We start from the raw sequence: 64579 nt of genomic DNA, 5'->3' as shown, positions 1-64579 counted from the left end.
CGACCCCTCTGCGTATAGTAGCAAAGAAAACCGGATCAGCTACGGAGGAAATTGTTTGGGTCAATACTCTACCATCATCACCCAAGAAAATTACTGTTTGCCATAAAAAATGCACAATTAACGCCTTTCCGTTGAGCATATGGAAAGGCAAATCGGTCAGCTGAATCCAACCATATATCGATCAAATGGTATCGAGCTTCCAGTTGTTCCAAAACTGTATTTCAGTATGTTCGATACAAAAGTTGTGAATTATGTTACCGGTACCAATACCCAATCCTATTTGTGGTCGTGCGGGGAAAAATCTAAACGCTGTCAACAGAGAAGATGACCTGAACGAAATTGATGTGTCGGTTTCGTTCAGGTCATTTACAATACACCAAAATTCAACAACATGATCAATGGTGTCCATATTAAGTATCTATGACCACATTAGCCACTTACAGGCATTTCCCGGATCCCCCCGGGGAAGTGACCAGAACCGAACTTGATCCAAAACCCACCATGTATAAAAGTTAGCTCAGAAAAGAGCCAATTTTAAGTAAAATTGAGCTAAAAACCATGATTTTAAATTAGCTGTCCTGGAATGAAAAATAACTTCCCCTCTGATATTTTTACATGAAAACATTCATCAAAGCACGTAAAATTTTATCACGTTATTAGTTTAAAAAACTGGTTGCCCCAATATGCAAATTATCTACCAGTATATCGTTTGTTTTGAACACATAAGCGCTCTGAACATGTTGCATTTGTGAGGTAGCGTGTTGAAATATTCTAGAAAGTTGCTTGTTTTGATAAATGAAAAAAACTCCTTCTGACATAGTATGCCATGAAAAAATCAAATAAAATAGTTATGGTTGAAAAATCTATTTGAAGGGACCTTCCTTAAAAAATACTTCGTATCTCAATGAAAACGACGATTTAAACATTTACTGATTTTAGCAAAGTTTGTGGAAATGATAAGATCTACAACTTTGTGGAACATTTTATTTTTCTAAACCGCATAGAAAAAAGTTAGAAATTTTATTTTTTGTTCTAAGCGATTTAAATTATGTTAGTTTTTTAGTTTTTACCTGAAAAACACCGTCCTGGACCACTGTGCAGTGTATATACTAAGAGGCCGTTTATTGAGCTCCAAGAGCTTTTTGGTATGTGTTACATTTGGAGTTATAAATCTTTTCGACTGGTTGCACTTCGTGACAGCCATCCAGTTGGCCATCACCCTTTGTTCTTCCCAGCGTTTGAGTTCCATTTTTACCGTACAGTTTGATATTCCACAGTATGGTTCTGGGCCAATAAACGGTGAATTGGAACCTAATTTTGCGAGATCGTCTGCCCTTTCATTCCCATCAATGCCACAGTGTACAGGAACCCAATATAAGTTTGCTGAGTTCTGTTTGCACAGCTTTTGCAACAAGAGAATACATTCCCAGACAATATTTGATGTACATTTGTAAGCACAAAGCGCTTTTAGTGCTGCTTGACTGTCAGAAAAAAAAAACAGATACCTATTTGCACATCTATATTTTCTCCTTAGGCAAACACTTACACATTCAAGTATGGCCACGATTTCCGCTTGAAACACTGTTGGACAATGTCCCATCGCTACTGAAATATTTGTCCCACGGCCAAAAGCAAACCCCACACGCATCAATATATTGACGCGAAGGGGAATTATTGACAATAATATTGATGATGTGAATTCAGAAATATTGTCAATCTCGATATATTGACGTCAATATAGCATGTATTGACAATACGATTATTGTCAATAAAAGCAATCGTGTAGGGTTCACTAAAGATTCCTGCACCTGTTTGTGTTCCACTTTTTGAGCCATCTGTGAAAAATATGATTGAGCTTTGACGAACGCTAGGACCACCGACTTCGCAATCCGAACGCAACATTTCACATACGTTGAAGGGAGTGTCATAATTGTCCTCTGGTTTCATCCAGTCTCCATTCATACTCATCACCGGTCCTCTATGGAAGTATTGTAAAATGCTTAGGTGATCAACCAAGTCACCAGGCTTGGATCTCTAAGACTTTTTTTTAGACTTTTTGAGCCTTAGAGCACTTCTTTCCGCTTCTAGTTGCACGTATTCATGCAAGGGCAGTAGATTGAAAATTGCATCTAACGCTTTTGATGGGATGCTGCGCATCGCACCCGTTATAGCAATACATGCTAGACGTAGTAGTTTTGCCAGCTTCCTCTGTACGGTAGCCTCTTTCGTTTTTGGCCACCACACTAACGAAGCATAAGTTACTTTTGGACAGATTACAAGATGTGTAAATCCACTCTGTCATTGTTTGTTTCAAACCCCATTTTCTACCAACAGTTTTGGAGCATAACCACAGGGCACTGGTTGCTTTGTTGATCACAGAATCAATCTGAGTATTCCAATTCAACTTGGCATCCAATAATACCTAGCAGTTTGACCTGTTCACTAAGATGGATCTGTTCTCCTCCAAGCTTGAACTCCTTTAGGTTGAACTTCCTCTTTCTAGTAAAAGGAACGATTACTACTTTTGACGGATTAATGTTTAGGCCCTCCTTAATACACCAAGATTGGGTCAAACTTTCCTCTAACTACGATGACTATATCATCCGCAAAGCCCACAACTTCGAAACCTTTCGCCTCTAGGCTTCTTAGCAGATCATCTACAACTAAAGACCACATTAGTGGTGAGAGGACTCCTCCTTGAGGACAGCCTTTCGTTGCCTTTACTGTTATAGATGAGCTTTCCAGCCCAGAAGTGACTTTTCTTTTTGCAAGCATAGTATGAATCCAGTTGACGATGTGCGTGTCGAAGTTCCTTTTCTTCATGGCGTCAACCATAGCAGAATAGGATGCGTTGTCAAAAGCTCCTTCAATATCCAAGAAAGAACAAAGTGCGATTTCTTTAACTGAAAGTGATTTTTTTTGAAAATTAGATAGGGTAGAGCGCTACTTCGTCGTAATAGCCCATTTCCGTTCTATCAATCAGAAAAGATCAATAATATCAATGATTTCACCGTGCAGTTAGAGCGCATTGTTTTGTATTGTACAGTGTTCACTCGGCTGTCGACAGAAGCAGATCACTCTCAATGTGTGTCATGCGATCGTCTGTTTACTCGGCAACAACCATTGTGTGGTCATCCTCATTGTTCTTCATCAGCAGTTATTTCAGTCGATGCGTCGTCGACTTTGGAAAGCAACCGTTTCGTGTTGAGTGTGTGAGTGCTGACCACGTTTTGCGACCATTGCTACAATAGAAGCGCTCTGACCCTCGTTGGCGAATCTGCCATAGAATGAAACCACTGGAAGCGGCTCCCGTTCTGGTGGAGGAGGCTTATTGGACAGCGGAAGATAAAATGTTTATTGTGTTGTACCTTTTGACTATAGCTTTAAGATGTATTGTATAGTGAACAAGAATCCTTGGCTCAGTAAAGTTAATTCGGTTGAGCCTTATCAAATAAATTAATTAAAAAAAAAGAGCGCATTGCATGAATATTTACGCTCATTGTTCTCAAAACAAAAGATGCGCTCCTAGCGAATCCCCTTTTTCTACGTTTATCCGTAGGACGAAGAAAATCTAAAGGCGTTTCAATGCGTTAGGACGGAATTGAAACTCGTAGAACGAATTTAGAATCAAGAAGCAGTATTAGATTTCAAACAATATCTCAACAATCTGTGACTCTTTATCAAATCTAACGGTACGTATGGAAAGGTGAATAAATTTAGAAGTCATCTTTGACATAAATAGGGGAATTTACGTATTCTCGGCAACCTAAGCAACGATCATTTTTCTATAGCCTTTTTCTCTAAGGAACGCACACATATGCAGTATTGGTTTGTTTACAATCTTTTGCTGCCAAGTGCTCTATCAATTTCAGGCGAAAGAATTGTCAAAAACTGTTTCGAAACGCTTTTACAAAGCTCCAATCTTCTTTAGTGAGAACGACTATTGTGGGCAACATCTTTTTATTCGGCATCCTTTCTATTTGAGCTGCGTGTTAAACAGCTGTGCTTTCATCGGCATCTCGAAATCAGCAGCATTTTGTAGTGCGTGTGTTTCATTTAAAGATAACCCTGTTAGATTGCTTTTTCTCAGTGCTAGAAATATAATCAAATTGAAGCTAAAAGCTTAAAGAATCGTTTGAATGCATTCAGCGAAGTGTTTTCGTAAGCAAATCCAGTGAAATTAGCGTTTCAATTTGGGGTGCCGAAAATAGACTGTCATGCCGAAGCCATCATTTCCCCTATTCCATTTTTTGTTTAAACTCGTTTAGAAAAGAGAGGTAAAGCGCGAGTTGTGCTTAGTAGGACGGAAATTAGATCAAAAACCCTATTGGATGCGTTAACATGTAAATTGAATTGATGAAGTCATTCAACACTTTTTCCATAGTCTTCAGTAAAATTGATGAGAGACTAATGGGCCTAAATGCTTTTGACTGTGTTTTATCACGCCTCCCGTTTTTTGGTATGAATATAACTCTTACCAATTTCCATTTTGATGGAATGTAGTTTAATCTTTAACTCGCCTTATAAATCTTAGTTAGAGACGGAATCAGCATTGCTTCACCGTTTTGAAGTAATGCCGGGAATATGCCATCCACACCCGCATGTTTAAAAGGCTGAAAAGATCTCACAGCATTCTCCACTCTGGCAATTGTGAAAATTTCATCAGCTATATCTGGAATTGTGTTTTCTGTTCTCTGAGTTATTGGCGAGGTCTCTATAGAACACATTTCACCAACAGAATCAGAATTATCTGATTCCACACACAATTGGAAGATTTCACGAGCAAAAGACATCTAGGCGGCGCTGTTGTGCTTGTGATGATCGAATCAAAATTTATGTCAAACTGCGAACTAATTTGTAAACAAGCATAAGAAAAACACTTTTTGGTACTTAAATAGTGGAAATCGTTGTAGGTTTCTTACTGAAAACGGTAAAAACCCGTTTTTCTAAGCGATGGTAAGTAAATTAGTCAAAGGAATGCAGTGTAACTTGAATTTATTGGGTGTTATTTTTAGGAAGGAGGAAAGCCTACTCGGCGTGCTGTTCCCGGTTGCAGGACACAAGATGAGACCAGAATGTTTACTGCTCCCGGAAGGACTTACAAATTTTTAAAGAAGTGGTGCGATTTCATCAATCTCGGAGAGAATCGAGAAGAGAAGATTTGCAAGTTGCACGTCACCGAAAAGGATTTTATCATCAGTAGGTTTTTTCATCTATGAGCATGAATACAAATTGAAGTAATGTTTGCGTTTTAGATACCCGAGAATGGTATGCCGCGATGCCGTGCCATCGGTGAATTTAACTGAAGCCAATCCGTACTTAAAATCTGATGGATTATGCTGTATTTGCCGGAACCGGTCAATGAAAATGCCGACGGCTTTTCCTCCGGCCAAGCAGAAAAAGCAGCACCAACGATGGAAGAAAGCACTGCGACAAGCGACGTGCCAAATGCTTGCTTGAGGGTGTGCCCGCGGAATTTTAAACCAAGCGATGTATTATCCGGTAAATATCCTGAACACTGACCAAGAGCTTAGTAATTAACTAGGTATTTTGCAAATTACATGTCCGGCATCGAAAACGCTGCTATCCTCGCGGATTGGTCGGACGGAATCAGCTACATAGTCCAGTATGTCCACTAGAAGAATGCTGGTTTTGATTCTGGGGGAGGTAGCTCATCGATTCTTCCGGTTCGCCTCCTAGCATCGTGCTATAAGGTACCAGGCGATAACCAGGGTAGTTGATCGATAGCTCGATGACGTCATTTCGTTGGCGTCTGCTATGGGAAATTCTCATAGCAGGCGTTGACGATGGGACGTTGTCGAGTTGTTGAATAGCAACTATCGTGGTAACTCACCGATTACCTGTCGATCTGCCAAATTTGGAAAGACGTCTGCATTGAATTGTCTCATATAATAATATTCCGCCCACTATATCACAAGAAATTGCGAGTAGCTGAGTGGAATGGAGATAAGTTAAGCATTGGGTACAGGACCAAGTCTCCCCTGGGTGGTGCCAGAAGATGAGCGCAATAGAATCATCAAGTTGCCATAAGGCACGGAATGAGACTATTGCATGGCTGGGTAGTCAAAGTCTTCCATTCGTTAGTCATTTCAGGTGGATTAGAACAGGTTTAGGTTTAGGGTGGGCGTTGGCCAGATTTGGATTTTTCAGATATAATCCTAAATAGGACCTAGATTATTTAATACACTAGTAACCTCAACTTCTGTCACAATGTTTCATTGTGACTAATCAACACTCAATGGGTAAAATATCAAATTTGCGGTAAATTTGAAAAAAGGGAACTTGGAGTGTAGAGCGCACTGTCCACTGGACGATTCTGAAGCCTGACCAAGTGAGTGGGTTACGGGTTTATTTGATTGTACGTCATTTCCAAGTTATGTATAGATACATTCATACCATTGGCATTTTGTATTTGAGATAAGACAGAGACAGGATGCGCCCGCTTAGGGGGAGCGTAACCCATGTTATGGCTTCCATTTATTAAATAGTTCAGATAGGCTGGAAATGATAGGTTCATGGTGAGAAAATGTACCATATGGTGCCCGTTCAATGATCAAAATTAGATTCAAATCGTCAGGCCCTGCCCTGGAATAAGGGAATTGACGATGATTTGTCAAGTTTCATTTTGCATTTGCATATAATTGTAAGTTTAGGTTTGCTTTTGTAATTGTAAGATAGATAGTTTGCCTCAATTGAAACATTGAGTTAAACATGACGAATCATACCTCTAAAATAGTAGTAGTTACAGTGCCGCATTATCTAACTTTTGTTTTGTTTGTTTACATATAACTAATACTAATACCTCCTTGTTTTCTCTCTAATTTGTCTACTATGTCCCACCATCACGATGAGAGATGAGCTACCGTACATGGTACACGCTCATGTACACTCCCAAAATAGTATGCCGCAAGTAAGTATATCACAGAGGCAACTAAAGATCCAGAAACAAAAACCGAAAACGCTGAACGGCAGATTGGTTTACAGTGGTCGACCAGGGTGTGTGCTGATAAATTACAAAATTACAATTACATCATTATTTCATACATCACATCATTTACTGCACTACACCACCGGAGCCAGCAAAGTTCAACAATCCATCGTTGCTTATGCCTTTGTTGTCGTTTGGAACCAGTTTTGCGAGGTAGGTGACGATTGTGCGTATTTCTCGCGTAAATTTTGAAAAGGGCCTAGCCTGAACAATACGTAAAGAGCAAATTGAAACATTGTACGTCGCGTGAAAGTGGAACTTAATGAAGGCCTAAGTACTTTTTCGTAGTTTTTAGTTTTCGGATTTGAAAGATCGTCGGTTACAGTGGCCTGCTTACTGAGCAGAAAAACGCGGTCCCAGGTCCTTACATATCAAAGAGATTTATGGTAAAATCGCTTGTGTATCGTGTATTTTGCGAAACTCGTTGTTGTCGTTGGTTCCGGGTTTGAATGGACACACAAATTTGAGCAACGGTATTATGTGATATGAGGGGCTCGGTGGCCTTAGAGCAACCGTTTTTGCTTACTGAGCAGAACATCATGAGTCTATTCTCAGGCCCATCCACAATCAAGATTCGTCAATCGTTTTATTTGTTAATATGACTACATGGTAATAACAGCAACTCGGTGATTAAAAAGGTGCTCGTCTGCCTAGTGGCAAACGTTTTTGCTTACTGAGCAGAAGACCGTGGGTTTAGTCCCAAGCTCCTTCGCGTTATATGATCGTTAGGACATCAATTCAGCTTATCGTTTACCAAAACGAACCCTGCTGCAAACCCAACCCTCTTATCCAACATCCCAGTGATTCCTCGTGGAAGTGCAGAGGTGTTCTCGGCTTCCATCAAAGCGAGTGTCATGTCAACACAATCCTTCCCATTCCTTTCTTGACCTGTGTTCGGGCGCGGCCGGCGCTGGTATTGCCTAATTTAAGATCACCAGTTTTTACACATTGAGGATGATTGCTAGTCCCAAGCATCGTCTATTGGTTCTCTGTGTAATTACAGCTGATCTGGCAATAACAGAGTAGCAACCGTGGGCGGTCAATCAAGCTCAAGCTCAAGCTCAAGCTCAAGAAGAATGCTGGTTTTGATTCTTCCCGGCCATCAGCTGAAATTCGAAACAAACATCACATAACCCCACTTCGACTAGCAAACATTTTTTGAAGGCATTATAAGAAGGAAAATCCTGAGTTAATCGCCTCAACAATGTATTTCACTTGTGACAATATTGAATTCTTATCTGTGGATGCCATTATTTTATTATTGAAAGGATTTTAATTTACCGCGGACCGTGGAAACTAATGCGAGAATCGAAGAAACATCCTCTGTTCACTAGTTCTTTTTTCCACACACAGAGTTCGCATGAGCTGTCATAGTTTTGCTGCAGGACGCCAATACCGAACATGGAAAACGTAAATTTGAAGTTTCAGAGGGAGATTTGGTAAAACCTCCATCATAACATTTAAGATTACCAAGTTCAATCGTATGGTCTTTCGAAAGAGTTTTCTATAATCTCGCGACTATAGGAATACTGTTTATATTTTCACACATTTGAATCCAATCTAAGATTTCCGTATTTCATTATTATATTCAGATAGGGTTTTCTTATATTGAGTCAAATCAGAAGTGATTTTCACCTTATTGAACATCTTACGTGAAACTTTCCGAAGGCGCTCCAATTTCAAATTCCACCACGGCACATCCCTGTTAGAAGACGACCGTTTGAAAGGACAGCTACTGTTGTAGGAATTTATTATTCTTTCGTTTACATTTTCAGAAAATGATTCCAATTGTTGGATAGAATCAATCTTTACGTCGTTTGTAAATATATCTGAATCTAAGCACTGTGCATATTGATCCCAGTTTGTTTTCCTAGGATCTCTAAATGCAGAAGGTGGTAAATCACCTCCACCCCATTCAAACATAATGTGTTTATGATCAGCAAGTGAGATTTCATCTGACACATGCCAATTTCGAATCTTCTCAGAAATTGCAGTGTTGCAAAATGTCAAGTCTAAAACTTCCTGTCTAATGGCATTTGAAAAAGTAGGTTCATTTCCTTTGTTGCATATATCTATATTATAAGATAAGAGACATTCCAAAAGGCACTCACATCGACTGTTGATGTCCGTACTACCCCACACGGTATGATGCGCATTTGCATAACAGCCAATGATGAACGACTTGTTGTATTCTCTGCAATATTGGACTAATGAGGCGATCTCAGGAAGAGGTACCTCAGGTCAAGTCATTGGTTGGTGGTATTATCAACTACAAGATTCCAAAATTTTACCGGACCGAAAATCGAACCCAGCCACCTCCAGTATGGTCTTGCTTTGTAGCTGCGCCTTTACCGACTGAGCTACACTCAGGCAAATAAACGTAAGAATTTCATAAGTTTCGACTAATGAACGACACACATGCATTTCATAAGCGTGACTTATGAATGATTTTCGTCTAACATTAGGTAGTTTTTATAGGCGTTAACTATTTCACTTTGCCAAGCGTTGAAAGACGAGTGGTCAATACACGGGGCCTGTAACCTCAACGTTAATGGTTCGATTCCAGTCTGCTCCATTTTATATTTTTTGTCAACATTATTTTTCATTAAGCTGGGTTTAGACTAGGTAAGTCAAATGATCAACTCAGTTGAATTCAATTGGCTTGAAAAGTTGACCTGGTTCAACTTTTTTCAATTCAAGTAGTTGATCAAGTCATTTTTTTTTCCTTTATTAGAGAGATTTTTAGCCTAAGGCTAGTTCATCTCTTTTAAACATTACAAAAAGGAATTGGGACCTCAAAAGGAGGATCCCAATCTTGGCAAGTGGGCATTTAGCTTAATTATATAAAATATTGTAAAAACACTACCAAAAGGGCCAACTAATTCAAAAGCACAAACAGAAAACACTCAAATGTTGTAAAAAAGATTCGCCTCCTGGCGATGAGGGCGTCTGCTGCCGGGGACTCGTCGCCAAGCAGACTTCGTATGCTGGTTCCCTCCAGATCGAAGGCAACCCGAAGGTCCTCGAGCTCCACACAGTTGATGAGGATTCGTTCTACGGAGGCTGGCACTCCGCAGGTTTCGCAGGTTCTCCGGAACGGTGTTCCTCCGAAATTATGGGAGGCCCTGCTGTGCCCGGTGCGCAGCCTGGACACCACTTGCTGCTCCTTGAGGCTCGGTCGATCCTTCCAGGGATCGGTGGTCGCCTTGATTTTTCGTAGTTGGTGAGTTCGATTGTTCCTCCACTCGTTGTCCCACACTCTCCGAACCGTCCGCTTGATCCATTTCTTGATGTCCTGGAATGGAACATTGTCAGTGAACCTGGGTCCGATGGGGCCTGAGCCGGCGAGGTGGTCGGCGATCACGTTCCCCTGGATGCCACAGTGCCCGGGTACCCACATGTATACGGTGTTGGGCGGCGCATGCGTTACCGTCCCTTGTATCCACGGATGCTTTGGTGCTTCATCGGTTAGGGCCATTATTGCGCTTTGTGAGTCGGTAACGATGAGGATCGGCCGATTGGCCGGAAGGGTGGCTGCGTGAAAGACGGCCGCTGCCTCAGCGGAAAACACCGAGCACTGGGCCGGAAGTGAATTGCTGACGCCCAAACTATCTCCTGAAACCCCCATTCCCACTCCGCTGCTGGAGAGCGAGCCATCGGTGTACCTGATTTCGTGATCTTGATAGTGCGCCCCGAGAGTTCCGACGACTGTCCAGCGCAAAGCCAGTGAGTTGTCTCCTGCCCTGAAGCGGTCCTTGATTCGGCTGTCGATTCTGATCTGATGTGATTGCCAACTTTTGTCTCCGTGCCAGTGGACCCTGGCCACTGGAGGGAGATCTACGTCGGCGACCGTGCGGAGAAGTCGGTTCGCCTCGTCGAGGAGAAAGATCCTGCTGTTTCCCGACGTTTTAGCGAGGAAGACAGCGGCTTTGGTAGCGGTAGCTGCGGTGTAGACGAGCCGAAAAGACAGAATACCGGCTTCAACGCACGCGGCGTCGGCCGGGGTGGAGGGTAGGAGACCGGAGACTGTTCTTATGTATCCGTTGTAGACCGATTCCAAGATTTGGACGGCTTTCTCGGCGGCAAGGCACGTTAGTTCTACGCCGTAGAATAGGCAACTGTCGATGATGGCTCGGGCTACTCGGAAGCGGATTTCACGGTTGTTGGATCGGTGGGGGCGAGAGATGGTCTTCATCAGGTTGGATCGACTACGACAGTCCTTCTTCACCTGTTGGAAGTGCGGCTCGAGGGATAGGTTCCGATCGAGGAGCACTCCCAGGACCCTTATTGTGTTTTTGGTCGGTATCGCTTGCTGTTTGATCATGATGGGCTGTCCGTTGTTCCGATGCCGGGTGGTGCATATATGGCAGCGCACGCTCTTGCCGGCGGAAAGCTGGAACCCAACGGAGTCAGCCCATCTGACCACCGAGGAGACTGCCGCTTGCGCCCTTAATTTCGTCCTCTGCAGGGTGGGGACCACCGTTACAATGAGGACGTCATCCGCGTAGACGAAAATATATATGTTCTTGGGTAGCTTGTCGAAGACCCCGTTCATGGCCACCAGGAAGAGGGTGACCGCGATCACCGAACCCTGTGGTACTCCGGTTTCTTCGCTGAACCTTCTGGATTGGACGTTTCCGACCGACACCCGAAAAGATCGGTCGGTCAGAAAGTTTCGGACGAAGTGTAGGATGCGTCCTTTTAGTTCCCATTCGGCTAACTTCTTCATTACTGCTGGTGTCCACGTTCTGTTGAAAGCTTTGGAGATGTCCAGCGAGACGATCTCCGTATGATGGCCTTGGTCCTGTGCCTCCTTCAGGACTTCTCCAAGAGTGGCGAAGTAGGTGGAGGTACCGTACCCTTGCCTGAAGGCGTGCTGTCGATGGTCAAGCAGTCCCTTAGACTCCAGGTATTGCTTGAGCCTTCTGTTGACCATCCGCTCCAAGACTTTGGCCATGCAGCAGGTCAGCGCGATGGGGCGGAATCCTGTGACGTCCTTGGTCCCTATATTTGTTTTGGGGATCGGGATCACGAGACTTTCCCTCCATTTGTCCGGGTATTCCATAGCCCGGGTAGTTGGTCCATAGCTGGTTGTAGAGTTCGAGCAATTGTGTTTTCCCTTCGAGCGGTAGATGCTTCAGCAGTGGGTATCCGATTTCATCCGGTCCGGCCGAGTTTCCGTTGCTCCGGCTGTTGATCAAGTCAGTTGAATTCAACTGACTTGATCAATTGACTTGCCCTGTCTAAACCCAGCTTAAGGCAAATCAATGAAATTCATACCGATTTCTTGTGGCTAAAATTCATAAGTTGTTCTTGTGGATTTCTCACGTTCTTTTGCCTCAGTGTAAGGAAGGCGCCAGAAGCGATAATAGAAACATGTTTTTTAGATTGATTCGCTACTGTGTTAAGTTAATGTTCAGAATTCAGGACTCAAGGACAGCGAATCCAAACACATAATGCAACCAATGATACAGACAAAACGGTTGCTACGACTTGTATGACAAACTCGCTCTGTAACATAGCTCGATCCGAGTGGTAGAAAGATAATAATGAGGATGAGGACATGGCTTGATCTGAATCGAGAAAAGACATAACAAAAAAATTTCCATTTACACACGTGTATCATCTTCGGCTTTACTTCGTGAAGCAGCTTGCCAACAATTTGCTCGTTTCCTTCTACCGCCCCGAGTGAGTTGTGTCGCAAGGGCTGCTTGTCATGAAAAAGTAGAAAGAAGATTATATCATTATTGCTTTCCACTTCTGACATAGCGTTATCATTCGGTTCGTTGATCGCTTGTCATTTTGTCATTTGGAGATATTTTTGATTCCTTGCTCAAGGACCTTTCTAATTTCACCCACATGAAATAAATGGCTAAAGCAATTCCTGAAGACGCTGTTATCTTAAAATTAATGGTTTAGGCGCATTCATTTTATTTCTCATAAATGTGGCTTTTGCACTGTGAACTGTATTGGAAAGATTCCGGAGAACTGATTGACTTAACTGTAGTACCTAATTCAAATAGAAAATCAATGAAGATGATAATCGATCATTGCAGCTACGCCCTTATGATTCTGAACATAAAATATTATCAGCGACCAATATTTTATAATTCTTGGAGTATATTCTTTGTTAGTTGTTTTGTTAGCGCACTGACAAAATCGAAAATATTGCGTAGCAGCAGAGATCCTTTTCGTATTACACAATTTCATGAAATTTTACACCCTCCTACGGTACCCACGTGCTGCACCTCGCTCTGTGTGAAGAGAAGATTTCAAATGTTCTCTCTTTCGAAACGCCGGAGTGTGATACCAACAGTGATACAGATTTCATAATTCGGAGCACAGAGAATCAATGCGATGTAGGAGAAAAGAGCTTGCTTGTATGCTTTCTTTGGACTGAGAATCGGATTCAAAAACTCCCTCCGTGGGACCGGCATGTGCGCTTCATGGGGTGTTTACATCTGTGCGGATTTGCTAGCGGTAGTGTACTAGGCAACTAGCACGAATTTCAGTTGCTCCTGAAATCTCATGCTGGTAGACAGTAATGCCCTGTTTACATTATGCTGGTGAGCTTTTTTGCTAGCAGTTGGCTCATTAGCGCTAGTGAAATAGCATAAGTGTAAACACCCCATCATGCAAGGGAGAGCCGTCCGGTTGATAAAAGTCTTGCGTCTTCTGCCTCTGAAAACTGAACATTAGGGGGTTCGGATTCATTCCATCCGTTGCTCCTGGTGAGAAGAGAAGTTTTATAGCTCCGGGTTTTTCTGGCGCATGGTTAGTTGGTGCGAAGTTCTGGTGTGAAATTGTGACATTTCTCGAAGTGCATTCAAGGGAAAATTCATACAGATTTCAAGTGTAAAAAATCGTAAGAAAAAGGTGCTAATTGAACTGTAATTGGGTGTTGCAAGATGTGGCTGAAGACGTTGAGTGCTGCTGCACTGCGGGTTGAAGCCCAGAGACATAATTCGCTGCAGAAATGTAAGTTCGTTTTCCTGGGTCATTCAGCAGACACCGGCGGCGGGCGATGGATCGATAATATGCATAACTTTTTTTTCTCTCTGCAGTATGCCGAACATTCGCGACCCAGCTGAGCGAGCCCAATGGCCCATCTGTCAAAACCTCCATCCCTGGACCAAAGTCGAAGGAACTGCTAAAGCAGTTGAGCGCTCTGCAGGTAATGTACACTTCTACAATGCAAATTTGCAGCATTTGCAGTGTCGTTCATATCCGTTCTGTGTTTGCGAGCATAGATGAGTTTTGATTGTCTGTTACGCTGTATCAATTTACATCAATTGATCTAAATTGGGGGCAATGTTTCGTTTTGTGACACCCAGCAGCAAGGCAGATATCGGGGCTGTGTATATCATTTGAAATGGGTTTATTTTTGGTTGTCATTCTCTGAAACGAATTGGAAATTTTCTGTTATTTTTAACTTTCTGAATCCGTAAACATCTGTCCGTGCCCTCTGTCTCTGACCGGGGGTTTGTTGTTCATCAGCACCCACGCATATTTATCACACACGCAGCGTATAGTAGACAAAACACGGGCTGCGTCATTAGGGTGGTCGGAAAATTTGAATGTCCTCATTAAATGTCTCAATATTTTGAGATTCACGATCTTAAAGGGGCTAACAGATAGTTGATTTTTATTTCGGATTGACTACGTTCCTGCCCGTTTTAAATTCAAGTGTTCATTTGAGAACATCCTCAGTTTTGATTAAATGCTTTTTATGCCATATATTGTAACCCAGTTCCCTTACTAAATATATGGTGCAGAACAAAACTCAAATTAATTGAGATGGCAGTTGACAATTGATTGTATATTGTACCTATAACACAACTTCGAAAACAAAAAAAATAAATAAATAGGACTGTTCTGCAGCATACCGCAGAGTAAGATTTTTTAAACAAAAGCTCAGGAAATGTCGTAGAATAGTACAAAAATTTCGCAAAAGCTCAGCAAACTTCTAAGAATTTCATGAATCTTCGTTTTAGTTTGGGAATTTTTTTTCTCAATAAAGTTAACTTTAACTTAATATCAGGAAACTTCCCAGGTGAACAGGAGTATTCGTAGAAATGGATGAAGATTTTTCCGGAAGATCGAAAAAGTCCATAGATGCTCTGAGATCTAGGTCGAATTATGAGAGCTTACATATTCTAGAACCAAAGGGAATTTTGTAGATGTTCAGGGAACGTTGTCCATGTTATACGATATCCTCTAAGATATTCTCCGTAAACGGCAGGTTGTTCGGGAGGTATTCAAAATACCTCCAGTTAGACGAATACTTCAGTAAAGCGCTCTGGATTTTAATACGTTGATCAAGTAAGGTCTGTATCCACAATAATCCGGACACATCAAAACTTAATTAAAACACAAATTTCGCATTACATTTCAATCGTAGTTGTGTATTTCAGATTCATGGGATATGATTTAAAAATTCACGAAGTCTAAACATAGTTATTCGGTATTTGCGGTATTGCATGAGCCCAATATCTCTCGATTGGAGGTAACTCTGGACAATTTGGCGGATTTGCGGTTTTTGGTACAATATTCACTTGATTTGCTTCGTACCACCAACAATCAATACGAAACTAACGATTTTAAATTGGCTCACTACTTGGCTAGCCTATTGGTCCCAAGCAAACGATCAACGTACCCCATTCTAGTCAAAATTCTACTACTAGGTTTAGCGGATTTTCCTATGTTTCGAGGGGTGAATCGATTAGCTTGGGACCGAAGATAGTACCAGAGCTGAGCCAAAAAGTTGAGCTCGTTTCTTCGGGACCTACTAATCTTAGAGTTATCTCTATGGTACCACTCCATCCTAACATAATGGCATGACGCCAAATCGGCCCAGAACAAGGGGGTTTCTTTGTGGCTTTTGATGAAGAGTAGTAATCGCTTCTCCAGGGACTCTTTCTGGTAAATCTCCTTGAGCCTGAAGTTACGAAAGATTTACTCTTTCGGCCACACGTGCAAATTGCTTGTCAAATAAGGTATTTTTGGGAAATTTCGATGTCTTCTTCGTCCTTCTCCCCCAAGTAACATTTTAAGTTTTATGAAATACTACAAAGCTACTATAAAACAACATTCATAAAACCCTGGTCAAGACTGATTTGCCATTGATGCATCCACTAAAACCTCATTGATGCTAGAATCTGTCTAGTTGGCCCACCCTGGAGAAGGTTCTGAAGGGTATATTTTCGAAGCTCTTCAAGATTGATTTACTGCAAAATGGTTGTGCGATAAACACATTGAGATCCATTTTAAAACCCGTATTTAAGCTACAATAAAAGCTACTTGGCAACAATTAAAACCATTATCCGAGCCATTTACCCTAGCTGCTTGCTAAGTTCACTAGAAAAACAACAATCAAGATAAAAAGGATTCATAAATACCATCCGATCTTATCAAAATAATTAAAATAAAAACTGATCGTATAAAAATCCTGCCGAATTTCCAAAATTATAAAATAGTTCTCGTGAAGTGGCCTAGTTTTATGTGCCATATAAAATTTGATGTAAAATGTACGTGAAAACATCGAAAAACTTGAGTCCGCCCACGGAAAACATCGATTTTACTAATTATTTTACATTAAGGAAAAAATATATTCTTCAGGTCGATCATTAAGCTTAGCCGAGATTTTTGTTTCTCATAATTTTTGCATTCTAAATATTTTCTCATTGCTAAATTAACTAAAATAAAGTTATAACCAAGGAAATATAGATTGAAAATCGAAGATTGTAAAAAAACAAACAAAATAATTGTAATATGGCGGAGGTATAACAGTTGATTTTCATGGGCCATTTTTGAAAAAGTTATTTTGCTTTCAAGAAATCCTTAACAAATTCATAAGGTTTTGAAATGGCTTTTATGAAGAAAACTTGTAGACTGAATTGTATTTATCTAAAGCCATTTTGCTTGATCCTAACCCGTTCAGATTTATGGCAGCATTTATGGCGGTAATGTTGCCTACAAAATGTTAAACGTCAAAGTTTGTTTATCTTTCGTTAGTTGCGATGTGCGATTCAGCGTTCTTCCAGGGAGTCTCTCTCGATAGCTTGGAAGCAGTTGCTCAGAAAGTGTTCACAACATTTTGCACAGCTGTAACCTCGATCATTCCCGAAAAGATCCCCTTCTTCCGGATGTACGATGCAGATGCAGAAATGTACGGTTGAATGATTTTTTTTCCAAGTGATGAGCATTTCGCCGAATAAAATCGCAGCTATGGATCGGAAGCCAACTAGTGTCCGCTAACTGACAGTTTCAGTGGTTTGCTGTCGGTACTGACAAAAGTTAGTCCGATCTTCATCTATTTGCAAGGTCTGGAGAAGGCTGGTCTGTTTTCAGACTGTTTTGACAATGTTTTATGAATTTGAGGACCACGCTCACTTCACTCTTCTCCACCAGATGCTCAGTCGTTGATGGTACCCGTTCTGCCAGTCGTGCTGGTTCTTCTAAAGAACTAAATTTTACTGAAATCGACTTCCCTTCGGTCGTTAGCATCGCTTGAATTTTTCCTCCAACTTCGTTTATCTTTCGAGATATCCTTGTCATAAATTTGGTTTATATTCACTGTGAGGATCCATCCTTAAAATTCAATTTGTAAACAGAGGAGATTTTATGATACACTTTTAAAAGCCTAAAAAGCAACAATATATGCCTTTTGCTCTCATTTAAACCTAATGGTTTTATGATTGCTTTTATAATGATAGAACAGGTTTATAGAGTATTTTATCAAGACATTAATAAAAAATTGCTAAAGCAGTTTATGATTGATTTATAGAACAGTTTTATGGTGGGATTGAGAACTACTTTAAATTTAATTTTAAAACAAGACAGTTTTTGACTTCTCGCCAGACTGTAAAATGTTTTTAAAACAGCGAAAAGGTGACCTACTAAGCAGGAACGTTTTACACTGTGAAATGCTGTATTTAAACTAACTATTATTCATTGCCATTATAAAACATCCATAAATCGGAGTGGACGCCAAATGATTGCTGAATTGCTACTTGGGCCAAGACCAGGCATGGAAAATCATTTACATTCATTTCATGCAATCATTTACATTCATTTGCCTCTAACTTTTTTCCTCAACAGCACTCCGCAAAATGATGTATAGAGTTTTAGTAGGTTTTGTTATTAGCTACAACTTTTGCCCAAAACTCAAATCTGTATCTCTTATGCATCACGAATTAGAGCGGGCAAAACTTGTTACTGTTTTTCAGTGAATGTAAAATACATTCACTGAAAAACAGTAGAGGCTTCTGTTCGCTTTGGTTCGTCATACATAAGAGATACGGATTTGAGTTGTTAACAAAAGTTGTAGTTTATAACAAAACCTACAAAAGCTTAATACATCATTTTGCGAAATTCTGTCGATGAAAAAAGTTAGGGGCAAATGAATGTAAATGAATGCACGAAATGAATGCAAATGATTGTCCATGCCTGGCCAAGACATAAGTTTAGTCGTCGCATGAAAACATCGTCAAATATTCGCAGTACATACATCAAGCCCGTTATTTTGCTGTCAAATTATGTTTGTCGTTGCGATTTGGAACTACTTTATACGACTCCAGCCCCAAACGCTGTTTTGATTTTTGGACAAAACCAACTGACATCCCTATTTTACGAGCCACCGTTCGAACAGAGAGATTCGGGTTTTCCCTCAATATCCTCTTCACCTTTCGGTCCATGACAGGATCAGCACGTCGAATGTTTTTATCACTTCTCGGTTTCCTCTCGACCGTCAAACGGTCCGAAAATAATTTGAGCATACCGTGAACAGTGGATTTAGGTAAATCCAAATTTTTTGCAAGTTCCCATATTGGCGAGTCAGGATTTGCATTACGTTCGTACAAAATCCACTCGCGCACGTGTTTTTCATTCGTCGCCAACTTGAACACTAAACATGGAATGTGAACACCAATCATAGTCTTTTTCATCAATGATTCCCAGCTATACCAAAGAAGAATACATGACTATACCAAGAATATGCTCCCGACCAACCATTCGTGAAACTTCTTCAAAGTTCTTTATACAAAATCAAAGATTAATGTCGGTAATTCTTTACTTTCATGTTTCTTTGATTTCGATGAATATATTTAAAAAACCTTGATTGATCGATACTTACATTTAAGATAATTTCTTTATCGGTCACATGATAGTAATATATAAAGATGCCATACTAAATTTTTTCTAATTTCGATGTGTCACAAGGAGTATAGTTGTCTTTATAAATATTCATCTAAAAATATTTGAATACTGATACCATCGTAACGTTGAACTTTGGCAAAGAACAATAAAGATTGCCATCAATGTACATTTATAATCTCCTTGTTATCGATTTGCATCGGTGGGTAAAGAGAGTTTGATACACACTAGATGACAGATGGCAATGTTTATATTAGTTATCGACAAATTTGGGTCTTCATCGAGAGAAGCATGATCTGCCGGAAAATTAATAGGAAGACTGATCGATGGCCACGATGATACAAACGTTTGCCATTATAGTTCTTTAGGTTTACGTCGATACGCTCTCGGCCATTTCTGAAGAATCAGCGATAGCCAGCGTGGTAGAATTCTCGGCATTTTGAACCGAATGAGGGAACTTGATACTTTGGTTATGGATATGACAAATAAATTTTGAATTCATGCTTGAAAGGATGTACATAAATTTCAAAACACCATATACTAGAGTGTGATTGCCAGTCGTTAAGAAGCTTATCAACAGCAGCTGTAAACACGAGGATTAGCTACCAAAAAAGAACTAAGTACACCCTAGATGGCACGGGATCGAAACCTAGCAATTATGCAGATAACAAAAAAAATCCCAAAAATATCAGTACCGTGTATTGTTATTTTGATCTGACAAGAGAAATCGATATTTTGATCTGGCAACACGAATCGATATTTTTACATAGGTAACGATTAGTAGCAACATTTTGATAAAGATGTTTATAGATGATTCACGATCAGGCTTTTAGTATCTTTCCATTTATTCATTAAATGGTGACGATCGCTATCGATTTTTCATATGAATGTCATGGCCCTTTTCTCCGTGATGGCAGGATGCCAAATCCGGCCAAAAAAGCACGGAACAATCGTGTTGCTTCTGGAAAGGCAGCAGATGTTTTTTCAAGCCACAGGTACATATGGTTAACTACCCCATTTCCGGCCTATTAAGCACAACCCGCACTTAGTCTTTCTTAATGTAGCGCTGTTTAGCACCAAACGGAATGTTATTATTACTGATGACTTCCAAATTAATTTACCTTTCCGTACGTACCGTAAGATTTGATAAAGCGAAACCAATCGTTGAGATATTGTCAAAAGTCTAACACTGCTTCTTGACACCAAACTCGGCCTACGGATTCTAAACTCGGCCTAACGCATTGAAACGCCATTGAAACGCCATTGAAACGCCAATGAATTCACTTCGGCCTATCGGATGAAGATAAGAATAATGGGTGAAAACCTTCATATCACGCGTTCTAATTGACTTTGTTCGGTTGCTTGTTACCTAAAGTATCGTACCAAACGCATAATTTACCTGTTAACGCCGAAATCATGGATTTATTTGAAGTTTTCTGCTCGATAGGCCCAAAATGGGCGATTAGGCCGAAATAGTTCTCTACCCTATAGCCTGCCAAACCAGATATTTCTTAGCGAACTTCGACAGTTTCATGTGCTTGAAAATGTCTGCCAAAAGACTTTTGTATTTTTACAGCACAGTAAACACTTTATCTTCCGCTATTCAATAAGCCTCCTCGATCAGAACGGGATCCGCTTCCAGTAATTTCATTGTATGGCAGTATCGCCAACGGGGGGCAGAGCGCTTTCATTGCAGCAATGGAGTCAAAACGTGGTCTTCACTCACACACTCATCACGAAACAGTTGCTTTCCAAAGTCGACGACGCATCGATCGAAAGAACTGCTGATGAAGAACAATGAGGAGGACACACATCGAGAGTGGCCTGCTTCTGTCGACAGCCGAGTGAACCCTGAGGGATCTGTTTTGGACGTCTTGTTTTGTCACAATTTGTCACAGTACCTTCTTATGAGTGGACAGTCTGACTCGTTTTTTAGCTCGTTGTAGGCGAGACTCTCAGCTTGTTTGCGATATCTCGGATGAAGAGGTTGAGGTTCCGCTTAAAACCGCTGGCCACTCTTTTTGATTTCCAGGGCTGTTACAACAGACGCGGATTTTGCAAATTTCGCGGATTTGAACTTTCAGTCGCGAAAATCGCGGAAACATTAAATTATGTCGCGAAAATCGCTAAGGGACTGATGTGCTATCACAAAAAATGCGAGATTCATTTTAACCTTTGCATTATTATCCTCACGGAGAACAAATTATAGCAGACGCAATTATTTTTCCGGTCAAAATAACTATATTGTTCAATTGTTTTAGATATAACCCGAAACTATAGTTGATTTGACTATATAAAGAGGGCAACAACTATAGTCCATAGTTGGCTCCTTGGTTGGCTCAACTATATTTTTCAGTAGATGAACAAACGTCAAACTTCAAAATACAACTATGCTTTAGTTGATTCAAGAAAACTTTTGTTAGGAAAGCAAAATTTTACAATGTTTATTAAACGAACTGCTATTCATTATCGACATATTAAGGAAGTTTGTTTAGCTTCTTTATCGATCTCAAAAACACAACTGCAAAATCATAAAAAAGGTGAACAAGAACATTCAACTAAGATTTGAACCGTGTTCATCTGCGTGAGAGCCAACTATCTTATCGCCTGCTCTACGCAGCATAAGTTAAAAGTATGTGGATTTATGATGATCACTTGAAACCAAATTATAAAACTAAATAACATTTGACGGTTGTTATAATTGATCAAAGTTATAGTTGAATTGAGTATAAGATGAACAGTTGAATCTATTAGGTAGATATGATTGAATTGACGGTCAAATTAATGTTGGAATAACTATAAGTTTCTTTCAAACAACAATATTTTTCCATGTGAAAGTAACTATCAGGATTGTTATCTTAACTTAACGAATTCGTTCTTCGTGCTGTCATAAATTCTGTTGTTCATTTGGCTCTAGTTTTATAAAATTTTTGCCGATTCAAACCAAACACTCTGCACATTGAGAAGTTATCAGAGTCTCGTAAGTCACACTCGTTGGTCACGTCGGATTAACGGTTCTGGATTTTCACGGAAATGCATTGGGGACCCCCCTGTTCAATAGTTATGAGAGACATTTTCATTATTTTTCCTGCACTGAGAAAATTTTCGATGGCAAAATTTTTCTACGATACTTAGCTCATGAGTTATGAATTTTCAAAGTTCGGGATGTCCGGGAAAATCCGAAAACTTCAACTAAACTTTTCCAAGAAAATTAAGAAACCCGAATTTTTGATTTTTCTTTTCGTTCATATAACCATAAACTGTACCTGAGGGCAAAGTTTCACAACATTCTGGGACCCTGTGTATGACTAGGCAAGTCAAATGATCAACTTAGTTGAATTCAATTGGCTTGAAAATTTGAGCCTGGTTCAACTTTTTTCGATTCAAGTGAGTTGATCAAGTCAGTTGAATGGCATGGTTTACAAGTTCAATTCGCGTTCAAGTCAGTTGAATTCAACTGACTTGATCAATTGACTTGCCCTGTCTAAACCAAGCTGCCCTATTTTTTCGGTGGTAAAAATCCACTGAAGGTACTGCGATTGAACCTTATCAAATAAACGTATTACAAAATAAAGTACCTAATAGAATAATGTTGATAATCGACAGAGAGAATGCTTTCTTTTTCCAACATAAACTAAAATTTTTCGATCCACCCTACCGCGTCATTTTTCCACCGAATCATTTTACACACAACTACGGAAGAGACCCTGAACTTGAAACGTTTGAATGCAACGAATGCAACGAATGCAACTGAAATAGAATGATTATTATTTTATGTTGTGCTTCATTCTCGGTATTGGGTTGCGATCTAAACATTGTTTCTTCTTTCTCTATTCCATCGCTAGAACGGAGGGTCCGTGCAGCTGTTTGCCGACTATGAGCGGTCCAGCGGAAACTACCTGCAGGACGTCGATGGGAACGTACTGTTGGACATTTACACGCAAATATCGTCCGTCCCTTTGGGATACAACCATCCGGAGCTGCTCAAAGTGTTTAAAAATGATCACAATCTGAAAAGTAAGTAGGCGACCTTTTTTTTTCTTTATCTCTTGCATTTTTTTGGTTGTCAAATCCGAAAATAGAACCACTCTCAATCCAATCATCTGCAGCTGGGCTGGGAGTTCAAGTTCATCAGCCGGATTCATTGCCGAAAATGCTTCACAGAGCGCTGCAAGTCTTGCATCTTGTTGTTGTTGCTAGACACCTGAACCTACCGTAACGAAATAAAGCCCATAAATAATTATTGTTTACGATTGCAACGAGTCATGCACAGATAACGGAGAGGCGTGTGTATGAACGGTGTCTTACGCTAATTCAATTCACCTTGTATGTTATCATTGGTGACGTGCATTCTAGAGTCGTTACTTTTACGATGGGTGCTCAAGTGAAACGAAAAGAGTAAGTGGTTTAAAAGTCCTCCAAAAACACTTTTTTTTTACCAAAACACATATTTTCTTTTATTTTAGCTCTTCATTATGTTCTACAAAATTGTTTGTCAAACTAAAATACACAACTTTCTAGAACATACTATATCTGCATCATTTGTATGCGATGAGTTATTGATAATTTTCCTCATACTTTGGACTTGTGTATCTTTCATTGAAGCAGATAGGTGCAGACGAGTTCAAGAGCTTTCAAATAGTGGTAAACTCGTCCGTCCACGATTGTCTGCTGGGGACTTGTGCTCAAAGCAAATACCCGTTGATATGCTGTATGGAAATCTTGTTAGCATGGTTATATTGTAATGTATACTACGTATTAAATTCATTTCCATAGTAACTGGTTCCATAAACAAACTTCCCATTTCTCAGAGCATATAAATTGCAAAAACTGTACTTTATTTTTTCAAACGTTTCCTAGACGGCAAATTGAAGCAACAAAAATCTGTCAAATTCAATAAAAATCCTGAGTCGTTAGGGTGGGTGAGCCAGTAGTGGAGGTACTAAGCCATTTTATTAATTAAGCAATAAATATACGATGTACACACAATTGTTATACGTCAATCTATAGCTTTCAATCTCTATTTTGATACACTAGTAAAAATCCACACATAACTAATAGAAAATTTCTATAAAATATTAAGCATAATATTCATTTGGCCACACATAATTAGATATCCTGGAACAAAACACATACAGATTATGTGTCATATAAACAGTATGTGTGATCACATATAGAGATGATATGTGCAAGTGAGATTTATGTGTCTGTCATATAGAAACTATATCATAAATCAAATTGCAAAAATCTATGTGTAGAACACATAGAAACAATCATTGACTTTTTCTCAGTGTAGAAAAATATTACACTGTAATAAAATTGCATACAATTTTAGAAAACTCATCCTCCATTAATAGGAACACTGCCCTACAAACAATTTGTGTTGATTAAAGGCTGAATAAACAATTATACAGCGGAAAAAGCATATTTTTGCCTGAATAGGCTCTTATTCTGCTTCCAATGTTTGTTGGGTGTTCCAGTAGTTGTGGTAGTTGCTAACTTTGGTTCCTATAATAGTGGAATGCGTTGGTTTCTTATGGGTTCCACTATTATAGGAACACTACCGCAACTATAGGTGCAAAGGAGATTATTTTGAAAATTAATGATTTTCCGTAATTTTTGGGCTAATTTTAAGTTTGAAATATGCAAATATGCTTTATTTTAGGACAGCTACCGATAAAAAGTAATCTTATCCGGGTCCTCCTCACTATTCTGGCACAACCTCCATACCGTAACTATAGGTACACCACTATTACTGGAACACCTACCCTAAGTGTTTTTCCACAGGGCTCATAACTGTATTTTTCAAAAAGCGTGAAGCAATTGTGAATGCATACGAAAGAAAGTAAGATACCTACGTACTGATCCAATATAACCGCTTCGTCAGTCTTGGTGATCGGATACCGAGAGCATATTTAGCAGGTTCAATATCCTTCGTCTTGAACTCTTGTCTAAGCTTCAGTTTGACTTCCTTCGTCCAGCGCTTGCAGTTGTTGAAGATGAATACGTAATCAGCATATACTGCTACGAACAGCACCTTGTTACCACCATTGATCCTGTGGTATACACAAGGCTCGTATGTGGTATACTCAAGACCAAATTTCCGGAGGGCAGCATCCAGTTTTGTTTTCCATACTCGTCAAGGCTTTGTTAAGACGACAAACCTTGTTCCTTCCGTCCATGAAGCAAGGAGGTTAGCCCATGTAGATTTCCTCCGAGAGATCTCCCTGAAGTAAAGCTGTAAGAGTGTCCATTTGATCGACCTGCAGGTTCCATCGAGCTGGCAGTGCGAGAAGATATCGCAGAAAGCTATAGCGAACGACCAGGGAGTAGGTGTCCTCGTAATCTACTCCCTTTCGCTGTGAGTATCCTTTTATGGCCAGCCTGGCTTTGTACCGGTCGACGTTGCAATTCACATGCAGCTTGGTCCTGTACACCCATTTGCGCTTAATAGCCTTTCGTCGTTTCAACAAGCGTCAACGTTCCGTTGGATATGAGATCCTCATATTCCTCCACCATGGCCTGTTTCCAGTGGTCGTGAAAGAGCCTCGGAATGCGTCACCGCATCATCCAGGAACGTCTGTGGAAAGTGGGCACCAGTATCGGAACCTTCATCTGGACTATTCGAAAGCTTGCCTTCAGGTAAGCGGCCCCTGCCGCAGAGCATCAAATGCTGTCACTAGCAGGTCTTTGATTTGAGCATTACTGGGGGGATCGTGGTTTCAGGATCGGTTGTTGGTGGTACCGATTGTGCTTGTTTGCCTTCTAAAAATTTCAAAGACGGCAATCCTTTGTTCAAAAGTTGAAAATCTTTGTACTTGCCTGAGAGAAAGAGCTCCCGACCGCTGCGCCTCAAGCGGGTTTGAAGATTGGTGCAGTGGGAGCGTAGAGTTCGCCTCGGTGTCTTCAACGTCTTTCTTGGCAGCACAATTTATTGCTATGTGACCTATTTTTCACCCCGTCGCACAGTGGGACGAAATCAAAAAAGTGGGACATGGCTATTTGAGATGAAACTATTTAGTGTAGCTTATTGATGTCTTCTAGAATATTTCTTTATTTTTTAAGTACTTTATTTAAAAAGTGAAATTTTTTGGTTAAGTAGGGTATACACTTAGATAAATAAAAATAACTTTTTTATGTCTTGTTAAATTTGATGGACACCTACGGAAACATTGAAGATAGAGTCTTTTTAAGAAACTTTGTTTAAGGTTTAAACTTTCTATCTCTCAAGTGGACGACGTTATAGGGTGAAAATTGACTACAAACGTTGGTACCCCCTTAAAAAACGTTTTTTCACCATAACTTTTTTCTTTGAATTTTCTCGTTTTTTAAATATTCTACAAAGTTGTAAGTGCTTAGAAAATCCATATTTTTGCACAATTAATGTCTTGCTAATTGCTATCTCTTTGTTGAAAGGATTTACCTCAATGTTTTACTACGTTTTGCTGTTTTCATGAAGACTTTTCCAAGAATGTACATAGGTACATGAAGACAAAAAACGTATTGCTTACTGTTAATTATGACAAAAGAAATAATTATGGTGAACATTTGCATAAAACATTTAATAAAGTACTTAAAAAATAAAGAAACATTCTATAAGACATCAAAAAGCTACACTAAATAGTTTCATCGCAAATAGCCATGTCTCACTTTTTTTGATTTCGTCCCACTGTGTGTCGACATCGTGGTCCTTTCCCATCACCATAGGACGAAACTCTTGTGGAAGCCATGCTAACAATAGCATAAAGGGTGATACGGTCAAAATTTGGTCAAGGGAAAACGCGTGTAAATCGGTGAAATCGTTTATTTAAAAAATCAAATTAAATTTCTTTTTCAAGTTCAATTAGTATAAAATTCAGGAAAAATATTCAGTTAGGCTTCCGCTTTTCCAAATCAGAATTGCCGGGCCTTACGCTTGACCCCTGCCATCAGATTTTGTACAGCCACCTTGTCCACCTTCTTCGCCGCAGAAAGCCAGTTTGCCTTGAACTGCTGCTCGCCCTTAGCAGTTTTTTTGGTCTTCTTTAGGTTCCGCTTGACAATAGCCCAGTATTTCTCAATTGGGCGGAGCTCTGGCGTGTTAGGAGGGTTCTTGTCCTTGGGAACCACCTGCACGTTGTTGGTGGCGTACCACTCCATGGCCTTTTTACCGTAATGGCAAGATGCCAAATCCGGCCAAAACAGTACGGAACAACCGTGTTTCTTCAGGAAAGGCAGCAGACGTTTATTCAAACACTCTTTCACGTAAATTTCTTGGTTGACAGTCCCGGAAGCTATGAAAATGTTGCTTTTCAAGCCACAGGTACAGATGGCTTGCCAAACCAGATATTTTTTTGCCCTTCCTTTTGCCGTATAAAACTCCTGTCCCGGAAGCTGCTTGTAGTCGGCTTTGACGTAGGTTTCGTCGTCCATTACCACGCAGTCAAACTTCGTCAGCATCGTCGTGTACAGCCTCCGGGATCGCGCTTTGGCCGTCGTATTTTGTTTATCATCGCGATTTGGAGTCACTACCTTCTTGTAAGTCGATAGTCCGGCTCGTTTTTTGGCTCGATGCACGGTTGTAGACGATACACCCAGCTTATTTGCGGCATCTCGGAGAGAGAGGTTAGGGTTTCGCTTGAAACTACCGGCAACTCTCTTTGTCGTCTCAGCGGCTTCCGGTTTTCGATTTCCCCCCGATCCAGACTTCCTGGCTGTCGACAAACGTTCCCCAAACACTTTAATTACATTTGTAACGGTTGATTTGGCAACTTTTAGCGATTTTGCCAACTTTGCGTGCGAGTAGCTTGCAACTTGGACGGCATTTTGACAACTGAAGAGTGAATTCCAAAATCAAAATAGGAGCAACATTCTACACACACACACCTTCAAAACGAGGGGTGTTCAGCTTTTTTAAATGCAAAATTGAAAGAAATACGTCAAGTTGATATTGACCAAATTTTGACCGTATCACCCTTTACACACTAATCGAGTCAGTACGGTGTTACTGAGTTTTTGAATTGCGGAAATGTTCGGTAAAAGTTTAAAAATCTGTGGAAAATTCATTAATGAGAAAATTTGTACTGAACTTGTACATACTTTGTTCTGTTAACCCCATTTAATGATAGAAAATAAAATTGGTCGATTTCATTGATTCCTTACGGATAACGGTAATTTGAATTTACCGACTTTTTCAGCAATTCAAAAACCCAGTAAAAAAATACTGACTCCTGTAAAAAAATCATAGTGTGGTATACCGATCCACTTGTCGTCAAGAGGAAACCTGATTCCGATTAGCTGATGAGCGGTAGAAACCATCCGTTTGACTTACACTCAAAATAATCGACACGTTGAAACTACGTGAAAAATCACGTAAGGTCTCTCTTTTTCTACTCTCCTCAGTTTTACGTGACTCACTTAGAATGTATGTGATACCCCTTGAATGTCAAAGGGAATTCCGATTAAGCACACATACTTAATCAATGCAATTTACGTGATTTTCACACACTGTTTCTATGTGCGTTTCACGTAAACCTTATGTGATTTCAACATCTGAAAAAAAAAGAGTTCTACACTCAGAGTGGGGCAAAGTACGACGCCATCGTGATGTGCTTATGTCCGTTATTTTTGTAAAATAATCGCAAGATGTATGTATAAATGTTAATTATTTTTAATGATTATCAAACATACATTGGCTGTTGAACACATCAATTGAAAGACGGCAAACGATCGGGCAGTGAAAAGAAAATCGTCCTATCCCATTGTTCGTATCTCTAGGATTGTTTGGGATACATATCAGATATCATTAAATTTATCATATTTTGTGTTTTTTTTTGAATATGTGCATCAATAAATAAAGGAACATTATCAGATTTCTATACAAAATTGATTTTATCTTATAATAAAATCTGTTGTAAACAACTATAAACAAATGTGATACTGGAATTTATCAGTGAATGCCATTGACAAATTCATGTAACTTCTACGTTATAATCCAATGACGTTTGGGCTCAATAAAATGAGTATCCCTACAAGACAATCACGTAGTTCTTACGTGAAAAGTATGATGGAAAAAATCTACGTATGTTTTCACGTAGCATTCCTTTGGTTTGTTTTTTTTTCCGTCGATCTTGTTTTCCGTGCTGAGCACCAATGCTACCGACGTGCCACGAAGCCAGCTCCCACACCTGGACCCTACCTATCGACCCATCAACTCATGAACCGGGGACCAACGGCTTTACTTCCCATCCGAAGGAAGGCGTGATCAGAGATGTTATGCCTCAGAACATCCCGGCGGCGCCGACTGGGATTGAACCCAGGCCTGCTGGGGTGAGAGGTATTCACGCTTACTACTACACCACCGGCGCCGTTTTTCGCTTAGCATTGACATTATTTTGAGAGTAGGTCTCCATTGAGACACAGCTTGCCAGATTGGTCGTAATGGTTGCTTTAACTTGCTAGTCTCTAATAGTTTCAGTTGAAAAGTATTGTAATCGGGCTGAAATAAATCCAAATAAAAAGTTTATAAATAAAAAAATAAATTAAAAAAGTAGTAGTCAAATGCGTATGACACAATAGAGTTTTGATATTGATGGACACGGGATGGTTTCCGCACAACATGCATTTGGTGCTGATGAACCGAGATCGCTCCAGGCAGCTTCAGAAGTTTACCAACTTCTTTAGCAAAATACAATTGCGTGTGCTCGAAGCGGTACTGGAAGAAGCATTAGATGTTAACTAGATACCACCAAATAATTATCATTGTAACACACACTGTCCAAACGCATTGAATCTGCTTGGGGAAAATCCGACGGTAGTTTGCAAATTTTTTGCGAAGTTTAGCCTTTTTCGGAAACTAGAAAAATCTCACAGTGTTGCACATCCACGATCACGGTTAGGACAAAACATGGCAATGTACTTCATATTCAATAAATGTTATTCGAAATTTAAGGATAAATAGTTCACCAGTTCATTGCGAATGCAGACAACGTAAACAAACAAACTCGTAGCATAGAAACAACTGTAAACCATCGTCTGGAAATGCTTTCGGCAACGTGGGGCTTTAGGTAGCGATAAACGTAACTAGAACTATTCCACAGCCGCAGACAGTAGCAAGCCAAACGCGTTCTCTTTTGCCTGTGAATTTGAGGACAAACCTCAAGTCCCCTCACCCATTAATGTATGAGTGTGCGTTTGATACTGTCGCATTAATGGCCCTTCGCTCAATTGACTACTTGCCGCAAGATTTAACCAATACAACGTTGCTAGTATAGCCGTGTAAAATCGATTTGTTTATTATTTTCAACCACGAAATCAGCTGCCAAAATGTTCAACTTGACAGCGGTTTGTTTTTTATTTTCAACCAGTACAACGCTTGTATTAGTGAAACTGCTCACTAATACTAACGGTGGTAGAGAACTCTGTTCCAACTTCTATTAAATTTTCCGTACTCTAGCGGAACTATCAACCTACCCTCTTCAGAACTTTTTCTAAATTATCGCAGTAAAGCTTCATGTTGATATTAGTATATCATTTCCGACCAACTCTGAAAATCTGAAAATGCCACTAATCGGGGGAAAATGCAGGTAAAATGCACTACAATAAAAGAGCAAGACGCACCATAACGATGAGGCAAAATGCACTCCAAAAATGAGGCAAAATGCACTACAATAATGGGGTAATATGACTCTCATTACCGTCTTATAAATGATGATAACCACTTGAGGTAGAAGAACGTCTTCATTTTTGACAGCTTACAGTTCCGATCGTAGTTGCTCAAAGGTCCATGACTGCTAAATAGGCAAATCGAAGTTGGCACTCGTGGAGAATAGAAGAACTATGAGAGTGATGATGGTTTTAAAATTTTACATGGTGAGGTATACGAGTCATTATTGGGTATTTTGCGTTTACCGTGTAAAGGATAATTATGCCCCGAACGTATACACTAAGATTATTTTACCGAAATCAGTGAAATTTTACCGAAATTTCAGCAGCTGAACGTTCGGTAAACAGTTCGGTGATTTTTCACAGATTAACTTGTAGGGCAACTAGGTATTTTGTTGTAAAATTGTATTTTCGGCTTAAACGAAGGAAGTGCATCTTGCCCCAGCTCACAGTGGGCAAAAATTGACAAAACCGCGACTAAATTGAATATCTCGGTTGACAAACGGTTTCAGTCAACATTTACATATTATTAAAGGAAAAACTCTGCATAATCGATTGGTGGTGGTTTCATTGGCCGGAGGCATTTGCCTTTCGAGATAGAGGGCCGGGATCAACCCGAGGTCCTGGTAAAATAGGGAATGCTACTATCTATCGACATAGGTTATATCTTACTTTAGGCATATTGACGCATAGGAAATTGATAGCACCAGGGCTGGAAAGCACCTCAGAGTATTAGCAAAGCAACTTTGTGCATGTACCTCACAGCACTCGACAAAAAGTGTGTGATTCTGGCACACTCTTTTCCAACTAATCTGTGAGAAAGCGATCCGCACAAAGAGCGGTACACTCCGTGCGGCGCAGGGAGCGAATATAATCCAAACAAGCGCTAATGTCTTCTTTGAATTCTTCTTCTTCATTCCTTTATTTAACGTCGGTCTCTGTTCCGCAATCTAGTGCCAATCACCGACGGACATCGATTGCCAACCATTGACGGCAATCGAATGTGCAGGAAGGCAGCTTCCACACCTGCGTAGGATATCGCACCCATTCAAACACTCATGGGCCGGGACCAACGGCTTTACTTCTAAGACGTGACCAGAGATTTTTATGCCTCAGAAAAATCCCACCGACCTCGGCTGGGATTGAACTTAGACCCATTGGGGTATGAGAAAGCAGTCACGCTTATCACTACACCACCGACGCCGGCTGTCTTCTTTGAATTCTTTGTAGGCTTTACTTACCACGGCTGCATGCACTAGGAGATGAAGAAGGGCATAACAAAGAAGAATTTTGTCTTTTTGCTGTGTTTCTCATTTGCAACCCTACACTGAGTGGCGCTCTTTGCGTCGGAGCCGTCGGAGCGATGGCTACACATTGAGCTTTATTTCTGGGAGTGTGTCTGTCTTCTCTTCTCCGTTGCTTTAAGCTGGGTTTAGACAGGGCACGTCAATTGATCATGTCAGTTGAATTCAACTAACTTGAACGCGAAATGAACGTGTTAACCATGCCATTCAACTGACTTGATCAACTCACTTGAATTGAAAAAAGTTGAACCAGGCTCAACTTTTCAAGCCATTTAAATTCAACTTAATTGATCATTTGACTTGCCTAGTCTAAACCGAGCTTAACACTTGCGCAGGGTGAAAGACAAGCAAACTTTGTGTTTGCTTGATTTTCACTTTGTTTATTTCAGAAAATCAGTACATTGAGCGCAATGAGTGATCAGATGACAGCCCTGAATAGCATTAAGTATATATAGTATAACGACAACACATACGCCCTCAGGGAACCTCTACTGGTCCAATGGAGGATTCGAAACGACCGATAAAGTGACCACATTATTTGAAAAAATCCAGTACTTTGCGATTTTTCCTATGGAATTGATTTAATATGATATTTTGGGATAAAGCAGCCATACCATGGCTACTTCTGGAAATTTTCAGATTAACTGATGAAGTGGCCCGGCACTAAATGAAACTAGCACCATCCGATTCCCTATAATTTTTCACGTAGGATATGCTGATTTTCAGTCGAAAAATTCAGCGGCGTTTGAATACCAATATGAATACCAACTCAAATGATACAGCTTTAGGGTGAAATGGGGTAAAATGGGTCACATCACAGGCTCGGCACAGGATGAAACCTGCACCAATCGATTTATTGGAAAATTTCTGATAAAGAAAATTTCTGTTCTCGTTTGAAATCCAGCGGCGTCTCAACTGTGGGAATTCGGGCTCGTTTTTTTCCCACCGTGCCCTGGTGGGTAACGACCCGTAGATTGAGAAACGCTGTTCTATAGGTCATTCACCATCCAAGCTTCTACCCTAGATTCACAATCCCTCCTGATATTACTAAATATTACTAACTCCGCTCTCTATAGGACTGTTTTATCCGAGGTTTCATCATCAAATGCAATCTGCTCATTTCATTTCAGGTCTCATTAACCGTCCAGCTCTGGGAGTCTTCCCGGGCGAGGATTGGCCAAACAAGCTGCAAAATGTACTGATGTCCGTTGCCCCAAAGGGTTTGGATCATCTGACCACGATGATGTGCGGATCTTGTTCCAATGAAAATGCGTTCAAGAATATCTTCATTTGGTTCGTTCGGATGCTCATAGATGTATAATTTTTTGAATAACACGACTTTTCCCTATGCTATTAGGTATCAGAGAAAACATCGTGGACTGGACACTCCGTTTACCGAAGAGGAAATTTACTCGTGTATGGTCAACCAGGCTCCAGGAGCGCCAACATTGAGCATTATGAGCTTCCATGGCGCCTTCCACGGTCGTACGCTGGGAGTGTTATCGACCACCCACTCCAAGTACATCCACAAAATTGATATCCCGTCGTTCGATTGGCCCATTGCTCCGTTCCCCAAATACAAGTACCCATTGGAGGAAAACGTCCGCGAGAATGCCCAGGAGGATGCCCGCTGCCTGGCGGAAGTTGAGAGTCTGTTTGAAAAGTACGCCAAGAAGGGTATACCGGTAGCGGGAGTGATTATTGAACCGATCCAAAGTGAAGGTGGTGACAACGAAGCCTCGCCGGAGTTCTTCCAAGGGTTGCAGAAGGCAACCAGGAAGAACGGTGCTGCACTGCTGATTGATGAAGTGCAAACGGGTGGTGGTCCTACGGGCAAGATCTGGTGTCATGAACACTTCAATCTGGATGGACCTCCGGATGTTGTGACCTTCAGTAAGAAGATGCAACTGGGAGGATACTTCCATAATCTGGCATTGACACCGGTTCTGCCATACCGTGTGTTCAACACATGGATGGGAGATCCAGGAAAGGTCCTGCTGTTGGAGTCTATCCTGAAGGTAATCAGATCGGAATCGCTGTTGCAGAATGTTGAAAAGACAGGCGCCAAACTGAAGAAGGGATTGCTGCAGGCTCAGAACGATTACCCTCACTTGCTCAACTCTGTCAGAGGCCGGGGAACATTCCTGGCGGTCAATTGCGCTAGTTCAAAGCTGAGGGATAACGCCGTGGCTGCATTGAAGCAAAAAGGTGAGTGAAATTCGATCGATCTTATGATTCAAAATTCAAACGATCATTTTCAGGCATCCTCTCGGGTGGTTGCGGTGACCTGAGCATCCGTTTCCGACCGGCACTGATATTCCAGGAGAAACACGTTGACATTTTCCTGGACAAATTCAACCAGGTCTTGAAGGAGCTTAAGTAAGATTGGTTCGATCTGCCAACACAGCCAACGGATAGTCTAAGGGAAAACCTTAATACGACAGTGAATTGCATTTACGGTACCGTTTGATTGTATTTGCACAAAATGACTAGCGCTACATGCTATGTATGCACATTGATTTACAAGTTTAAAAACACACACACAGATATATTATATGTTATATTGATATACTGAGGTAAATAGGTTTAAAACTTAAAACAATTATACGAGTAATACTCCAAACATTGCCATTGCATAGAAAGTGAGAACATTTGTCTTCCGGAGAATTGTGATTTCCAAAAAACTTGATGTCTAATAAATGTGTGGAAATATAGATGAATGTTGTCGCAAAGTTGGGTTGTTTTCCTTATTTAAAGGGTGGTGAAGAAAACATCAGGAGTTCCCCTGTAAATGATGGCTTGGTACCCATTGACTGTTTTTGGCAAGCAAAATTTGAACGTTAATTTCACTGTAAATTCTCATAAAACCACTTCGCTGAATGTATTCAAACGATGCCTTTGTCTTTCAGTTTCATTATGATTACATTTTTACGACTGAGCAATCCTGTTCCAGATTTTCCTTTAAATGAAATGTATTTGTTGATTTGTAGTTGCCGATAAAAGAACAGCTGGTTAACACGCAGTACAAATGGATAGGTTGCCGACAATAGTCACACTCACCTGAGAAGTTTGGAGCGTTGTATAAGCGCTTTCAAACTGTTTTGGACAATTATGTTGATTGCAATGGATAGTGTAGCATGCAGCAGATAAATGTAAACAAACAAACACGTCATATGTGTGCGTTACGGTGAGAAATTGCTAATCGAAGTGTGGATACTGCTTAGATTGACGAGAATACGTAAATCTCCCTACTATTGACCTCAAACATAAATCAGAGGTTTTTCATCTACATGTGGACTACAGTACCGGACATATGTATACAATATTGTGATTTTTTTTTCTGCAAAAATGTTTAAAGAGCCGTAGTTTTACGAATGTTCAAGAAATATTCTGAAATCTTGAACACAATATTCATTGTGTTTTCTCCTCTTCTCTGGTTGAATATTCCTTTGACTTCCCCTTTGAATTTCTTCACAGAATTCAATTGCAATGATCTCTTAATTCACATTGAATTATTCTCACATTTGCGTAGTAATTATATTTTAATAATATTTTGAATTTTCTTCGCACCTTGAATTCTACTTAGAATTAAATTGAAGCTCTTCTCATTTGAACTCTTCTCAGAACTCCCTTGGAAATCTTCTGAGCATTTACCAGGAATCAAAATACATGGGAAAAAATCCGTTCCGAAATTCGTCAACCTCAAGTCACGAATTTCGGAACAAGTAAATTTTTCGTTTACGAATATACACCAGGAAAAAAATCATGGAATCGTGAACATTATTCCACAAGATAAACGTAACGCATGTGTTACGGTGCACCAGGCACCAGCAATGGTGATAGAAGTCATAGAAACGATGATTTTCAGTTCTGGTAAACTTGATTTAAGTTCATGAGTTGTGCTTGATATCGTGAACCTGTTCTCGAAAACGGGAACATGGTTCATGAGCTTCAAAATGTAAACATTAATATTATTGTCAATGTTTTGACCATGAAATAATCGGAATTGCACTGCCAGTAGTTTACCTAAATCTACCGTTAGGGTTGATGCATATATTATGTCACGCTATCGTTACACCTAGGGATCACCACAGCAGACGGAATCGCAAATCGACCACGTTCTGATTGATGGACGGCACTTCTCCGACATTATCGACGTCAGGACCTATCGTGGCGCTAACATCGACTCTGACCACTACCTGGTGATGGTCAAACTGCGCCCAAAACTTTCCGTCATCAACAATGTACGGTACCGACGCCCGCCACGGTACAACCTAGAGCGACTGAAGCAACCGGATGTCGCCTTAGCATACGCGCAGAATCTCGAGGCAGCGTTGCCAGAGGAGGGCGAACTTGATGTGCCCCTCTAGAGGACTGCTGGAGTACAGTAAAAGCAGTCATCACCGACGCAGTCGAGAACACCATCGGGTACGTGGAAAGAAGTCGACGGAATGAATGGTTCGACGAGGAGTGCAGAGCGATTTTGGAGGAGAAGAACGCAGCGCGGGCGATAATGCAGCAGCATGGAACCCGACAGAACGTGGAACGGTATAAACAGAAGCGGAAACAGCAGACCCGCATCTTTCGGGAGAAAAAACGCCGCCTGGAAGAAGCGGAGTGCGAGGAAATGGAACTGCTGTGCCGTTCCCAAGAAACACGGAAGTTCAACCAGAAGCTCAACGCATCCCGCAACGGCTTCGTGCCGCGAGCCGAAATGTGCAAGGATAAGGACGGGAGTCTCTTGTCGGACGGACGTGAGGTGATTGAAAGGTGGAAGCAGCACTTCGATGCGCACCTGAATGGCGAGGAGAACGTAGGCACGGGAGACCAGCGCAATGGAGGAAACGACTACGTCAGTGCAACAGAGGACAGAACTGACCCAACTCCCGTGCTGAGGGAAGTTAAGGACTCCATTCAGCAGCTCAAAAACAACAAAGCAGCTGATAAGGATGGTATCGCAGCCGAACTCATCAAGATGGGCCCAGAAAAGTTGGCCACCTGCCTGCACCGGATGATAGTCAGGATCTGGGAAACAGAACAGCTACCGGAGGAGTGGAAGGAGGGGGTAATCTGCCCCATTCACAAGAAAGGCGACCATTTGGAATGTGAGAACTTCAGAGCGATTACCATTTTGAATGCCGCCTACAAAGTGCTATCCCAGATCATCTTCCGTCGTCTATCACCTAAAATGACCGAGTTCGTGGGAAGTTATCAAGCCGGCTTCATTGACGGCCGATCGACAACGGACCAGATCTTCACCGTACGGCAAATCCTCCAGAAATGCCGTGAATACCAGGTCCCAACGCATCATTTGTTCGTCGACTTTAAGGCGGCATACGACAGTATCGATCGCACAGAGCTATGGAAAATCATGGACGAGCACGGCTTTCCTGGGAAGCTGATCAGACTGATCAAAGCAACGATGGACGGTGTGCAAAACTGCGTAAGGGTTTCGGGTGAACTATCCAGTTCATTCGAATCTCGCCGGGGACTGCGACAAGGTGACGGACTCTCATGCCTACTCTTCAACATTGCTCTAGAAGGTGTAATGCGACGAGCCGGGCTCAACAGCCGGGGTACGATTTTCACGAAATCCGGTCAATTTGTGTGCTTTGCGGACGACATGGACATTATCGCAAGACATTTGGAACGGTGGCAGAACTATACACCCGCCTGAAACACGAAGCAGCAAAGGTCGAACTGGTGGTGAGTGCGTCAAAAACAAAGTACATGCTAGTAGGCGGAACCGAACATGACAGGATTCGTCTAGGAAGTAATGTCACGATAGACGGGGATGCTTTCGAGGTAGTGGAGGAATTCGTTTACCTTGGATCCTTAATGACGGCTGACAACAATGTGAGTCGTGAAATACGAAGGCGCATCATCAGTGGAAGTCGTGCCTACTACGGGCTCCAGAAGAAACTACGGTTTAAAAAGATTCACCCCCGGACCAAATGTACCATGTACAGAACGCTAATAAGACCGGTGGTCCTCAATGGACACGAGACATGGACTATGCTCGAGGAGGACCTGCAAGCACTCGGAGTTTTCGAGCGACGTGTGCTAAGGACCATCTTCGGCGGTGTGCAGGAGAACGGTGAGTGGCGGCGAAGAATGAACCACGAGCTCGCTGCACTCTACGGCGAACCCAGCATCCAGAAGGTGGCCAAAGCCGGAAGGATGCGGTGGGCAGGGCATGTTGCAAGAATGCCGGACAACAACCCTGCAAAGTTGGTGTTCGCTACTGATCCGGTTGGCACAAGAAGGCGTGGAGCGCAGAGAGCACGATGGGCGGAACAGGTAGAGCGTGATCTAGCGAGCATTGGACATGACTGAGGACATGGAGAGCGCAAACCGAGTATTGTGGCGTACTATTGTTAATTATGTCTTATCTTAAATGTGATGTTGTACAAATAAATGTATGTATGTATGTCACGCTCTAAGGAGGGAGGGGGGGTCTAAGATTTTGTGACAAGCAATGCATTAGGTATAGGAAAAACGTCACGGGGAGGAGGTTATTTTTTGCTCGATTTAGCGTGACATAATTAATGCATTAGCACCACCGAAAAATCTGCAGCTAAAATACGGCGATGAAAGATCAGAACCTGCCAAGGTAGCCATCGATACAGAAGAAAAAGCGGATACACCTTAGTGTGCACTGTAGGACAAAGTCAGTCCCGGGGAAAAAAATCCAGACAACTCTTCAAAGCAGCTAGCGCCCAAATCATCAGCACTGGAGCCGGCTGCACTGTTTACTCCGAAGCTAGACGAAATTGGAGCTGTACCAGTGCCCGTAAACAAGACGATCATTCGCCGTATAAAATATATTGATTGGTGAATTCAGCACTCGTTGGTTTACCAATTCTACTGCCACCGCTCGCTGCTGCCACCGCCGGAATAGTTCATATATCTAGCTGACATGACCTTGCCCTGGGACACCTTGCCCAGCGTTGTCAGATATACCGGTTTATCGGTATTTATACCGATTTCCGAACTAGATACCGATATAGATAAGGTTCCTCAGAATACCGATTTTTGAGATTATATACCGATTTATACCGATTTTTTTTTTAAATTGTTATTGATTGCGCCGCTCGAATTTTGGAGAACATTTTTGTGAGAGACTTGTATCTTCAAAAAAGTCCAGACTTTTGTGTAAGTTTCGATAAATTAAAGACTTCTGTTAAAATTCGAAAACCCGGAAATTTCATAAAAGTCCAGCGAACTCCAGTGAACTTACGGAAACATCATACACAGTGACATTCATAAATATTTTGGAAACTTCACAAGTCCAAAGAACTTCCGGGAAATTTAATGGTTTTCAGGAACTTTAGTGAAGCTCAGAGAATTTCCGAAAACTTCAGCAATGTCTTGAGGAGCTCATGCAAATTTAGGAAACGTAAAGGAAGTTACATGAACATTAGAACATTGTGAGAACATTTTATGGGAGTTCTATGCTTTTTAATGGCAGTGTCGATAACTTTTTTAAATTGAAAAAAAAAGTCGAGGGTCAGAGCTCTTAAGTGATTTCGTAATCTTCAATAAAGTCCAGAGACCTTCAAAGCTGAGTAGAGATATTTCGGTAAACTAATTATAATCAGGGAAGTTCCGAGGATGACCAGAGAACTCCAAAACAGCCGCTAGTTTCAGGAAAATTACATTTCAGGCATTTCAGGAATGTTCCGAAAATTTCGGGGAAATTGCAGAGTCTTCAGGGATGTTTTATGAAAATTTTCTGGATCATTAGAACATCCCCCAGGAATCTCTTTCTTCCGGAATTATGTCCTTGTTTCTTTCGACTGTTCAGTAAGCGCTCTGGCTTCCGACTTTCTTCAGATGTTTCTTCCAATCTACCTTAGGAAGTTTCTGCCAGCGTCTCGTCTTCTCCAGGTAGTTCAATTAATTCTCCGAGAAATTTCTTTCGTCTTCTTCTGGAAGTTTGACTATAAGCCAAAGTTTTTTTTTTTTTTTTTCGACTTATATTGGTAGGTTTTTCCGAGCTTCTTCTGGCTTTCCCTGAAAATTTACTTCCAGCTTCCGAAACTTTTCTGGCTTCCTTACGATGTGACATCCGTTTTTTCCGATAGTTTATTTATGTCTTGGAAGATTCCCGGATGTTTTGCCAGCTTTTCAAGGAGGAGGAGTAGAACTTCATCCAGGAGAGCTTCTTTCGTCTTTCTCTGGATGTTTTTTCAGCTCCATTCAGAAGCTTATTCAAATATTCCCGGAGTTTTCTTCCGGAATTTTTCGATCATAGTCCAAAAGCAAAAATGTGGCTTTCTCTGTCTTAAAATACTGCAACGACTACGATGTAATCTGCCCGACATTTCAGCCATGGGTTGTGGCTTTTTTCAAGGGAAAATATTGTTTGTCGTTATTGTCATTGTCAATAGTTTAGTCGTTGTTGTGTCTGAATTTCTATATGCTGGTTTCATTTAATGATATTTAATTGAAAAAAAAAACGCTACTTGGTCACAATTTTCATCACGACTTGAGGACAACGGTAATTTTAAAAATTAAATTAAAAAGTTAAAGAGTGTTTTAAGACTGAGAAAGCCGTCAAATGAAACAATTCCCCTCAAATTCCAGTCGTCACCATCGTTAAAATTTTCGCTTTCAAAAACGGCAAAAATATAAAATTAAATAAATAGTAAATACTACCTTTAGTATACCTTTGATACCGATAAGCTTTAAAACAATCTGGCGACGCTGTCCTTGCCTACCAAACAACTGATCATAAACCGGGACGGGACTTGACAATCCAGCTTCTGACTCTTCTTAATGTTTTTGATGAAAGCCCATCGAAAATTAGTGCATGGTGTTTGACGGAGTTGACCAATGATGCCAGGATTGCAGAATGATTTTTCTATTTTAGTTTTAAATTGATCCGGAGTTTCTACCGCAGTTAAGCACCTTGTACATCATTTTTGATTAACACAATAAAAACAACCATAAACAAACAAGAATATCCATCACTTAAAGCACGCCGTGGACCCTATTTTCCAACTTTACTTTCGCAAATATAAACAATAAACAATGCCATTGACGTCAACCTTGATTCCGGCATCACTGCCAGTCAGCTTTATGTGATCCCTCTGTCCTTTTTATTCCACGATTGCTACTGTCAAATTGACCAATCAGCAACTGGCTCGCATTTGACAGCAAATTGGCTCGAAATCGCTTCCCGATTGTCAAGTGTCGTCCCAGGTAATAAACAACGATTGAAAATGACAGCAGCAGCTCTGCTCGTGATCCAAGTTCACGACAGCAAGAACGAAATCTCACGTCACTTTTCAAAAGATCCTAAGTAACAATTGCTCTTCTATCACAGACAAACAGACATAACACTAACAAGTTGTTCATCGAATATGCTTGAACGGTCAATTTAAAAGTATCTTAGTCGGTAGTACCATAGAGGTAACTCTAAGACTAGAAGCTCCCGAAATAACGTGCTCAACTTTTTGGCTCAGCTCTGGTACTCTCTTCGGTCCCAAGCTAATCGATTCACCCCTCAAAACATAGGAAAATCCACTAACCCCTCATTTTATCTGTCAAACTTTCATAGCGAATCAAAACAAACATTGTGTAGTAGTAGAATTTCGACTAGAATGGGATACGTTAATCGTTTGCTTGGGACCAATAGGCTAGTCAAGTAGTGAGTCAATTTAAAATCGTTAGTTTCGTATTGATTGTTGGTAGTACTGCCACCTGTGGCGCGCATAGTCAATTCTCTTGCGTTTGACGTTTACACACTACCGCCATCTGTTCAGCGTACTACCCACCACATTGTACTCAACAGATGGCGGTAATGTTTTAGCGACGATGTTTTACAATGAGAAATATTCAATGTGTTATGTCTGTTTGTCTGTGCTTCTATCATTGTATGTGATACAAAAACATCCATCCAAATTTACTTTCATTTATTTAAGATAATCATAGGTAAAAAATTGTCCAATGTACAGTTTGAAATGATGGGTACATGATTGTAACTTTGGTCATTCGGACTGCTTAACATGATTGGTGCATTTTCTAAAGGCGGGGCCAATCTAAAGCTAGGTACTCTACCCTTAAATCTATGAAAGAGAATCTAGTATCATGTAGACTGGCAACCCTGCTGAGATACAGAAGCGGTTTCACATTGTCTCACGATTGTTTTCAATATTATCATTGCAAAAGTGTAGATAAAATCGCGAGTGATCAAAGCATATACATTGAAAGTGTTAAAGATCACGAAAAGTGTATTAAGGAGGTAGGAATTTGCAGGTTTCGAAACAAAAAAAGTGTTTTTAATTTCCAAGTTAAATTAGTGCATACAATAGAGTATTTGACAATAGGGCGATAACTGTTATACGCGGCCAATGTCTCTCGTATCTCATGTTGCATGCAACATTCCTTGTGTGTAGTGGTAAATAAAATCCTGGCTACACAATAAAAAGTACTGAGTGATCTACATGGTAGCAATTACTTGATTGTATTATACTACGCTGCGAAACAACAAAGCATGCGTAGGTATGTGTATCGTAGTCTTCAATGTCTACAAATTTCAGCTAATTATCGGCAATGAGTCAATAATTCTTTCGAACAACACCACTCAAAACAGAATGTAAACACAATCCATTTTCTCACATAACTTGTTTTTATGCTTTCAGCAAAAACATGATTGAACCTAACATCAATACGATGCAGATGGAGGTTGATAGAGAAGAGGCAATTATGGAAAGCAGTTCGATAGAGGATATTCCTTCTTGCTCTTCGTCTATTTTGGATACTCCGGTTGGAGACGGCGACGGTTTTGAAGACGACGACGACGACTTCGAAGATGGGATAAATATCACCATACTGTCAACAACAACTAATACTTTCCCCGAAAATCCACCTGCAGTTGCTACTGAGACTGATTCTACTGAGCAATCAAGTTCATTGGGAAACGTCTCGGGAAACGGTAAGAATACGAAGTTAAGTGGTGCTGCTAGGAAACGCTATAAGCGAATGATAAACGACGGAATGAATGTAGAAGAAGCTTATCGTCTCGCTCGAATTCCTATGCAGACACCGAATCCTGATCTTCAAAAAAGATCGCGTAGTGCTGAACTTAGTTGTTCAAGTAGTAGTGGAGGTAATCCTCGTCCAAGCAAAATCCATTGTAAGCTTTCGGAACCGAAGCCTGGTTCGAACCGCCCTGATCTGGGAAAGGCCTCGGTTCAAAATCGATTGATTGTCAATCATAAGGATCGCTCTGAACGTGTTGAAAATACACGGAAAGATACTAAACCTCTTTATCGTGATGTGGTGAATAGTGTTAAGCTAGGAATCATTCCGGAAAACTACCCTAACGTTGAATTATCCACACAACAGTTGGTAGCCGTACGCAAGGCTATCCTTACAAAAGTTGTGCAGCAACGTAAGGAGAAGGTCAAGCCTAAATTTGGACAATGTGTTTTTAGGACGGGGTATCTAGTTCTCGTCTGTAAAAATCAGGAAACTGCTGATTGGCTGAAAAGCGTTATTTCTTCCATTACCATCTTGGGAGAAATTTTTTTTTTTTTTTTTGATACTTTATTATAGAGATTTTTAGCCATAGGCTAGTTCATCTCTTCCTTGGGAGAAATAAAACTTACTGCTGTGGATGAGAAAAATATTCCTCGCCCTGAAATTATTATTGGTTTTTTTCCTGTGAGTGCTGAAGACCCTACTGATGATATTCTAGAACTCCTTGAGAGTCAAAATTAAGGGTTAAATACTGATGAATGGAGAATCTTGGAAAGAAACACCATCAATCAGCTACATGTTGAATTAGTTTTTAATGTGGATGGAGTCTCACTGAACACTATCAAGAAGTGTGAATTCCTTCTTGATTACAAGTTTGGAACAGCTCCTTTCCGACGCAAGAATATGCAGAAAAATAAGTCACAAATCCAGGCTACTAAAAACCGGGGTGAACAAATTACCGATAAAATACTAGATGGAAATACTGACGATAAACAGGATAAATCAGAAGAACAGGATGGCGATGGTCTGAATGGGGGCAAGGAGGATGAGCAGCTGAAGATCCCTCTAGAACAGCATAAGAGTACTGGAAGTATGAAGAGTAGTTCAGATTCCAAAGTACTGTGCTTACCGGGACCTAGTGGAATTAGTAAAATTCCCGAAGGAACCAGTAACACCGTACAAGGACCACAGAACTCGTTTCAACAACCTCCAGGATCTAAAGGTTCTGTGGGGTCCAAACAAAATGCTCATAATTCTCCTAGAACCCCTCATACAGTACCACACTCCAAAACTGGCCTAAACAAGGGTCACAAAACAAACAATTTACATACAAATAAGTACATTTCAAATTATATGAAAAATTTGGGTGATCGCAAAACCAACACAGGGGGGCTGAAAGCACCTCAGAAAAGCGTTACTCTACCGAACACACAATGAACAATAATAACGCAAATAAAATTATTATCAACAACAACAACTGCCTAGACAATAATACGAATAACAGGAATGGCTATAGAAACAATAGTCAAAACAACAACAACAGCAATATCAAATTTATTCAAATAAACTTACATCATGCAAAGGGAGCTACAGCTGTACTTTGTAAAAAGTTCATTCAAAGCCAACTGGATGTTGCTTTGATTCAGGAGCCATGGACGAATAACTGTAGAGTATTGGGAATACCTACACAGTCAGGTAAGTTGATATACGACAAAAATCAACTAGCACCTAGAGCAGCCATTCTCGTCAATGGCAAAACTAATTTCTTACCAATAACTGAATATATCAAAAGAGATATTGTTGCAATTTCAATGGAGGTTCCAACTTCACGTGGAGTGAAGGAAATGTATGTGGCTTCCGCTTACTTTCCTGGAGATGACGAGGAGATTCCTCCAACTGATGTTAAAGACTTTATCTTTTATTGTAAAAGGAACAACAAACCGTTTATTATCGGTTGTGATGCGAATGCTCACCATACAGTATGGAGTAGTACTGATGTCAATAATCGGGGTGAGTTCCTTTTAGAATATATTATTAATAACAATATTGATATTTGCAACAAAGGTTGTGAACCAACCTTTATTAATTCAATTAGAAAAGAAGTTCTTGATCTGACTCTATGTGGTGCCAGCTTATCAGAAAACATTAAAAATTGGCATGTATCGGATGAAATATCCTTGTCTGACCACAGACAAATATTGTTCGAATTTCAGGCAAACGAATTGAAAAAAGAGATTTTTCGGAATCCCAGGAAAACTAACTGGGATTTAGGGGGCGACCCCGGCGTAGTGGTTAGCATCCATACCTCTCACGCCAAAGTCACGAGTTCAAATCTCACCCCCGGACAAGTCACGAATGACCCAAGAGCGTTAAAGTGACTATAATTGAAAAAAAAAAAAAAAACTGGGATTTATATTGCACAAATTTAACACAAGAAGGTCGAATTCCTGTAGGTAGCTTTACTACAATTCAGGAACTAGAAAATGCTTCGGTGCAAGTTTCAAACTTAATTCAACAGGCTTTTTATGCTAGTTGTCCAGTTACAGAGCGTTCAAATGACAGAGACGTATCTTGGTGGAACAAACGCTTACAAAAACTAAGAAAGAAAGCACGAAAACTGTTCAATAAAGCAAAAAATACAATGCAATGGGATCAATATAGAAATGCCCTAACCGAATATAATAAAGAAATAAGAAGATCAAAAAGAATGGACTGGAGGCGTACATGTGAAAACATTGAAAACACTCCTGTAGTTGCAAGACTGCAAAAAGTCCTTTCCAAAGATCATTCAAATGGTTTAGGAACTCTCAAAAAGGAAAACAATTGCTTTACTTCCGATGGAACTGAAACACTGGAAGTAATGATGCAAACACATTTCCCATGTTCAGTACTTATAAGCAAAAACAATTTACCAACCTTACAGGACAATACTGATCAAATCAAACACAAGATAAATGTTCAGGATGAATCTAACATAAATAGGTCCAATGCTAGTTTATTAACATCTACATATGATGGAAAAAACATAGCTGATGAAATGTTTACTAGTTCTAAGGTAGAATGGGCCATAAATATTTCCTGCCTTTCTTCAAAAAAGTAATGGGATACTTACTTCATCTCTTACTAATATGTTTAAAGCAAGTCTTATGCTTGGGTATATACCGTCATCATGGCGAAAAGTACGTGTTGTATTTATTCCGAAAGCTAACAAGAAAGATAAAACTTCACCTAAATCGTTTAGACCAATAAGCTTATCATCCGTAATGCTAAAAATCATGGAAAAGCTTATAGATCAACAAATAAAATCAAAAATTTTGAAAAGTAATCCTTTGAGCAGCCATCAATTTGCTTATCAATCAGGAAAATCAACTATAACAGAGTTACACACACTTGTTTCAAAAATAGAAAAATCGTTTGAAGCAAAAGAAATTTTGCTTGCAACATTTCTCGATATTGAGGGAGCGTTTGACAACGCATCACACACTTCTATGGCAAAGACAATGTCAAAGCGTGGCTTTGACATATGTACGTATCATAAGCTGGATTAGTGAAATGCTTTCAAAACGTGAAATTTCGGCTGAGCTCGGTAGCTCAAATATTTCAGTAAGAGCTGTTAAAGGTTGCCCACAAGGGGGTGTTTTGTCTCCACTTCTGTGGTCATTAGTAGTAGACGATTTACTAACAAATCTAGAATCACAGGGTTTTGAACTAATTGGGTTTGCAGATGATATTGTAATAATTGTTCGGGGAAAATATGACGATGTTATTACAAACAGGATGCAACAAGCCATAAATTACACCATTGCTTGGTGCAAGTCAGAAGGATTGAGCATAAATCCTCAAAAAACACATATTATCCCTTTCACAAAAAGAAGAAACATAAAAATAACTGGTCTTCACATGGAAAGGACATCAATGAAACTTTCACTTGAAGTCAAATATCTAGGAGTTACAATTGATTATAAACTTAACTGGAACCAACACTTAAACCAAATCATAGGTAAAGCAACAAATGCACTATGGATAAGTAAAAGAACCTTTGGAAATAAATGGGGACTGAGACCAGCAATGATCCATTGGATATACACGGCTATAATACGACCCAGAATTACATAAGCCTCATTAGTATGGTGGTCAAAAACTAAGGAAAAGTGTGCAATAAACAAACTAGAAAAGTTGCAAAGACTGGCTACGGTATCTACAACAGGTGAGATGCGCAGCACACCTACGAAAGCCTTAGATGCGATACTAAATCTTCTTCCACTACACCAATTTGTGCAATTAGATGCTGAAAAGAGCGCACTAAGACTTAAGCGAACTAAAACCTTGTTTGAAGGGAACATTAAGGGACACTTACATATATTAAAACTAATTCGAATCAATCCATTAGTTACAGTCAGTAATGATTGGATGGAGACAAAATTCAATTTTAGTCGACTGTTCAATGTGGTACAACCAGACCGCTCTCTTTGGAGTGCGGGAGGACCACAAATCCGCCCAGGATCAGTTGTATTCTTTACTGATGGATCAAAACAAAATGATAAAGTGGGAGCTGGTGTGACAGGTCCTGGTGCATCTTTTCTGATAGCCAAGCAGCTTTGAATGCTTTAAAATCATTTACATGTACTTCCAAGTTAGTATGGGAATGCATTCAGTTACTTCAACAGTTGTCTAATAACAATACAGTAAATCTCTACTGGGTGCCAGGACACTGTGGAGTAGAAGGTAATGAAAAGGCTGATGAACTAGCCAGGCAAGGATCATCTAAACAATTTCTAGGACCTGAACCATTCTGTGGGGTCTCTCCAAGCTCCATCAAGATGGAATTAAGGAACTGGAAAAAGATGATGATAGATTGTAATTGGAATAATACTGTCACAGCCCGACAATCAAGAAAGTTTGTGATGCCAAATGCATCAAACACCCAAAAACTCCTTAGCCTCTCAAAGAAAGACCTATGTACTTACATAGGACTAATTACAGGGCACTGTCCAGCCAAATATCATCTAAGACTAATTTAAAAAGTTGATGATGATATTTGTCGGTTTTGTAACGAGGAAACAGAAACCTCCAAACATTTATTGTGCAACTGTGCAGCACTTCTTAACAGAAGGGAAAAGTTCTTTGATAAGGGACTACTACAGCACTTTGAAATATGGTGTTCATCTCCTAGTAAGGTAGTGCGTTTCATACGACACATAATTCCTTGCTGGGAATATACCTAAAGTTAGGCGTTGATGGTTACTTCTAATAGTTGTTTTTCACCCTAATAAGGTTAACAAAAAACCGGGGAATATACTACAATAGATCAAATAAATGGTCGCAGTGGTAATGTACCCAACAGAAAAAGAAAAAAATCATGTAGACAAAACGTACAATGTAAAACTCATTGATTATGTAATTGAGAAAAATCGTCCAATGTTACAAGTCCGATGTATAACTTGACTAGTCAAAACGTCCTATGTTGTGTTTTTTTCTATATTGTAGCGTTATTATTCACTGACTACATTAAAAATAGTATTGAAAAATGTATTGTTTCTAAACAGTTAAAATAATAATCTATCGAACTTCAACTATGATTTTCTCAAAATGGTGGATATGTTACATTGGTCTATTTGAAAAGTGACGTGAGAAATCACCTAAGAGGAAGAGGAGACAACTGGCTGCTTACTCTTTTATCTCTATCTCTATCTCTATCTATATCTATCTCGATCTCTATCTTACGCACTTCAAATCGGCCAATCACGAGCTGGTTCGCGTTTGACAGAAAAGTGGTTCGTTTTTGCACCCGTATTGTCTTCTCTTCCTTTTAGGAAATCACGCTTATGGGTTCATGGTTCACGAAATAATGATTTCATTTTTAATTTTACACAGCGTTATGATTTTTTTGGTTGCACTGAATAGCTGTGAACTATGTTCATGGATTTGTGATTACATTCTTGAAAATCCGAATCAAGTGATCACGTTTACAGGAATAAAGTCATGAATTCAGATGAACTACACACTTATAAATACCTAATTTTACACGTGACGGAATCCGTCTTTGACATAAAGGATGAGACGTAAACAAACATATCATGTAAAAATAAGTGCTCCGAGACTGAAAAGTTCGTTACTCCACGAAAAGTACATTTGATTGAGCAGAATTTCGCGTCTTTATGACTCAATTTTATGTTATAATTGACGCTCGTACAGGGTGCGTGACGAATTTTTGCAGTAAATTTCAAATAGTAATTTCTCATGCTTGTGCATCATGATTTAGATATATTTGGCAGCACTGGATAGCTTATACTGTTAGGTGTAAGATTTAAACAAACAATGTTGAGTAAACGTAAAGATGTCGAAACAAGAGAGCAATCTGTCAGCCGTTGTCGCTTTGTTGCGCACCGGAGTAAGCATGAAAGAAATAATTCGGTCGGTAAATGTGTCTGAAAGAACAGTGTATAATATTAAAAAAGGCTTGGGAAAGTGATAAGACGGAGCACCTGCTCATACTGCTAATAAAGCACAGAAATGGCTTACGGAAAATATTTGGCCCCCAAGCAGTCCCGATATCAATCCATTGGATTATTTTGTATAGGGCGTCGTCCAGCGGGATACCAATAGAACCCCTCACACCACACTTAAGTCGCTAAAAGCTAAAATCAAGGCAGTGATGACATCTATGGATCGAAACATTTTAAAACGTGCATACTGCAGTTTCCGGAAGCGTCTAACTACAGTCGTCGAAAGGGAAGGCAATTTTTTTGAATAAATTTACTTACAACTTCCATATGTTGCGAAAGAAAATAAATCGCACAAAATTCATTGCTAGAATAACTAACTGGTGTATTTTTTCTCAAATATGCCATTTACTGCAAAAATTCGTCACGCACCCTGTATATGTCAGTCTCAGAGCACCTAAATTTACATGAGTTTTTCTAAGTGGGTAGCAGTTCACGGAATCATGATTTTTTCTTCAAAAATAAAGGAACGATTTTTTTTTGCGGGTAGTTCTCAAGATCCAAAATATCAATCTTCGTTCCAGAATCTTGAAAATTTAATCAAGCTAGGATTATTCTTTTTTAAGGTTCAGAATTGTTAAAAAAAATATAATAACAAAACATGTCCTGGTTCAATCATTTTATTTATTGTTATGAAGTTTATGAAAAATGTAATCTTATGAAATGTAATATGTATTATGTAATGTTCGCTCAAAACAACCCGGGTGGATTGTTAAAAGCACCAAAAGCACACTGACATTCAAAGATAAATCAAGGATTTTATGTTGGGTATTGTTTTTAACGTAAATGAGTTTGGTAAAGTGGATGCTCGACCCGATTCGTACCTTCTACAAAATTTTCCTTTCACTGGCCCCATAGCTGGTCGAACTCCAGACGAATCTAGAATCGCACTACCATTCATACTGGTGACAACTCTCTGATGAGACAACGAACTCTGGCAGGCCACTCCTACTAAACATAGACCTGTGCGCCGATCAAAATATTTTCGGCGGCGGCGTGATATGTTGTTTTCTGCCGGCGGCGGCGGCGTGGCGGCGTCACGCCGTTTGCTTTCGGCGGCGGCGGCGTGGCGGCGTTGGTCGGCGTGAGTTTATTTTTAATGATTTAGAAAAAAATACTTTACAAACCAACCGCACATGGACACAACATTCTACCCACATTTGAGTTCAGATTACTCAAAATCGCTGAAACGTAGGTCACTCATAGTATGAGGTAATTTTCCGACACTTTCTCGGGAAAACTTCTCGACTATGGGGAAAATTTAAGAAAATTATACACAGGTTAGAAGTGCACTAGTAGACAGACAAAAACCACAATCAGTTTGCCTCGTATTCGAGAAGTTTTCTTCGGAATAGCTTCGAAAAATTGACTCATTCTATGAGTGACCTATGTTTTCGCGAATTTGATTAACCTGAACTCAAATATGAGTAACTCTTACTCAATTTTAGCATTTTCATTGGCCGTGCATGCGGAATTTGTTTAGAAAAGTATGTCAAGTGCTTGTTAAAATTACAGGGGGTGGAGTCATATGGCAAAGTGTTACAACCCTTTTATTAAGTATAAGAAAAGTACGTATGCAGGGGTGGATAGTATATAAAAGCAATCTGTTGCATTACGTAACAGCCACTGCTTACTGCAAAACTCTATTTTTGCAAATGCTGCTATTTTCATGAATGAAGATTGTTTATCAACATTTTAGGGTGGATACGTCTTGCAGATACGGTCAGTCCAGCTATGTTGAAAACTCATTCACTAGGCGTGCTGGTGGTGGGCACACACAATACCTTGATGCGAACCAAGGGTACCAACCAAGGATACTTACTTACACCATCGAAGGTGCAAAGGGCCAACGCGAAAGACTTCCATCCTGGGCGGCTGCTCGCTTTTGTCTTGACCTGGGCCCAGGTCAGATTCCTATCGACTTGCTTTATTTCCTTGTTGAGGCTCCACCGCCATGAGCCCCTGGGTCTGCCTCTGCTGCGATGTCCTGGTGGATTCCAATCCAGCGCTTGCTTTCAGATTTCGTGTCCGCCCCGTTGGAGTGTGTGGCCGACCCACCTCCACTTTCGCTCTCGAATTTCTGTTGCTATCGGCTTCAGATGACATCGAGGATGGAGCTCGCTACCGTGAAGTTGGAAGGGTTGCCCGTGTTGACATCCAACGATTTAGTCTTGTTGACGTTGATGGTGAGACCTGCCGCAGAGGAGCGTTCGCTTAGGTCATTGAGCTTACTCTGCATATCAAAGCACTATTGTGATCATCAGCCAAATCAAAGTCGTTGAGATGCTCCATGATGATAGGCTGCCAAAGCAGCCCACGGTTCGGTACACGGTCAATTGCACCCACCATGATCTCGTCGATTACGATGAGGAACAGTAGCGGTGATAGTATACATCCTTCTCAAGTAACATTTAACGTTTTATGAAATACTACAAGGCTACCATAAAACAACATTCATTAAACCCTGGTCAAGACAGATTTGCCTTTATTTCATCCACCAAAACCTCGTTAAGTCTATAATCTAGTTGGCCAACCTCGAAAAAGGTTTTGAAGGGCATATTTTCGAGACACTTCAAGATTGATTGGCTGCAAAAAGGTTATACGGCGGAAGCATTGAAAACCATTTTAAATCCTTATTAAAACTACATTAAAAGCCATTTGGCATCAATATTTGTGTCATTTGCGTTTGACGCTTGCTAATTTTCAGACTGAATTGTATTTATCTAAGGTCATTTTGCTTGATCCTATTCCGTTTAATTTTATGACGGCATTAATGGTGCCTGGAAAATTTAAACGTCAAAATTTGTTTATATTTCGATAATTCTGTTGCGCGACCATTGCACCGAGCTTCTACCATAGAGGTAACTCTAAGACTAGAAGGTCCCGAAATAACGTGCTCAACTTTTTGGCTCAGCTCTGGTACTCTCTTCGGTCCCAAGCTAATCGATTCACCCCTCGAAACATAGATTAACCCCTCATTCTATCTGTCAAACTTTCATACCGAATCAAAACAAACATTGCGTAGAACTAGAATTTCGACTAGAATGGGGTACGTTAATAGTTTGCTTGGGACCAATAGGCTAGTCAAGTAGTGAGCCAATTTAAAATCGTTAGATTCGTATTGATTGTTGCTTCTACTCCTGCGTTGGATCAACAAGTTTCGTGGCATCCTCGATAAGGGCGATTATCATCCATTGGAAGCAGTTAATCAGAATGTGTGTCTGCATAATTTGGAACAGGTGGAAGCGAGAAAGTTAATGTGCACTTGCTTGGATTTTTTGGAACAGTTGACCCTTTCGCCGAATGAAACCGCTGCTATTGTTCGGAAGGCAGTCAGTTTCCAGCTGACTGACAGCTGCTGAAGTTACCTGTCGGCAGTCCCAGTTTGGCACTGATGCATCTTATTCGAATCATCATCGAAACGCGATTTCTGGAGAACGTTGGTCTGTGTTTATTCAGATCGCGAGACAAACGCCATTGACAGTATTATGGGTATTTCCATCAATTTTAAGCGTCTAATTTGACGGTTTCCAGTGCTTCGTAAACCACATTCATTCACTCTTTTCAGTCGGCTGTTCTGTCATTGTTGATCGGTTCAGGCCATTTTGCAGAACTGTGCACATGAAAGCCTGATACAAAAGAGGTAACTCTAAGACCAGAAGGTCCCGAAGAAACGAGCTCAACTTTTTGGCTCATATCTGGTACTATCTTCGGTTTTTAAGCTAATCGATGCACCCCTCAAAACATGAGAAAACCCACGAACCCCTCATTTTATCTGTCAAACTTACATAGCGAATCAAAACAAACATAGTGTAGTACTAGACTTTCTACTAGAATGGGGTGTTTTAATCGATTTGCTTGGGACCAATAGGCTAGTCAAGTAGTGAGTCAATTTAAAATAGTTAGTTTCGTATTGAGTGTTGCTGATACTGCGCTTCGATGAGGTTGACGATTTTATCCGGGACTCCCTTGCGTCTCAGGGCGCCCCACAGATTCTCGTGATTTTTCGGTCGAAAGCTTTTTCGTAGTCAATGAATACCAAATAAAGGGACTATTGGAATTCATTGACCTGCTCCAGGATGATGTGGAGCGTGACAATATGGTCCACAAAAGATCTTCCGGCACGGAATCCTGCCTGCTGCCGGCGGAGAGTCGCGTCGATCTTCTCCTGTATCCGATTCAGGATAACTTTGCACAGAACTTTGAGAACAGTAACATGATGCCTCGCTAATTGTCGCACACAGTCAGATCCCCCTTCTTTGGGACCTTCACTAAGACGCCCTGCATCCAGTCGGCCGGAAAAGTCGTGGTGTTCCAGATATTACAGAATAGTTGATGCAACATTTGAGCGGATAGCTTGGAGACAGCTTTGAGCATCTCTGCTGCTATTTTGGATTTATGGGAATGAGAGGAAATAACTCATCAACAAATACCTAGCCTTTGTTAAATACTTAAAAGTCAAAATTCGGTGCTGGCTATGTTACTCAATTTAGAGTAGATCTGGTTTCACGAACGAGCCACGAACGAGCGTGCACAAAAGTTCTAATTTCAACGCGTTCAAGATGCATTATACCAATAAAAATTTCATCGGCGTGACATAAATTTATTCGGCGGCGTGAACCATTTTACCATAGAGGTAACTCTAAGACCACTGGGTCCCGAAGAAAATCATTATTATTTTTGGCTCACTCAGTACCAGAACAACGGTCCCAAGCAGTCCCAAGCTATTTCACTCACCCCTGCATGTTCTGCATGAATCCACACACCCCTGATGTTATCTGTCAAACTTTCATAGCGAATCAAAACAAACATAGTGTAGTAATAGAATTTCAACTAGAATAGGGTACGTTAATCGTTTGCTTGGGACCAATAGGCTACTAAAGTGGTGAGCCAATTTAAAATCGTTAGTTTCGTATTGATTGTTGATTTTACTGCGGCGGCGCGCCGGCTCAATTTCATCGGCGGCGGCGGCGTATGGAAATAGTCGGCGGCGGCGGCGTGGCGCGGCGGCGCACAGGTCTAACTAAACATAGAATTATGTGAATTTTGTTACAAACAATTGAGTCGCCCATTTTTACTTTTTTGCAGGACGCAAAATGCCCGTATTTTAGCTCAAATGTGAATGATTAACCAAGCAAACAACTATGTAAAGTTTCACGCAAATCGGAGAAGATCGTGTCGGATATATTCGTCATTTTGCGTGGAAATGCTCAGTTTAGATAACTGAATAAATAATGCTTCAATAAAATATATTGCTTAGAGCCTTGTCCAGATTTCATTCGGTAATTCTGTACGAGATAGGCACTTGTCACCGATAAGTGGATTAATCAGGGTAACATATGTTCTACATTAGTATCATTTTTTTTTAAGTCTTTTTTTTTTTTTTTTTTTTTGTTAATTACTTTATTTGTACAGGCTCATTCGAATAAACTTTACAGAGCCAAGTTATCATTTTCTTTATACATTATAAATGTCTTAAATTTAAAATTAAAGGATTGGAACCGATTACTCGCGGTCTTCTCGAGGTTAGTGGATGACAATTGTTTGGATCGGGAGAGGGAAAAGGAGATTTGGAATATGATTTATGATTCAAAAATTTCACTATTTCTAAAACAAATACTTAATCCTATCGACGTTATATCAACTCTGTAATTATACAATTATTACAGAAACAAATCTACAAAAAAAAAAAATACACACACACATACAAAACACAAACTAAACACAAGGTTAATCAAACTTACAATCTATGGTTAATATTCTTCAAGAAAACATATATGAGTTGCATAAACTCCAGATCGCGTCTAGCCAAAATATCCCGAACTGGAACATTAGGTTGTCTACCTCGAGCCCGAAGGGAATCATACAACTCGGATCTGACTCCACGGTGCTCAGCACATGACCAAATAATGTGATCTGCGTCCTGGTAACCTTGTCCACATTCACAGAGATTACTGTCGCCCAGCTCAACACGGAACAAGTGAGCGTTTAACGAGTAGTGATTGGACATGAGGCGAGACATCATACGAATGAAGTCTCGACCCACATCCAACCCCTTGAACCAAGGACACTTCGACACCTTAGGGATGATTGAATATAACCATCGTCCCAAACTCCCTTCACTCCATTTATTTTGCCAGCTGGCGAGGGACTGTTGACGATAAATGAAGAAAAATTCGTCGTAGGCGATTTGTCGATCGTAAATATCGCCTTCCATAGCGCCCACCTTTGCAAGCGAGTCCGCCTTCTCATTGCCCGGAATCGAGCAATGAGATGGGACCCATGCAAAGGTGATGACAAAAGATCTTAAAGATAAAGCACTTAGAAGCTCTCGTATTTTCATGAGAAAATACGAGGAGTGCTTTACCGGCCTCATGGAGCGAATAGCCTCGACAGAACTGAGACTATCCGTAAAAATAAAATAATGATCTGGTGCAAGTGAGGCGATCGTTTCTAGCGTACAATGTATTGCCGCCAGCTCAGCAACATATACGGAACAAGGAGCTTGAAGCATTCGAGAGGCGCTATGAAATTCGTTAAAAATACCAAAACCAGCGGACGACTCTATTAGTGATCCATCTGTGAAGAACGATCTTGCGGAATCAACTTGGCCAAACTTTGCAGCGAAAATTGACGGAGCAATCATGGAACGATGATGCTCTGGGATTCCGCGAATCTCTTGCGTCATTGATAAATCAAAATGAACAGAACTGTCGAAGTCGGAGAAGCAAACACGATAGGGATTATGCTGCGAAGGGCTGACATCCTGTGTTATGTACACGTAGTACAATGACATAAAACGAGTTTGAGGGTTTAGCTCAAGAAGCTTCTCAAAGTTGGCAATCACCAGTGGGTTCATAATTTCACAACGGGTGAGGAGCCTGAGGGATAATTCCGAAAACCGATCAGAGAGTGGCAACATGCCCGCTAACACTTCGAGACTCATCGTATGAGTCGAGTGCATGCATCCTAACGCGATACGAAGACAGCGATACTGGATCCGTTCCAGTTTGATGATGTGCGTTTTAGCCGCCGACTGGAAGCAAAAACTACCGTACTCTAAAACCGATAAAATCGTTGTCCGGTACAACGTTAGAAGATCTTGCGGATGGGCTCCCCACCACGTTCCGGTAATTGTTCGGAGAAAATTGATCCTTTGTTGGCATTTCCGCTTCAGATACTCAATGTGGGATCTCCAGGTGCATTTTGAATCGAACCAGACCCCAAGATATTTGAAGGACATAGAATGAGTGATCGGTTTACCCAAAAGTTGAAGCTTTGGTTGTGCTGGGCTATGCTTCCTAGAAAAAACGACCAACTCAGTTTTCTCCGTGGAGAATTCGATACCTAGCTGGATAGCCCAAGTAGACAAATTGTCTAAGGTATCCTGTAAGGGTCCTTGCAGGTCGGCCTCTCTGGGTCCTGTCATAGACACTACTCCGTCATCTGCAAGTTGTCTCAACGTGCAGTTGTCCCTTAGACAATTGTCAATTTCTCTGACGTAGAAATTAAAGGGTGTCCACGATGAAATTGCCACACTATGAAATTGCTCTAACTTTTTAACCGTTGGGTAGAATTGAATGAAAATTTGGGTGGATTTAGTTCATAGTGCATTATTTACATCCTGCAAGTTTTAAAGTCCTGTGATCAAAACTCGCGGAAATGGAGTCGAAAGAACAGCTCGTGCGTGATAAAATCTTGCGCATTCATCACGAGAACAAGGATCTCTCGCATCGTTCCATCGCTAAAACGTTGGGAATCGCGAATTCCACGGTGTCGCGAGTGATTAAGCGGTTCGAGGAACGGTTGACCACCGATCGGAAGCCCAGAAGTGAAGGAAAAAGTATTCCGTACAACACCAAAAATCACAACCGCGTAGTTGGGGCCTTCAACCGAAATCCGAACGCCTCCGTTAGGGATGTGGCTAAGAAGCTGCACCTAAGCCGAAGTTTTGTCCAGAAGGCCAAAAATAAGGCTGGGCTTCGAACGTTCAAGGTACAAAAGGCCCCTAATCGCGACGAGAAGCAAAACAAGTCCGCCAAAACCCGTGCCAGGAAGTTGTACCTCAACATGCTGACGAAAGTTGAATGCTGCATCATGGACGACGAAACATATGTGAAGGCCGACTTCAAACAGATCCCCGGCAACCTGTTTTTCACGGCCAAGGATAAGTTCAGCGTTCCGGAGCATGTCCGCACTCAGAAGATGTCCAAATTTGCGAAGAAATTCCTGGTTTGGCAAGCCATCTGCACGTGCGGGAAGCGGAGTGCACCTTTCGTGACCCAGGACACGATTAACGGACAGGTGTACATAAAAGAGTGCCTCCAGAAGCGGCTGCTTCCTCTCCTGAAGGCCCACAACGTCCCAACAATCTTCTGACCGGATTTGGCCTCATGCCACTACTCCAAGGACGTGCTGAAGTGGTATGCGGACAATAAGGTCAATTTCGTGCCGAAAATGTTCAACCCTCCCAACACTCCGGAGCTCCGCCCCATCGAGAAGTACTGGGCGATTATGAAGCAGCACCTTCTTAAACGACCTAAGGTAGTGAAGACAGTCGAGGAACTGAAGAAAGTATGGGTTTACATGCAAAAAACGGTTGATTCACAGATTGTGCAGAATCTTATGGCCGGGGTTAAGGCCAAGGTGCGGGCATTTGCGTATGGACTGTAAATAAAATACGAGTAAAATGGTAAAATGAAGTTTAATAGTTATTTCTCAATCCCTGAAAATTTGATGGCAATCGGATGAAAACTCGAATTTTGCGAATCAATTTTGTGTGTGGCAATTTCATCGTGGACACCCTTTATACAGAAGGGGGCTTAAACATGAGCCCTGGGGGAGACCCATGTAGCTAAATCGTGAAGCTGTAGAGTTTCCATGAGAAAAGCTCATATGTTTCTCTGACAGCAAATTGTACAAAAAGTTATTAATTAATGGAGAAAGGCCACAAGCGTGGAGTTTGTCTGAAAGGACTTCAACGGATACTGAATCAAAAGCCCCCTTAATATCCAAGAAGACAGAAGCCATTTGCTCTTTATTAGCAAAAGCCAACTGAATTTCAGTGGAAAGCAACGCGAGACAGTCGTTCGTTCCCTTGCCCCTACGGAAACCAAATTGAGTATCTGAGAGTAGGTGGTTCAACTCAACCCATTTGTCCAGACGAAAAAGGATCATTTTCTCCATCAATTTTCGAATGCACGATAACATCGCTATGGGACGATACGAATTGTGATCTGACGCGGGTTTTCCAGGCTTTTTAATGGCTATAACTCTCACCCGCCTCCAATCATCCGGAACAATATTGAGCTCCAGGAACTGACCAAACAAGTTCAACATGCGCCTCTTAGCGACGTCTGGGAGGTTCTTCAACAAGTTGAACTTGATTCTATCAGCCCCCGGAGCCGAATTGCCACACGAAAGGAGCGCGAGTGAGAGCTCCAGCATTGAAAAAGGCTGGCTGATCTCGTCTACCGAATTCGTCGTTTCGCGAGGAATCATCTGTGCCGGCACAGAATCAGGACATACTTTTCGCGCGAACTTGAGGATCCAACTATCGGAGTACTCCTCGCTCTCGTTGTTTGAAGACCGGTTACGCATCCTTCGCGCCGCATTCCAAAGCGTATTCATCGACGTTTCGCGCGATAATCCGTCCACGAATTGCCGCCAGTATCCGCGTTTCTTGGCTTTGATGAGGCTCTTGAGTTCGCGTTCAAGAGCCGAGTACGCTTCGAAATGTACGGGTGTTCCACGTTTCCGGAAAAGCTTAAACGCGTCGGACTTTTTACGATAAACCTCAGTACATTGCTGGTCCCACCAAGGGGAAGGAGGTTTCCTACGGAAAGACGTTCCTGGAACCGGCCGAGTTTGAGCTTGAAGCGCGCTGTCCAAGATCAGATTGGAGAGGAAGTTATATTCCTCCAACGGTGGAAGCCCTTCTACCGACGTTAGGGCATCTTCTATCACATTCTTGAACTTTGTCCAATCGATATTACGGGTAAGATCGTACGCGACGTTAACGGGTTCCGACGGATTGAACCCACTGGCAACTGAAACTTTGATCGGCAAGTGATCACTACCGTGGGGATCTTGGATCACATTCCACGTGCAATCCAACGATAATGAGTTAGAGCAAAGTGTGAGGTCTAATCTACTTCCATTCGAGGATGGGCCAGCCAAACGTGTTACTTCTCCATTGTTAAGAATTGTCATATTAAAGCTGTCGCAGAGGTCATATATCAAAGTAGAACGGTTGTCATCATACAGTTCCCCCCAGCCTGTACCGTGGGAATTCAAATCTCCCATAATCAACCGTGGAGCAGGAAGTACCGAACAGATATCTGAAAGTTGTTTGCGATTAACAACGGCTCTAGGAGGAATATAAACAGAAACAATACAAAGGCTCTTACCTTTAATAATAGCCTGACATGCAACAACTTCAATACCTGGAAATTGTGGAAGATTCACTCTATAGAAGGAATGGCACTTTTTGATCCCCAAAAGTACCCCTCCTCCACGCGAATCCTCACGATCCAGTCGAATAATGTTAAAATCATAAAAAGGAAGATCGATATCTGAAGAGAGCCAAGTTTCACAAACAGCAAATGCATCACAATCATTATTGTGAATTAAAAACTTAAAAGAATCTAATTTAGGAATGAGACTTCGACAATTCCACTGTAGAACAGTGATCAAATCCCCGACCTCGTTTGGAAAATTATCCATCGAAGGAAATGATTGCTGCAATGAGGGGCCACTTCAATGTCAATTGCTTCAAGAGGGTCTTCACAGAAGGAAGCATTGCCAGAACAATGCTTTTGAGAGGATCAGAAATATTGAGGTACTTGAGAATATCGTCCACAATTTGATCAAATGAGAACAACCCGGATGAAGAAGGGGCTTCTGTTCTTAAAAATGGGCCATCAGGGGTTTTTGATGTCCCCGGGAGAGATGGAAAGTTCTGGTTATAGTCAGTTCGGCGGAAACCAGGAGGAGTTGAAACTTCCTTTTTTCCATCACTCCTTGATTTGGGCAAGCTGATTTGGGGTTCCTTATCTGCAACTTTCCGCGAACGGATGCGTTTTCGTTTCCGTGCAGAACCTTCCGGAAAACTGAAAGAAACTCCCTCCTCAGCCAAGTCAGAGTCAGACTCGTCATCAGACAAAACAGCAAAGGGATTTTTGTCGTTGGTTGATGGTGTGGCTGTTTTTAGCATTGCTGCAAAAGACTGCCTGGAACGCTCCTTAAGAGAGCGTTCTAGTTTCTCCCCGCGTTGTTTGTACGCCGGGCACGATGAGAGACCATGAGGAGTTCCCTTACAGTACACGCATTTTGGTGCAGTGACTGTGCAGGCGCCATCCTCGTGCTTCTCCCCGCATTTGGAACAGCGTGCCTTGCTGCCACAGTGAGAGGCCGTATGTCCCAACTGTTTGCAATTTTGGCAGTTCATGACCCGAGGAACAAACAAACGCACAGGTAGCCGAAGTTTTCCCAACTCGATGTAGTGAGGAAGGGCTGAACCAGAAAAGGTCACCCGAAACGAGTCTGTGGGGGTAAAGCTCTTTTTACCCTCGCTGAAAGATACTGAGTTCAGCTTCTGGACTTCCAGTATCTCAACCGTGGGAAGCAAGGGGTTCTTGAAACGGCCAACCGCTTGCTTCGCCAAGATCTCGGGGGTCAGACTCGCTTCGGTGACCACACCTTCGATCTCCACATTACGAGCTGGGATGTACACTCTATACTCGAGTGTAAAGAGCTGGGAGGCAGCAATCTCGTTAGCTTGTTTCAGGTTAGAGACGACAACGCGAAGTTTATTGTACCTCACCTTCGAGATTTCGGTCACGGCCGAGAACCGCTTCGTCAGATCATTAGTAATTTGCATTACATTCAAAGGTTTCTTTTTGGGCTGAAAGTAAACAACCCATGGGCCAGTCGAGTCTTCTGGGTAGGCTCGCGATCGGGGGCTTATCTGTCCCTGCCCATTACCAGACTGAGATGACGAACCAGGGATGACATCATCTGATTTCTGGGATGACAGACGTTTTCGACCCTTCTTGCTATCGCGTGGCAAAGTGGTGTCATCTTCCGACAAAACGTCCATTTCGTCTTCCGACAAAATGTCCATTTTGCCGTACTAGTGGGAGCGAAAAACGCTCTACCACTGCAACGATAATCAAAATTACTCGGACACAATACACGAGAAAAAAAAAATACAAACACAGAAACACAAACTTAAAATTTAACTGATGGGAGAGAGAAAGAAACAAGAACAAAAACTTATCTGATAATCCTATACTACTACCACCGAGCGTTTACACAGCAGCAGCGGAGCGACGCGCAGCTTTGATGATCTTCGATCCGCGTGTGCGGGCGGTCTTCGTTGGTGTGTGCTTGTATGAAGCTCGGCACTCAGCTGAACACACGAGATGGATGAGCGGTTTGAATGTGGAGGCAGATGCTGACACTCGATGACGATGATCCGTGTGCACAGGTATGCGTGACCACGCACCGATGGTGCGCAAAATGGTTGGCGAATTGGCAATCGCAAAAACAATTTTCCTTCCGATGATGCCGAAAACACACTTTCTTCTCAGAAAAAAAACTCACTTTTTGATAAATTTATCGGGAATTATGCCAGGAATCACTAAGCGAGAAAAAACTGATTATTTACGTCAGATAATAGCGAGAAAACTTCCAAATTAACGGAGCGCGAAACAAGTCGACCGTACTTCTTGCTAGGACGCAGTGAGATGATTTTTTTTTAAGTCTTTATTATCGAGATTTTCAGCCGCAGGCTGGTTCATCTCCCAGTATCCATTTCGTTAGCATTACAAACAAATTTATTCACGCCTTATCAGATAGCTTCATCAGTGCCGCCTATCTTGCTTACTTTTCCAATTGGTTTTGAGATCATTTTCCGACCGCAGCAAAACCCTACATTTGCCTAAATTAATTAAAACTTTAAATTGAAATACTTTTCCGCACCTTGGCGATGAAAACCCACCGCACGGTTGATTGCCGTAGGAATTTCCGTTTCAGAAGAGAAAGGACATTACACGTGTCCTCTTTCGAACGGCAGGTAGGTACGGGCTCTGATGTGCTATTGGTCCATAAATCTCCACCACGAGATAGACTGGATACCTGTTAGGAGTTAACTTTTTTGTAGGGACTGTGTCGGGACCCACATTTGTATGCATCGTTGTGTTACCAACATCCGTTTCAGGACTGGCTGCCTGCTACCGTAAAGCATTGGTGTCCCGGACAGTTAACAGCTTTATTGAGATGGAGGCTTCACTGCTGTCCCCAGTAGGGCCAGGTGTGAGTGTGGGGGATAAACCGAATAATTTCGGTTCTTTTTTGCGTGATTCACGGCTGTGTGTGTATGTTGTTCCTACAGCAATTATCTTCTGACACCCGAGTTGGTTCGTTTTCACATCCGTTTCGGTGTTAAGTGCAAATTCTGAAGCCCAGTTCCGCGGTTTGTTTCCTACATGATACCCGCATCAAGGTAGACCGCAGATATGTACGTTTCCCCATATTCGTCCGGTATCGCACTTTTGCACCATACACTATTCACTCTGCCGCAGTGGTAGATACACGTTTTCCACATGTTCGACGTTTTGCATACATTTACGCCTGCATATATGTAGATGATGGCGCCTACAACTATGCTCCAACGAACGAACACTCACCAAGGAGCGCCCTCCAAAGCTAGAAAAAGTGATTTCCTGTTTTCGACAATGAAAAATGTGCGGAAGGATGCTTTTTACCTCACCACAAGAGTTGGTATACTGTCCTGACGGTGAAGGGACATTTGAAAGAGGCAAGAAACGGGAAATGACGATGGCCCACACATATGTAATACGGAAACGATGAAGTACTAGTTTTCGCAAGAATCGAAAGTTGAAGGCGAACATACTGGCAGTAAGTTTTAGTCCAAACACATTGTAGTGGCGAATGGGAGTCTAGGCGCAAAAGAGGAAACTCGTGGGGATGGCGAAAAGTTTCCGCTCTTGAATGAAGTGTAACTAACAACTAAGTAGTGTAGTGGCATCGATTCGGTATGAACTTATGTGCGGTGTAAGTATTCATCGGAAGTTTCCGTGACCGGAATATGTCTCATTTATCGTTCATCTATTGTTCTAGAACGATACATGCTTAGGATTCGTAGTTAAATTGAATTTGAAACTGGAAACCTTGGAAAGACCTTGGATCTTTTGGTAAAGAGGTGAGCCAAAAAGTTGAGCACGGGACCTACTAGTCTTAGAGTTACCTCTATGGTACTAATGAGGTCTGATTAACTGGCTCTTCCTCTTGAGTCCACTCTAGAACCTACATTTCGTATTTAGATCTATAAGTGAACTGCTGATCTGAGTTCCTCTGGTATATTCAATTAGAAGATGTTCCTGAACATACAGTCAAACAGCACGTAATTTTTTTTTCCTTTATTAGAGAGATTTTTAGCCTAAGGCTAGTTCATCTCTTTTAAAAATTACAAAAGAGAATTGGGACCTCAAAAGGAGGATCCCAATCTTGGCAAGTGGGCATTTAGTTTAATTATATAAAATATTGTAAAAACACTACCAAAAGGCCCAACGAATTCAAAAGCACAAACAGAAAACACTCAAATGTTGTAAAAAAGATTCGCCTCCTTCAGGAAGGCGATGAGGGCGTCTGCTGCCGGGGACTCATCGCCAAGCAGACTTCGTATGCTGGTTCCCTCCAGACTGAAGGCAACCCGAAGGTCCTCGAGCTCCACACAGTTGATGAGGATGTGTTCTACGGAGGCTGGCACTCCGCAGGTTTCGCAGGTTCTCCGGAACGGTGTTCCTCCGAAATTATGGGAGGCCCTGCTGTGCCCGGTGCGCAGCCTGGACACCACTTGCTGCTCCTTGAGCCTCGGTCGATCCTTCCAGGGATCGGTGGTCGCCTTGATTTTTCGTAGTTGGTGAGTTCGATTGTTCCTCCACTCGTTGTCC

The 64579-nt window shown here is 41.1% G+C and overlaps 1 protein-coding gene across 1 annotated transcript; it reads left to right on the top strand.

Annotated features, from left to right (window-relative positions):
* Nucleotides 1–13696: 13696 nt before the first annotated feature.
* Gabat (4-aminobutyrate aminotransferase) lies at nucleotides 13697–34841 on the top strand. Its single transcript, XM_065232208.1, has 6 exons — nucleotides 13697–13987; nucleotides 14074–14183; nucleotides 23008–23179; nucleotides 33240–33402; nucleotides 33467–34317; nucleotides 34371–34841. The coding sequence occupies exons 1-6, from the start codon at nucleotides 13918–13920 to the stop codon at nucleotides 34490–34492; spliced, it is 1488 nt and encodes a 495-aa protein (XP_065088280.1). The 5' UTR covers nucleotides 13697–13917; the 3' UTR covers nucleotides 34493–34841.
* The last annotated feature ends 29738 nt before the right edge of the window (nucleotides 34842–64579 follow it).

The sequence above is a fragment of the Ochlerotatus camptorhynchus genome, unplaced genomic scaffold, assembly GCF_037179485.1.
Source record: "Ochlerotatus camptorhynchus isolate MF236.1 unplaced genomic scaffold, CSIRO-AGI_Acam_v1.1 ptg000365l, whole genome shotgun sequence".
NCBI lineage: Eukaryota > Metazoa > Arthropoda > Insecta > Diptera > Culicidae > Ochlerotatus > Ochlerotatus camptorhynchus.
This window is presented reverse-complemented; position numbering and strand designations above follow the sequence as displayed.

What these genes read in the sequence shown, in the direction of transcription:
- Gabat (XM_065232208.1), top strand. Translation starts at nt 13,918, where the DNA reads ATGTGGCTGAAGACGTTGAGTGCTGCTGCACTGCGGGTTGAAGCCCAG. An exon ending in TTCAAGAATATCTTCATTTG is followed by an intron (nt 33,403 to 33,466) that starts GTTCGTTCGGAT and finishes CTATGCTATTAG; the next exon opens with GTATCAGAGAAAACATCGTG. An exon ending in GGCTGCATTGAAGCAAAAAG is followed by an intron (nt 34,318 to 34,370) that starts GTGAGTGAAATT and finishes GATCATTTTCAG; the next exon opens with GCATCCTCTCGGGTGGTTGC.